Source organism: Nicotiana tomentosiformis, chromosome 11 (genome assembly GCF_000390325.3).
Source record: "Nicotiana tomentosiformis chromosome 11, ASM39032v3, whole genome shotgun sequence".
Lineage (NCBI taxonomy): Eukaryota > Viridiplantae > Streptophyta > Magnoliopsida > Solanales > Solanaceae > Nicotiana > Nicotiana tomentosiformis.
The window spans coordinates 101,688,277-101,760,365 of record NC_090822.1 but is presented as its reverse complement, the minus strand read 5'-3'; the positions used below and the strand labels follow the sequence as shown (position 1 = coordinate 101,760,365).

Genomic DNA, 72,089 nt, shown 5'->3' with positions numbered 1-72,089 from the left:
TATACAGATAGTCCCCCTGCTTTCCGATGACATAACTTTGTATCACCGAAAGTTGGTAGAAACACTCTTTTGGCGGGAATTACTATGATCCCCTCTGAAGGCTTTTGACGGTCGATTAGACGCACGTCTCTCCGCATTTAATACCTCGAACACGCGTCATCCCACGATTCAGCACAACTTTTGCCAATTATCGAGGTAATCATGGTCATGAATTTGGCCGCCAAAACGTTTACTTATACGCATCAACCTTCTCCCCTTATACTCTATAATTTTTCAAATTTTCTAAAACCTTTCTTTAACTCCCTTCAAACAAAAAAGCTTTTCTTTCATCCAAATGGCTTCTTCTTCAAAGAACGTTAGCTCTTCAAAGGGCAAGAACAAAGACGAGGATGCTGCTCCTCCAACGGTGGATTCCATCATTCTTAGAAGTCTTGTTACAACAAAATACTTCAAAGAGAAATTCCCTTCGGCTCTCCCTCGCGCATGGGCTGTTGGTAGATATCCTTCTTCCATCTGTTCCTCCAGTATTCCAGTTGTGAAGGAAGACTGCCGTTGCCATGATTTGAATATTATTGCTCCTGATCTATCGTAGCGAGTGACCCTTCCTAAGGAGGGTTTTGCAAATTTTGACACGTATCCATTTACTTTGGGTGCGTTCTCTTTGAATGGAGAGCTTGACTCTGTTATTGCGGAGTTCTGCCTCCGCTATCAGGTATGTTTGGCACAAGTAAGTCCTTCTGTGTGTAGGACGATTTCCTGCCTTCGGCGCTTATGCCAAGAGATGGGATATGAGCTATCTTTAGCTCATGTGATGAATCTTTATTCCCCCAAAATCTTTCACGGGAGAATGATAAATTTCAGCAAACGTAGCCACCCATGCTCTGTTATCTAGCATGGACGATGACAACGAACGTCGGTGGATGGAACGGTATTGCAGTTGCTACTAATGACATTATTCCGGCGACGGCTTTATCCTTTCCGAAAGCATGGAACCGCACGCGTAAGCTCCTTGTTTAATAAATCTTTTATTAGGTATTCTTCTATACGCAAATTAATCCTCCAGCTTTCGCCTATTTTAACAACTCAATGGATCCCACCGATGGTTGAAGGCTTGGACTAGTGGGTCCAGAAGATCTTGGATGCCATTACACCTGAAACCCGCACGTGGAAAGAACACGCCCTTAAATACGGGTGGAAGGCCAAAAAACATAGTAACTCAAACTCACCTTGTTTCAGTTTTTTATGTGAAGAAACTGATTGACCCCTTCTATCTTTTCTCTGAAATCATGTCTACCCGCGGGCTCTATTGTTATCCCCGATGAGGACGTTTTGGCTGATCTTGCTGATACGGCCAGGGTGCTTCAGGAGGCGCTTACTCGAACATGTGTCTCCGGGCCTACTTCGGGCACAAGTGTTTCTTTACGGAGTCCCCCATCGGAGGACAAACAACCAAAAAGAAGATGCTCCTCCGCGGTCGGGGAAAAGAATAAGAGGACGAAGACTGTTGCCCCCGAGTCGTCTCCGGTAGTTGTGGTGACTAGTCCTCCTCCTGGGCCAGTCATAGACAATGTGATGATCGACGATGATGGAAAATCTAGTGATGGGGGAGCTTCCTTACATAGAAGGCGACGATCCTCATCAACTCAATAGAATGCTCAACCTTTCGAGTTAGTTACACTATGCAAGGATGATGTCTCGACGCTCTGGGGAATATGATATGGTGGAAAATGCCAACTTCTGCTTCCGGTATTTTGGGGCTGAGTATCGGGTCCCTTCCGTCCTCAGCTGGTGAGCAACCAACAACCAGCACTGCGTTTGCCGCAGCTGCTTCTCACTCTTCTACTCCATCTTCACCAATACCAACAACTGCTACATCATCTCCACCGGTCACACTTGACCACGAAGAAGGTGTTCCTTTTTCCCACTCTCCAGTTTATGGGAATTTGGGGCATAATTATGCTTTCCCTTCTGAAGATCCACAAAGGAGAAGGAATGTTACTCTTTTGGTCTCTACCGGATGCAACTTGCTATCCCGACTGGTGGAGCTTGCTAATTATCTGAAGCCTTTGAATTCAGAGAAAGATTGGGAAAAGATTCATGCACTCTCGGGAGAGTGTTTGTTGAACAACGACATGCAATACGCCGCAGTATTACATTCCTTTGTTATTTGTTATTTCTTCTATTTTTGCCTGAACATATCCTGAGTTTTGCCTTTCTTGCTTTATAGGATAATGTTTTTGCTTCCGAGGGTCTTCAGAGGTTGATTCGTGAGAAGGAAGCAATTACCTCAGCACGGGATTAGCTTTTGGAAAAGCGAGAGCAAAGTGTCGCTCGCCTCTCAAAACTAGAAGCCAAAGCCGCTGAGGCCGTTATATTGGAGGCTCGTTGGCAGCAAAACGAGCAATAAGTGGAGACCCTTGGTCAAGCGATTGCCCCGATGAGGGTTCAATTGGAAGAGGCTAAGGCCAAATGGATTGAAGTTCATAATGCCGTTTTTGCTGCATCCGATCATGAGGCTGCTTTCGCTGAAAGATTGACTAACTTAGAGGCAGCCTTGAACTCCAAAACTGAAAAACTTGCAGCTGCGGGGGAGAAATATACCTAGATGGAGGAGAAGTATAGGAAAACCATCGAGCATAATAGGCTCTTTGATTCAACTGTCTTCGACCTTGATGTTAGTCTTAGATCTGTTAGATCCACTTGGGAAAGCCTTTCTGCCGAGGTAACCCACTCAAAGAAGAACTTAAGTGTCGAGCGGCTTTCTTCGTCGTTGAGAAAACTTACGGTATGTACAACATGAGGAGAAAAACCTTGGAAGAGGCCAAAGCTGGTATCATTGACTTTGATGCTGAAATTGCTAAGGCCCGTGAGCTTGATTGGCTACTAAAAACGGTCTCCCGGCAGAGCCTGCTGCTTTCAGTTCTTCCGGTTCCGGTTCCAAAACTTCGAGAACTGAAGAGGAAGCAAAATACCAATATGTTGAAGGCCGAACTAGAGAGGGCCAAAATATTGAGCCATCAGCGGATCTATCCACATTGCCTGGGGGCACGGACACTTCTCTTTCTCTGGGTTCCGGAGATTCTGCAGTTTAGCTTTTCTTTTATTTTTTCAATTCTTGTATCTGTGCCATTTAGGCATGTTATTGTATATAAAAATATCTTTTTGCTCAAGTATTGTTTGAGTCTTTCCTTCGTTTTAACATTTATGTAAGTTTTAATCTTTGTATTCTCTTCCTTTTGCGCAAGTTTTACTGTTTGTGTCTTATTATGTGAAGCCTTGGGTGTATTTTTCCTGAAAGCATTTTGATTCCGGGCATGAGTTCTTCCGAAATCAACCCTTTAACATGAGAGTTTTTATAAGAGAGGGCCCTCTTATGTTTACGGTACTCTTGAAGAGGACGTCTCCTATTCATTACGACACTAGCATTTGAAGTACTTGTTTAACTTTCAAATGACAAAGTTAATTCATCGTTTATACAAGAAACAAGATAAAAACAAAATGACTTCATTTTATTCCTTCTGTTTTCAAAAAGTACATAAGCATTTGTTATGCTGAAAAAAGAAATTGCCATTACTTGTGGCCTACTTGTACAACTTGTTTCTACAGGGCTGGTCGCGCAGTCCCCAGTTCCGATGATACAACTATGTTTCTGGTTTTCGCTTCCCGGTCGATGTGGCAGTCATTGTTTCTGTATCCTCATATCATTCCCCCAAGTGTTCAAATGCGAAGAATGCGAAATGGAACACTGGAAGCCTTGTACCTTCGAGGATCCCACTAATGAATTGCTAGATAATCCTTAACTCGGTAACACACTTTTACTTCCCCTCAGGAATTCATGCTATCGAGCGAAGGACTATCTAACAACCCTCTAGTTGTTTATACTTGTGAATTGTCGGGTAACCTTTGCTTGATAGCAAACTTAGCTTCCCGATGGAAAATTTTCTATAGAGCAAAAGATTATCTAACCGTCCCAGAGTGGATCTTTGCTTGTGTGCCTTGCTATTAAAGCTTTTATTGCTGCTATTGGAGCTTTCTTCGTAGTATGTTTTCTATTGCTTCCTCATTAAAAACTTTGCCAGAAAAACCTGGGATAAAAACTGGACGAAGAAAAAAATAGTACAACATATACTTTCAGTTCAAGTGATGTTCATCAACAATAATATCTTTTGAGGTGTGCCATGTTTCAGTTGCTGGGTAACTTTTCTCCATCTTCATTTTCTAATTCATATGATCCTTTTCCGGTGACAGCTGAAACCTGGTAGGGGCCTTCCCATATTGGACCTAGCTTCCCTGCATTGATCTCCCGGGTGCTTTGAGTTACTTTTCTTAGGACTAAGTCTTCGACTTTGAAATAACAGAGGTTGCCTCTTCGATTATAATACCGCTCCATTCTTTGCTTTTGGACTACCATTCTTACATGCGCCAAGTCCCTGCACTGATCGAGTAGCTTCAAGTTGACTAACATTGCTTCATTATTTGATTCTGCATCTGCTTAGAAATATCTCACTGTGGGTTCCCCTACTTCCACCGGGATTAAAGCTTCTGCCCCGTACACAAAGGAAAAGAGAGTTTCTCCTATGCTCGATTTGGCCGTTGTTCGGTATGCCCATAAAACTTCGGGTAATTACTCGGGCCAATTACCTTTAGCCTCTTCCAACCTTTTCTTGAGGCTTTGTATAATCACTTTGGTCGTTGACTCCGCTTGACCATTTGCGCTCGGATGACAGGGTGGAGATGCGATCCTCTTTATTTTTAAATCTTTGAGGAACTTTGTGATTTTTGCATCGATAAATTGTGGCCCATTATCGCATGCTATCTCTTTTGGTATTCCGAACCTGCAAATTATATTTTCCTACAAGAAATCCACCACTTTGCGCTCGCCGATCTTCTGATAAGGACATGCTTCCACCCACTTAGAAAAATAATCAGTCAAAATCAAAAAAAATCTTACCTTTCTGTGGGCCGGCGGCAATGGTCCGACGATGTCCATATCCCATTTCATGAATGGCTATGGGGATAGAACTGAATGCAACGGTTCTGCCGGTTGATGTGCCAGTGGTGTGTAGCGTTGGAACTTATCACACTTTCATACGAAGTCTTTGGCATCTTGTTTTATGCGGGGCAAATAATATCCTGCCCTTACCAATTTCAGCACTAAGGAATCTGCGCTAGAATGATTTCCATATATCCCTTTGTGGACTTCTCGCATAACGTAGTTAGCTTCGGATGCCCCTAAGCATCGGGCCAACGGGCCTTGAAAAGATTTCTATACAGTTGGCCTCTCTTGAATCTATATTGCGTTGCTTTGGCGTGCAGCGACAGGGACGTTTTGGAGTCTTCGGGCAACTTCCCGTGCTCGAGATAATTGATGATTTCATTCCTCCAGTCCCAGACCAAATTAGTCGCATTTACTTTATAGTAGCTATCTGTATCCAGGACTGAGTTCATCAGTTGTACTACCGTCCCAGACTCCGATCCCTTTATTTCTGTTGATGATCCAAGGTTAGCCAATGCGTCCGCTTTTGTGTTATCTTCCCTCGGGATATGAGTAATCGACCACCCCAAAAATTGCGCCAATAAAGCCTAGACCTTTACCACATATTGTTGCATGTGCTCATCTTTGGTTTCAAAGAACCCGTAGACCTGATTTACCACCATCTGTGAGTCGCATTTGATTTCGATGACCCCGTAATCAACTCTCCGGGCCAGTTTGAGCCCTGCAATCAAAGCCTCATACTCTGCTACATTGTTAGTTAAAGGAACCGTTCAAATGGCTTGCCTTAGGGTTTCCCCCGAAGGCGTGATTAATATTATACCAAGCCCGAACCCTTTTACGTTGGAAGTTCCATCCGTAAATAAGGTCCAAACCCCCGATGTCGATTCCGACACCATTTCTTCCTCTTTGGTTGCCAGAGACAGTAATTCCGGACTGAAATCGACCATAAAGTCAGCCATGACTTGTGACTTAATTGCAGTACTTAGTTTATATTCCATGTCGAACTCACTCATTTCCACCACCCATTTGGTCAATCTACCCAAGAGCTCGGGTTTGTGAAGGATGTTTTGCATAGGGAAAGTGGTCACCACGACTATCAGGTGACATTGGAAGTAGGGCCTCAGCTTCCGAGCGACGACTACGAGATCTAAGGCCAGTTTCTCTAAATGGTAAAATTTTGCTAACGTAATAAATAGGAGATTGTGTACCTTCGTCCTCACGGACTGAAACTGTACTTACTGCGACTTTTGAGACCACGAGGTAGATAACAACGTTTCACCTTCTTTTAGTTTCGAAAGCAACGGAGGGCTTGACAAGTGCTTTTTCAAATCTCTCAAAGCCTGTTGGCACTCCAGGGTCCATTCGATTTTTTTTTTTGAGCAACGCGAAGAAATTGTGACATTTTTCTGATGACCGGAATATGAACCTGCTCAAAGCTATCAATCTCCCCGTGAGCCTTTGGACTTCCTTCACACTTGACAGTTGGTCCGGGATGTCTTCGATGGCCTTGATCTTATCGGGGTTTACCTCAATTCCTCTTTGCGATACCAGAAATCCAGAAACTTACCAAAGCTGACCCCGAACGCGTATTTCTCGGGGTTAAGTTTCATATTATGCTTCCTAGGATGTCAAAAGTTTTTTGTAGATGTTTAAGGTGATCACCTTCCTTTAAATACTTAACGAGCATGTCGTCTATATATAAACTTCCATAGTTTTTCCTATTTATTTTTCAAACAACTTATTCACGAGCCGTTCATAAGTGGCTCCGACATTTTTCAACCCGAAGGGCATCACATTTTAGCAACATGTACCGAAATTTATTATAAACGAAGTCTTTTTGCTGATCCTCCGGGTTCATATTAATTTGATTGTACCTAGAATAAGCATCGATAAAACTCATTAACTCGTGCTCGGCGGTAACATCAATCATTTTATCGATATTTGGCAGTGGTAACGAGTTTTTCTGGCACGCCTTATTTAAATATTTATAATCTACATACATGCAAAATTTATTATTCATCTTAGGAACTACTACTACATTACCTAGCGAGACTGGATTCTTTACCTCTCGGGTCAAACCGATATTAAGTAAGCGAGTTACCTCTTCCTTGATGAATTTATTCCTGGCTTAGGCAATAGGGGGTTTCTTTTGTCTTACCGGAGGTATGTTGGGATACAAACTTAATTGTGTACGTCTACCTCCGTCGGGATACCTGTCATATCCGCATGCGACCATGCAAAAACAATCGGCATTAGATTTAAGAAATTTAATAAAGCCAGATCTGAGCTCGGGATGCAGTCCTGTCCCCAAGTGAAATTTCCTTTCTAAGAATTCTTCGAACAATGCAACTTGCTCAAGATCATCTGATGTGGATTTTGTTGCATCTGTCTCTTCTGCAACCTGGAAATATCTCGGCACCTGATAAAATTCCGACGTTTCTGCTCCCGGGCTAACTTCATCTAGTTCGGGAGTGGGCGCTGGTTCCTGTAATTGCTATGCTGCGTGTTCCTTTCCTTTGCTACTGGAGATCGAAATTGCATTCATCTCCTTTGCTGTTGGTTGGTTACCCCTTATCTGTTTAACTCCTTTGGGCATTGGAAACTTCAGCAATTGATGATATGTTAATGGTACAACTTTCATTTCATGCAACCACAACCATCCCAGAATAATTTTATATCCTATATCATCATCTACCACTTCGAAAGAGTTGTTTTCATTCCTCCTTCGGCATTTGTGGGTAATAAAATCTCTCCTCGGGTTGTTACGCTCGCGATGTTGAATCCAGCGAGGGGTTTTATGGCCGAAATGATGCTTTCGGTGAGTTTAGCTTGCTCCAATACTCTCCATTGTATGATATTGGCCGAAATTCCTAGATCCACTAGAACACGTTTAATATTAACATCTATCATATTTAAAGAAATTACCAGTGCGTCGTTGTGCGGCAGCAGCAATCCGTCTTAGTCCTCCTCCGTGAAAGTGATATCGTCTCCGGCAACTTCCCGGAGCCTTTTTCTATGGGTTATTGATACTTTTGTCTTTTTTACTGCCGAAATGGTGACCCCGTTGATCTCGTTCCCCCCAGAGATCATGTTGATCGTTTGGTGCGGGGGATCTTCTTCTACTTTCGAGGGTTCTGTGTTGTCTCGGTTACTAACATAATTGTTCTTAGCTCGGTCACTCAAGAATTCTCTGAGATGACAATTCTTTAACAGTGTTGCCACTTCTTCTCGGAGGTGTTGTCAGTCCCCTGTCCGGTGACCATTCTTCCCGTGGTATTCACACAACAAGTTGGGATCCCTCTGGCTGGGATCAGATCTCATTGGTTTCAGAAACCGTTCTTCTTTGATGTTTCTCATGGCTGACACCAACTCCACTACACTGACGTTGAAATTGTATTATGATAGCTTGGGATAGGAAGGATCCCGTACCCTTGACGCTTATTTATCCTACAATGATCTATTGTTCCGACCGAGATCAGTCATTCTGTCGATGGCAAACCCGTCCGCTGACCGGAAGCCTCTACCGCGGCCTTCAGTCAGCTCGTAAGGCAAAAATCGGCCCCTCGAAGACCGTCCGTCCGTGTTGAAATCGTCTTTTAATATTCCCCTATTCTTTTCCCGTCCTTTTATTGACGATAGAAAGCCAACCTGATCATCTTCGATCCTTATCTTTGATTCGTGCCGGTTGTGGACATCCGCCCAAGTCGTTGCTTAAAATTCAAGTAGGCATTCCTTCAATTTTCGGGAAGCATTTGAACTTCTCGGATTTAGTCCCTTGGTGAATGCTTCAGCCGCCCATTCATACGGGACAGTCGGGATTAACATTCTCTCCTTCTGGAATTGGGTAACGAGCTCCCGTAGCAACTCGGACTCTCCTTGCGCAATTCTGAATATGTATACCTTTCGGGCCTGTACTTTTCTGGCACCGGCATGAGTCTTGATGAAAGAGTCCGCGAGCATCTCAAAGGAGTCTATGGAATGCTCGGGTAACAGTGAATATCATGTCAAGGCTCCCCCGTGAGAGTCTATCGACATTTCTTCAACAAAACAGATTTAATTTCGTGAGGAGCTAAATCATTTCCCTTCACCGCTATTGTATAAGTGGTAATATGCTCCTAAGGGTATGAAGTTCCGTCATACTTTGGTATATCAGGCATTTTAAACCACTTCGGAATTAATTATAGTATCGCACTTGGCTTGTATGTCAATTGAGTATACTTCTTTGAGTCCGAACCTTTCAGCACCGGTGGTGCGCCCGAGATTTGGTCCATGCGGGTGTTCACTTCCCTCATAAATCGTAAGAGTTCATTCTTGAAGGGATCGTTTTAGTTATTGGGGCCGGATCCGCTCCCCCAGCCCCATCAGAACCGAATTTGCCCGTCGGGATGTTATTGTCGACCCTTTACGTTGTTTGATTCGCGGGAGCGCCGGGAGGAACCGGATCTCGTTTATTCGCATTATTCGAAGCTCCCGACAGTGCCTGCTTCAACTCCGTCATAACCTTATCCTGTCGTATGAGGTGGCCTAGAATGATCGCCTATCATTCTTGTAGGACCCTTACCGCGTCAACGACATGTTCCTCCTCAGCATCATCAGGGGTTGTCTCCCGAACATGTCGAGGATATTGCCTATCATGCACCGGTGTGGTGTCATTCCCCTTATCATGGTTGTCACTGATTAAGTCCTCGAAATGAGGTTGATCCCTCGAACCTCGGGATTTTGCGTGTTGTTAACACCGTTATCTGCCATTTTTTTATGATTTCTTCTAAGACAAAATAATCAAAAGATGTTAGTAAAAAAAGGCAAGGATCAACTTAATTGCACGACTGTCTAGGCCCCATAGTGGGCGCCAAACTATTTACCAATAAAACGGTACAGTTAAATTTATACGTGATTTCTAGACAAGTGAATTAATTCGATCTTGAAATAATAAGATAATTGAAGAAATATATAATACTTAGCCTTAATAGGAAGACGAAATGACAAAAATAAAGACTCTGGTAGTGAAGCCTCCGGGCACAATAGTAATAAGAACAAGAACAGAAAATAAGAAGGTAAAATTGATTAGAACTTTGAGTATATTGTAGTATTAGTTTGCCAGAAAGTTCGTGTCCTTACAATGATAACATAGCTCACTATTTATAGCTATGTCTAGGAAAGGAAGTCTTAGGATCGTGCCCTTCTTTAATGTCAATTATGAGGGCTATTGATGAAGATGTAACAGTGAGCATAAATGTCAAATTCCTTGTAACGGGTAACATACTTAATGTTGTGGAATATTCTCCATTAAATGCTACCGGGTGAAGAGTATTTATTGCATCCTTATGAGCATTTTTTTTTCCGGTGACAGACGGGGTCGTTGCCTTCGGTTTTGGCTATCCCCCGTCCTAGGTTACACGTGTCCCTCTTTTGGACGACCACATAGCATAACATATTTTACCCTATACAACTATCAAATTGGTTTATATATATTATTTGTAATAATTTGAAACATGCCATAAAACAATTGAAAAAGTGCATATCTCATGATTTTTTTTATCCTCTCCCCTTTGTTGGAGTTCTTTACTTCTTTAGTGACTCGAACCCACGACCCTTGGATTGTAGGGGGAGGTGCTAAACAACCCCTCTTGTCTACTCATGATTCATGAACAATTGAAAAGGTCAAAACATAACCTCATGTTTCTTTCATTATATCAACTAAATCAGATCAATTTTTCAAGGTGGAAAACCATTAATGAGAAGGGTATATTTGAGATGAAAAATATAACAGTGAAAGCCTTAATGAAATGGATAGATAAGCGAAGGATAAATGTAAAACTAATCGCAAATGTTAGCTATATATTTGGACCTTTTTCCTAATTTGAATAACCATTTCGTTGCAACTCTGTTCGTTATAGGCAAGGGGGGGCTGCATCAAGTGATAAGGAAAACGGAAAAGCAAAACTGAAAAGACGGGCATATCATGAAAAGTTTAAGGAAAACTTGACAAAGAGAACTAAAGAAGTTTATGGGAAGTGAAAGTCTCCAACATTTGGTGCTATTAATTGTTGTATACAACCTCAAGTTGAAAGTCTTCCAACATTTGTTGACGGGGAGTGATTTGGCAAGGGCAGCATGGTACAAGGTAGAATTTAAAGTGGGTTACGTATAGCCGATAAAAATTATCCGCACTCGATATTTATATCAAATTAATATGTTCACGATATGTGGTTGCACATAGATTTCTTTAACTTTACATAATTAGCTAATTAGTGAGTATATATTTTCACTTAATTAAATAAGTTAGCCAAGATAAATTGATATAATTTTGGTATAAACACCAGGTGCTAGTAAGCTTTTACCGCCCTTAACTACTACAGATGTTATCTTGGCTGGATCGCCATCAAAACTATCAATTTTTGCGGAATCATTTTGAATCTCCACAAAATCACTCTATTTTTGTGATATTTAGAGGAGTCATTTCTTGTAGTGGGAAAGAAAAGAGGAATTTAACACTTGCTGTTGTAAGCTTGGACGCAGAGGAGCTAGCTAGAACGTTGCTTGCGAGTTTACATGAATTCAATAATTTTTACTTAAATTTTATATTTATTAAAAAATTTCTTAAATATGTATAAATATTTATGTACGAATAGAGTAGCTAAAATAAGCTATTGATTCGATGACAGACTACTGAGAATCCAAAGCTCTCTACTTAAAACAAGAAAATGTGAAAAACAAGATAAGAAAATTAAAGATGTCTAACGAATGACATGGAGTAGCAGTATTCTCTCCATAAATTTAACACATGGTGCTTTGATTTGCCACTTTCAGAGTCTTAAACTGAAACTGTATACAGTAAAAGCTTTAGTCTTATTCCGACCGTTAGCTTCCAAATCTCATTTTGGTCACAAATGCACTGTTCATACCTTATCTCAGTGATGACCACCATTTTTTCTACCACAGTCCTCTGCTGAAATCAGAAAATCCCTGCTATATTTTTTTGCAAAGAGCACAAAACCAAGAATTGTCATCATGCTATCTCCATCTCCTTAAACCCCGTGCCCCCTACAACCCCAACTTGTGGGTAGCTGGGCTATGAGGGGGTGGGGGTGCAAGACCTATTAACTAAGTTAGAACTTAGAAGGTATTATGTCTACATGTGTACATATAAATTGATACATTTTAGAGTCCGTTTGGCCATGAAAAATTTTGGCCTTTTTCCGAAATCAGTATTTGGCCAGAAAATTTTTAATTTTCACTTGAAGATGAATTTCGAAATTTTTTAAAAATTTGAAAATTCCATAAAGCTGTTTTTCAAAATTCTCACTCAGATCACTCACAAAAATTCAAAAACAACCTAAAATTATATTCATGTTCAAACACAAATCTAATTTTCAAATACCATTTTCGCTAGGAAAATAATTTCACTTTTTTCGAACCACTTATTTGACATGACGCAATTTTTAAGTCCATTTCGTAAAGATTGACCACTTAAATTCACATTTTGACGATATTATTATTGAGAAAACTGTGCTAAATGCTCAAAAAAAACCAAAATTATTACCCGTTTCCTACCCATTGTAAAGTTATTTTTATTTATACCCATTTTTTTAAAAATAATTACCCGATTATCTATGAAACCTCTTGGTTCGTTCCTCCTAATCTGAACTTCAAACTACTTGCCAATGTGCTAAAGATGTCACATGAGAAAGGAGATTCTACTAATTTAACTCGGGTTAGCATGATTAAGTTAGATGATATTTTGTTCTTCTACATGTTGTTTCTTACATTACTCTAAAAGCCGCTTGTTTTATCAACTTCTCCTTTTCTTTGTTGCTGCTATTTGCTATAATATTTTGGATTAATTAATTTATTATCTGAATAGATCTAAAAGTTGTAATCTGAAAATTTAAAAGCTAAAGTTACATACTGATTTAAGAAGATATAAAAGAAGAGAGTTCAAAACAATGTTATTGGGGGTTGCGAAAACTTGAAGAGCACAAATGGGTTTTCGATAATTTATTAATATTTGATACAGTTTTTATTGAGGTTTGTTTAAGAGAGTTGTTCGAAAGATTTGGGTAAAGTTGGATATTTGGAGATCTATTATTAGAAAAAAAATCAAATTCATTATTGAAGGACTTTGAAACTTGAAACTCATATAATGAGTTTGTTGAGTTTGTAGTTGTTCAGATATGATTTGCTTGGGGTTTCTTTGAAATGTTGATTAGAGATTGTCGCTAAAACTTGGGACAATTTGATGGAGATTTTGTAGTAGAGTTAGTGAAATTTTGGTTGAAATTAAGTTGAACTAGCGAAGGAGACGAATTTATACTATATACCAAAATGGTATACATATATACCAGTTTGGTATCATACAAGTTTATATTAATATGTGATACACTATTTTTTGATTTTTCTCTTTATGCATATGTATTATGTAATAGTAGTATAGTCATATATAGTTGTCTGGAATTAATTGGTAAAACTGTATATCCTATTGGTATAATTATATGTCATATTGTTATCATATGGTAGTTGGAATATTTTTTGATTGTTTTGGCTGCATTTTTAAGTGAATTTTATTCTGAAATAATTTATATGATCATGTTTTGCTGTGTAGGATTTTCTTGTACCTATGGACATAGATTTTGTGTATTATGTAATAGTTTTTATAGTTATATGCAGTTGTTGGAACGACCACGTACAACTATATACTCTATTAGTATAGCTATATACTATATTGGTATTATATGCTAGCTGAATCCTTTTTTGGTTGTATTAGCTGTATTTAATTGGTATACTATTTGATTTTCTTTTAATAATAGTAATATAGTACAATATCTTGAAATACTTTATTATATTAATATGTGGTACACTATTTTTTATTTTTCTCTATATGCATGTGTGTTATGTAATAGTAGTATAGTCATATAATTGCCGGGAATTAACAAGTAAAATTGTATACCATGTTCGTATAGTTATGTGCCATATTGGTATCATATGGTAGTTTGAATATTTTTTGGTTGTTTTAGCTGCATTTTAAAGTAAATTCTATTATGAAGTTATTTATATGAACATGATTTGCAGTGCTGAAATTTTTTTGTGTCGATGGACATAGATTATGTGTATTATGTAATAATTTTTATAGCTATAGGCAATTGTTAGAACGGCCCCATACAACTATATACCATGTTAGTATACAGAATAAGCAAGTTGCTTTGAGAATATTTAGCTTGCAATGTGTGCATGTAATTTTCTCATACTTTTATTGCATCCTTTAATGTTTTGGTACAGTAGTATAGTTGCAGATAGTTGTAGCAATATTCTAGAGCAATCATATACTCTATTGGAATACATACATATGGTACTACAAATCTTTTTTGCTACTTATATTTTTATTGTATTTTCCAATATTTTATTATCATTTCTATTCTAACTAGTATATATGGAGATTTGGTGGCCGTAGATTATATTTTCTTGACTCCATAACTGGTTGTGTTAATACTAATGGTAGAGTGTGTACTGATATTTGTAGGGAAGGAGATCAAGAATTGCATGGCAATCACGTGAAATTGTAAAAGGAAAAATAAAAAGAAAAAAATAAAGAAGGAGTCAAATTTGAGTGTGAAATAAGTTTTGATAAAAATAACAATAATACGATTTGGGCAAAAATAAATGAATAAAAGAGAAAAAAGAAAAAAATAAGAAGAAAACGAAAAAAAAGAAAAGGAGAAAAGAAAAGGAGCATAGAAATAAATAAAAAAATTGGAGAAAAAAGAGAAAATTCCCCACAAAAACTACTATGGGTAGGAAATATAATTAATTTGATGAGTAGAAAGAAAAAAAGGTAAAAATAAATAGTTTTATTTTTGTGGATAACTATGTCATTCACCTATTATTATTCTATAAAAGCAAACGGATATGAAGTTTGGTCCGGCCTTTATGGTGTCATTAGAGAGGGATCAACCTTTCTAACGCAAATTTAATCGTATTGGTGTTATTAATTCCTTTGTTTTCAATAGGAGCAAGCAACACAATCCTAATTCTAATTAACTAATTAGAATGTACTACGTCGACATGTGTACATATAAATTGGTACTCAATTTTATCTTATATGACATTCCTTTTAAGTCCATTTCACAAAGATTGACCACTGAAATGTATGTTATTACGACTTACGATATTATTCTATAGCCCCTAATTTGTTTTCGATCATAGCATCTAGTAGCACAGTCTGATTTTAATTGACTAAGCTCGTGCTTCTCCAATGTATGATACTAATATATAAAAACTCTCCATTCTTAATATTTTCATTGAGATAGAGAGAGGAAGGCCCGTGATATGGATCAAGTTAAGTGTATTAGAGAGGAAGAAGGTAGAGTTTTGTTGGAAGAGGCTCAGATTAGACGAAGGTGGCAGACATATTTTCATAAACTCCTGAACGAAGAGAGTGATAGGGACATTGTGATGGGCGACTTAGAGCACTCTGAGATGCGCCGGAATTTCGAGTATTGTAGGCGCATAAGAGTAGAGGAGGTCGAGGGGGCTATGCGTAAGATGCACAGGGGTAGAGCTACTAGGCCAGATAAAATACCTGTGGAATGTTGGAAGAATGCGAGTAGGACATGTTTGGAGTGGCTCACTAAGATGTTCAATGTCATTTTTAGGACGAAGAAGATGCCCGATGGATGGAGGTGAAGTACGATGATTCCTCTGTATAAAAACAAGGGCGATATCCAAAGTTGCAATAATTATAGAGGGGTTAAGTTGCTAAGCCAAACTATGAAAGTTTAGGAGAGGGTGGTTGAAATGAGGGTGAGGATCAGTGTGTCCATTTCTGAGAACCAGTTCGGTTTCATGCTGGGGCATTCAACTATGGAAGCCATTTACATTGTGAGGAGATTGGTGGAGCGGTATAGCGAGATGAAGAAGGACTTGCACATGGTGTTTATTGACCTAGAGAAAGCATATGACAAAGTCCCGAGAGAGGTGCTCCGGCGATTGACGAGCGCAAAACATAACTAAGAATCTAAGGCTATTGACCAGTGTTTTAAAAGGCGTGGGCACAAGGCGAGGCGTTTTATATATGCCTCAGCGAGGCGTAAGCCCTGAGGCACGGGGCGTAAGCCCCATAGGTATTTAATTTTTAATATTTTATAAAATAATATAATGACAGTAAATATTTATAAATGGATAAAATTACATAAAAATTAAAAATATATATATATATATATATATATATATATATATATATATATATATGTGTGTGTGTGTGTGTGTGTGTATGTGTGTGCGCGCGCGCGCGCGCGTGCGTTCTATCCCCACAAAAAAATTAGTCAAAATAATCTATTATACGCTACTTCTAAGCACAAGTAACTTAAGTCTAAAAGAATAAAGTTTTCTACATGGAGAAACAAAAAGGATGATTAACCTGCAATTTGAACTTTGAACTTACATTCTATGAAGGAGAATGAAGTTCTCTTTGTATTTGTAAAAAAAATTAAATATTCGTTGCTTTCGGGAGATATTACCAGACTAGCGAACAAGATAAAGAATTGGGAAAGACCTTGAATTAGGGTTTCAATCAATAAAAAAGGTCTTGATTTTTACATTTAATACTTTTGAGTTGCTTTTAAACCTTTTGAGTAATTACCAAACTGACTTTTGAGAATTTGGGTATTATATGAATGACTTATTCAATAAATTTTGTTTTAATTTGAAAAGGTCTCAGGGGCTTACTCCTTACTAAAAAAACGTGCCTCAAATATCCCGAACGCCCGGGCGTACGCCTCTTGAGATTTTCGTCCTACACCTTCGCTCTGGGGCATTTTTGGTACGCCTCGCCCCAGGGCTCACCCCGAAAATGCCTTTTAAAACAGTGCTATTGACTAATGACTATAGAGACAAGGAGTAAGCAATTAAGGTTATCAGTGGGAGAAGATAGGGTCTTGACAGGATAAGTGCAAGATAATTATTCGGGATCTAACTCTAGGTAATTCACTTTCAATGTTCAAGCGAGTCTCTCGAATTCACTCTATTATTAGTTCAAACGTTCAGCAGAAACTCCTCTCTCGATTAAGTCTTAACCTCACGAGATGAACCAACTTAAGGACTATGAAAATATGCAAGAATGCATAGTGGATTGGTCTTTAGGAAAACCTCTTTCGATTATTCTCCTAATTAGATTTAATCAATGATTCAACTAGCCTCTTTCGATTACTTTGAAGAATCTATGAACTCAACCAACAATATAATGCAAAGGTATCACAAGTTATGCCTCTCTCGATTACATGAACTAGTAAATATAGATGCAACAATTAAATCTTCCAAAACGATTCAAATACATAAAAATAGAGTTATAATCCACAAACAATCATCAATACACCAAATCCATCATAACCCAAAAGGAACTATTCCGTAGACATGGAGAAGTTCTTCACAAATATAACTAAAGTATAGGAAAACATAAATTCAATCCAAACTCGGATCTTGAGTGAGGAAGGAATGATGAAATCCTTGTGCTTGTGTGTTTTCCCAAGCCTCCTTAGCCTCCTTAGGTCGAAAATATGTCAAAAGTCCCGAAAATAGTATTTTCTGGTGTATTTAAGCCGTCCCCAAAATAATTCCGGATGAAACTACCCTTTCTTAGCCGAAATAAGAAGTCACTCTAACATATTTGTGCTACCGCACCGCACCCCGCGCCGCCCCATGTGGCGCGCATGTAGAAAATTTCAGAACGTGCCAAAAAATCATTTCTGACCACTTTTTGCACTAGCGCCCCGCGCCCCGTGGGGCATGGCACGGGGCGGTAGTGCAATTTTCTCAGATTGAATTCGTTTTCTCATTGTTTGACATCCAAACTTGGTTTTCGACCCCCGAACGTGATCCCGGCTTAATTGCTTGGGCTTCTACTTAGACTTCAATGCTCTAAATTGCTCGCATTAGCTCCGCAATATCTACAAAACTCGAAATCACTCATACAAGGCATAAAACACACAATAAGTGCAAAAATACTACAAATTAAAGCTCAACACAAGTAAAGTACAGTGAATTAGAGTGCAATAAATGACTAAAATATGGGGTTATAGCCTTCCATCATCTATGCTTGGAGGCTAAAGGGGTCCCAATAGCCTACATTAGGGTGATTAAGGACATGTATGATGAAGTTAAGACTCAGGTTAGGGCAACTGGAGGAGACTCGGAATACTTTTCAGTTATGATGGGGTTGCACCAAGGATCATCTCTTAGTCCATTCTTATTTTCCTTGGCGATGGATGCATTGACGAGACAGATTCAAGGTGAGGTGCCATGGTGTATGTTATTTGCTGATGGCATAGTTTAATTGACGAGACGCGGGGTGGTGTTCACGAGAGGCTGGAGGTTTTGAGGCAGACCCTAGAATCTAAGGGTTTCAAGTTGATCAGGACCAAGACGGAATACATGAAGTGCAAGTTCAATAATGGTACCCAGGAATGGGACATGAAGGCGAGGCTTGATGCGCAAGTCATCCTTAAGAGAGGTAGTTTCAAGTATCTTTGATCTATAATACAAGGTAACAGGGAGATTGATGAAGATGTCACGCATCGTATCGGAGCAGGATGGATGAAGTGGAGGCTCGCATCCGGTGTCTTGTGCGATAAGAATGCGCCGCTGAGACTTAAAGGTAAGTTCTATAAGGTTGTAGTTAGACCGACTATGTTGTATGGAGCAGAGTGTTGGCCAATCAAGAATTCTCATACCCAGAAGATAAAAGTAGTTGAGATGAGGATGTTGAGGTGGATGTGTGGACATACCCGGTTGGATAAGATTATGAATGAAGTTATTCGAAAAAAGGTAGTAGTGGCCCTTGTGGAGTATAAGATGCGGGAGGTGAGGTTGAGATAGTTCGAGCTTGTTAAGAGGATAAGTATAGAAGCCCGAGTTAGACAGTGTGAGCGGTTAGCCTCGGTGGGCAGCGAGAGGGGTAGAAGTATGCCTAAGAAGTCTTGGGAAGAGGTTATAAGGCGGGACATGACGTAGCTGGAGCTGACTGAGGACATGGCCCTAGACAAGAGGGTATGGAGGTCAAAGATTAGGGTAGAAGGTTCGTAGGTAGTCGAGCGTTTCTTTTTATCTTACTCAATTCGCTAGCATTAGTGTTAGTATGATATCTTTTATTCATAAATGGCTATTGCTACCTAGAGTTTGACTGCATTCGTGGATTCGATCTTATTTCATCTTGTTGTTATTCTTATTTGTTGCAATTACCTTTTCTTTTTCAGTCGTTCTCTAGCCGAGAGTCTATCGGAAACAACCTCTCTGCCCTTCCAGGAGTAGGGGTAAGGCTGCGTACATCTTACCCTCCCCAAACCCCACTCATAAAAAACTACTAAGTTTGTTGTTGTTATTATTATTGTATCTAATGACGTGTTTCTAACAATAACATTAACATTTTATAGACACCATAAGAGGCTAAAAGCACCTCGACAATTAATGTTATTTAATTTAAGTACTTTCTCTAATACACTTTAATTAATTTTTTGGCCTTTTTCTTGTGGTCCTCAATATTTGATTTTTTCAAATATCAAGAAGGAGTTAATTTCTTTTTTCCAAAGTTGTATTTGGAGTAAAGAGTCTATGAGTCTTTGTTATATTTTCAATGAACAAACTAAGATTAATATGATTATTTTCATTATTAATTAATGCTAAAAGATAAATTTCTTAATATATGTGAAAAAAGATAAAAAATTAAATTAAAGTGAGTCGGAGGAAGTATATCTTTAAAGTGTTTTTTCTCAAATCAAACAGTGCTAAGAAGAGGAGCCTTGGTGTGACGGATAAAGTTGCTGTCATGTGGCTAGGAGGTCACGAGTTCAAGCCGTGGAAACAATCTCTTGCAGAATTGTTTGTGTTATATAACCTTGTGAAATTACCAATTGGCAAACAGGTCCACCATCACCATCGAAGATTTGGGTATATGTGTTTTTCGTAATGTGTGCTTTATCTTCCCATGATTGAGGCTGTGCTCTTGGATTCTCTCTTATATTTTCTTCAACTTATATTCTTTATATATCCATCTGCCTCCTTTTCTTGGTTTTTCCTCTCTGTATTCCTTGTGTGTGTATACGTGTTTACACTGCCTGTCACTCTCACCACCATACCTCGGGACTTCCCTTTTCAGAACCAAAAAAATAAAAACCCATAAAATTTTCCCCATTTTTATCCCCACTTTGGTCCTCTGTTTCGGACAGAACAAGATATTAAAGAAAGAGAGAGAGAGTATACAGTGGGTTAAGAGAATTCCACGTGATGAGAGGCAATAAAAAGGCAAACTTGGCTAGCTAATATACTAAGTGTTACAATTTGCATGTAAAAGGAAAAAATGACAAGTGTAAGCTAAGCCCCTTGGTTTCATCACAACAGAAAAAGTTAAAACAAGCCCAAAAATACTCCATTCTTGTTGTGCTAATAATAAGAAGAAAGAAGCTAAATTTCTTTTCACCCTTTGTTCTTTGTATCAATGTGTAGCTTTTATATGCACCCACAGAACAACTCTTCCTACCACCTTCTTCACCACGTGTTAGTGCACCTCCTGTAACGTCTATTTACACCACTCTAAAACAATGATCATTTCCCTCTATTCTCCTCATTTCCTCCTTCAGTTTTCTTTCAACTCCAATTCTTACTCTCTTCCTCTTAATTCCAAATTTTCCTTTGATGGGTTGTTCCCATTTCTTGAATCACAGCTTAACATGTTAATTTAAGCTAATTTTGTAGTACACATTTTTGTTATCATTATAATCTTGAGTTAATTTCAATGGCTTCAATTTTGAGGTTTCGTAAGTTGTGTTTTGTTGAGCCAGTGAAGTGTTCTTCTGTAAGTTTTGAAAAACCCAAAAATGATGATAAAAAATCAATTCTTGAACCACCCCCAAAAAAAGAAAATCTTGTTTCTGCTATTGAGAAAGTTTTAGAGAAACCAAAATCCAAGAAAATAAAAAAGCAGCCTAAAGAATGGAAGTGTATAGATAGCTGCTGTTGGTTAATTGGTTACTTATGTACAACTTGGTGGCTGCTTTTGTTTTTGTGCAATTTTTTGCCAGCAAATTTACCTGGACTTAAAGTTCCTGAAGCTCCTGGGGTTAGACTTAAACGTGAAGGATTAATTGCACTTCATCCTGTTGTTTTAGTACCTGGCATTGTAACTGGTGGACTTGAGCTTTGGGAAGGTAGGCCTTGTTCTGAAGGCTTATTTAGAAAGAGGCTTTGGGGTGGTAGTTTTACTGAAATATTCAAAAGGTTTGTGCTTTACGCTTAGTTTTAATTTCCCTTAGTTTTTGTTGTGACATGTAACTCGTAAAGTTGCCTCCATGTGACCAAATGGAGCCGTGGAAACAACCTCCAGCAGAAATGCTGCAGGGTAAGGTCGCGTACAATAGACCCTTGTGGTCCAGCCCTTCCCCGCCCACGCATAGCCAGAGTTTAGTGCACCGGACTGCCCTTTGTTGTGACATTTAACAAATTGTTGTGCATTTTAGGCCATTATGTTGGTTGGAGCACCTGTCGTTGGATAATGAAACGGGGCTTGATCCACCGGGGATTCGAGTTCGAGCAGTACCAGGACTTGTAGCAGCTGATTATTTTGCACCTGGTTACTTTGTTTGGGCTGTTCTTATTGAGAATTTGGCAAAAATTGGATATGAACAAAAGAATATGCATATGGCTGCTTATGACTGGAGGCTATCCTTCCAAAACACAGAGGTACCATATAATGATCTAATCTTGGTCCAACATATTAATTTTTCTCACATAAGATATAGTACTATGTTGTCTATTTTAGGGAATAATTTGCATAGCATTAATTCCTTGCATTTATTAAGTATTTCAAATTATTATAGTCAAACATATGCATCTAAATAAATGCCAATCTTATCATCAATAATTTCATTCATTTACCTATGTAGTATGTAATGTCATTTCATTGTGTGATGTACTTGAAAATATGTTCCTTTCAGCAGCATTGTCACATCAGATTGACTTATGCCATTATGTCAATTCTCAATTACTAAGCATGTAAACATTGCCGAATTTATTTCGAACTGTGGAAAAATAAAGGGCAGCCCGCTGCACAAAGCATCCCGCGTTCACGCAGGGTCCGGGGAAGGGCCACACCTCAAAGGGTGTAATGTAGGCAACCTACGCTGAAACATTAGTGGCTGATCCCACAGTTATAGGTCACACTGAGACAACTTTACGGTTGCTCCAAGGCTCCCCTTCAATAAATAGTTTCCCCTGCATTTGTTTCCGCATTAGTTCTTATTTATTGTATTAACAATGTATCTATATTACCAGAAAGCAAAATGGATTTTGTCCTCTTATTTTGTAGTAGAACTCTACTGCCACTTGCTTTAACTGTCCAGTTTTGTACTAAATCAGATTGAGGGTATTCTAATACGTTTGTAATTGGAACAAGCAGATTAGAGATCAATCTTTGAGTAGGCTGAAGAGCAAAATCGAGCTAATGTATGTAACAAATGGATACAAGAAAGTGGTAGTAGTGCCACATTCAATGGGAGTTATCTATTTCCTCCACTTCCTTAAATGGGTTGAAGCACCTCCTCCAGTTGGAGGGGGTGGCGGGTCGGGTTGGTGTGCCAAACACATCAAAGCTATCATGAATATTGGTCCAGCATTTCTTGGCGTTCCTAAGGCTGTTGCTAATATATTGTCTGCTGAGGGAAAAGACGTTGCCTTTATCAGGTCAGTGTTTATATATACATCACTGTCCTTTTTTATGCTATGTTGAATTCTCATTGGTAGCGTTACCTCTAACGGTTTAGAATTTGAGCAAGAAATCTGCTCTAATATGCAGAAAGGTGGTTTTTGGATGGTCTACACATTTTGCACCATAAATGTAGGAAATTTAAATGACTGCAAATTACTTCTAACAGAATTGGAGTTCGGTGCATTGTACGGATGATGTAATGAAGTCATCTTTTTAATTTTTTCCAGAGCCATGGCTCCTGGTTTGCTAGATTCGGAGACGTTTGGTTTCCAAACACTTCAACATGTTATGAGGGTTTCTCGAACATGGGACTCCGTTGTTTCTTTGGTGCCTAGAGGAGGAGAGACAATATGGGGCGACTTGAACTGGTCTCCAGAAGTAGAAAACATATGTCATAAATCAAAGGCGCGATACCTGCAATCTTCTTCAAAGGAAAACAATGGCAATGACACTGATGTCAGGAGGAGTTTCCAGGAGAAGGAGCTGCCAAAATATGGACGAATAGTTTCATTTGGCAAGGAAGCATTAGAATTACCTTCTTCACAGCTCTCAATTATTGATTCAAAGGTAAGAACTGCTCTCTAGTCCGCCTCTTTTTCTTTTAGATAGTTGCATTATGACAACTGATGTGTTGTCCATAATTGTATAAAATCAATAGGAATTTGTGTGTAAGAGTACATCCAGAAATTCCAATACATCATGTGGAGAAGTATTGACAGAGTATGACGAGATGAGTCGCAAAAGCATCAAGAAAGTTGCTGAAAATCAAGCATATACTGCAACAACTTTGTTAGATCTTCTCCGATTTGTGGCACCAAAAATGATGAAGCGTGCCGAGGCACACTTATCTCATGGAATAGCAGAAGATCTTGATGATCCAAAGTATAATCATCACAAGTACTGGTCAAATCCACTTGAAACCAAGTAAGTATGATTATGCTGTAATTCTCATTGCCAGATGATTAACTCTTGCCATTATCTTTCCACATCTGATTTGTAAAGTTAATCATAAGCGTTGTGCCTTTAAAGAAATTCCAGGGTTATATAATGAAGTCAGTGTATGCCAAGAATGCTGCTTTCTTAATGTTATTTGATATTTTCAGTAGTTAGTTAAAAGTCAGTATCCTTTTCCAGGTTGCCTGATGCTCCAGATATGGAGATATACTGTTCATATGGAGTGGGAATTCCCACTGAGAGATCATATGTCTATAAGTTGTCATCTTCCGATAAATGCAAGAGCATTCCTCTTCAAATCGATAGCTCTGCAGACGATAGTGACAACGGCTGCTTGAAAGGCGGAGTACACTTTGTTGATGGGGACGAGAGTGTACCAGTCGTGAGCGCTGGCTTCATGTGCGCTAAAGGGTGGCGAGACAATACACGTTTCAATCCCTCGGGCATCTCAACATACGTAAGAGAATACCAGCACAAGGCACCAGCAAGTCTGCTAGAAGGGAGAGGCACAGAGAGTGGTGCTCACGTTGACATTATGGGAAATGTTGCCTTGATCGAGGATGTTCTACGAGTTGCTGCTGGTGCCACTGGTGCAGAGTTGGGTGGCGATAGAATCTATTCGGAGATCATGAAAATGTCAGAGAGGATAAATATTCGGCTTTAACTGCAACAACGTGATTTTGATACAGGATTGAGATGAGAGTAGAGCACCAAAAACGACTACTAGACTGCGGGACACTGACTCAGAAAATGACTTGAGAGATATTTGACAAGAATGACTAGAGAAAAGACTTAAGGAGGAATAAGGACAAACTAAGTATGGGATGAGAAAAATGGGGCTAGCTAGATGGGGGACCTTTTGTATTGATTGTAAGTTTCTAACTGAAAAAGGAAAAAGAGAGTAGCATTTCTCACTTTTGTAATCTACAAGAATAAATTATCACCTCTTGTAATCAAGTTGAATAAGATTCTGGCTGTTCTTTAAAGGAATATCTTTAGCTCTGAGGTGTTTTATTCTGCTCATTTTTTGTTAAGTGGCTCATCAACAGTTAAACATTCTTTTTCAGTGTGGTAACATGACTTGTCTAGATTATTGGGAGAAATTAGAAACTTCTGGTAGAGCATTTGAAATCCGCCCGAATTACTTGAACTAAGGGTGGATTAACAGGAATGGCCCCGTAAGAGGTTGGTCTTCGCCGAATGTCCCCAAAATTGGCGGTAAGTTATTGCTCTTCAAGGTTTTTCTATCGGTAGAGTTTATGCTATATTTGCTCTATCTATTTGTTAAGGTGTTCATCAAAGTGCATCAAGTTGTCAGGGTTTTTTCTACCAGAATGGTAGAGTTTATACTATATTTAGAAGTCTACCCGATTGGTATAATTTTTTTATATTGTATTAAAAAAATATTATTCGACTTTGTAACTTCAATTTCGATCAAACCATTTAAAATCTGTTCCAGATGATCTCAAATTTGAAACAAAGCTTTCAAATACTAACACAAACAATCCTCAATCGCCAATTCGGTCAAATAACACCAAATCAAAAAGATCTTCTTTGTCTTCTTCAATATTTTTTAGGGTCCAACAATAGAATTTTGAACTTTTTACTAGTAAATCACTAAATTGGTGTAAATTTTAAATTTAAGCATAAATAATCAACATAGAAACGATTTTAACAATAATGAATCATTAACCTGTAGAATTTAAGCACATACATAGAACCGTCGCATCGGAAATTAAACAAAGAATGTACCTTCAGCCATAGTTGTTCAAGTATCGTAGAGTCGCCTTAGAAGAACCTTGACAGAAAACCTATGGAGCCTTCTAGCCTATGCCTATTGTTGGATACGAGAGTGATGAAAATTTATAGGTAGGCTAGGGACTCTTAGGCAAATACTTTAGCCTTAGGGATTTCTCCATAAATTACGATTTCTCCATAAATTACGATTTCTCTAAAGACTCCTAATAAAAAACGTTTCTTTCTATCAAAGAAACTATCATATATGCATAACTACAAAATATTATCTGATATATTATTTACTTGGGAGACAAGGTAAATAATTTATTACCTTATATGTGGGCCACACTAGAAGTCTCTAGAAGAGACGATAAATTTCTAAGATAACCTTCTACTTTCCACCACCAAATAAGAATTTTAAGCTCCAAGAACTATGATGTTTAAGTATAAAATAAGGATATTTCGCTAAGACCGACATTCTGCCAAGACCAGTTCCGTTGGGGGACATGCCGTTCAAATTTTTGGACAGTAATTAGCTGTTAGTATGAAAGCTTATGACGTTGATTGAAGATCTACTGCATTTGAAGTGGCTTTTAGTCTTTCTAGATTTTGTTTACAGAAATGAATGTGTCAAACAAGCTCAGCTCGACAGCTCAAATAGTAATAGAGCAAGTTACCTAGTGAATTTTAGTTGGAACTACTGCCTATTATTCTAATCTTATACTAACAAAACTTCCAAACTTTTGACAAAGAAAAAGAAAGAAAACACAAATTATTTTGTTAATCGAATAATAGTTGGTTAGGTGCAATTCAACCATATAGCTTATGGGAAAAGATAAAAGGTACTACAAAAAAAGAAGATTAAAAGAAGAGGAGAATGGCCAGTTATTATAGTCGGAATGAATTTACACAAAAAGAGTATTTAGTGTAAATTTCACAAATGGTCATATAATTATTACACTACTTTTTTCAGCAAAGTCATCTAACTTTGTTTTCTCCCACAAAAATCATATAACTATGATTTTTTTCCCACAAAAATCATATAACATTGTTTTCTCACACAAAAATCATAAAACTTTCACTAGATCACATAAAAATCACAGTGATCGGAAAATAAATTTTCTGGTACTATTTTCTTATATTACGGTTTTTCTATTTTTTATTTTTAGTCTAATTAATAATTACCCAAAAATATGAGTATATTTTTAGCCCTCCCAAAATAATAGCCGATAAAATATTTTTTATATATGTGTGTATTATATACATAGAACATACATATTCTATATATATTTTGGCTATCAAATACATTTAGTTTCGATCGGTCGGTTAATTTTATATTTTTTTTTTAAAATAGGAATGACCCAATCCAGCCTGACCCAATAATCATATACGCAAGTTAAAATAATACGAAAAATGAATTCTTCCCCCATAAAAAATATAGTTCGGAATGCATGAGATTATGACAAAAAAAAATAAAGAAATAAAAGGTATAATTAGAGAGCACTTGAAATAAAAATGCTATCAATTTGATTAAAAATCTTGAAAAATAAAATAAAAAAAAAGATAGAATTAAGTATTATGTTTTGAAAGATTTACTATTCACTCTTAGTATTATTTTAATTTATATATATGAGTATTGAGACGGTAGGCTAGGTCGGGTTGGTTCATCCCTATTTTAATAGAATTATTATTTATTAGACTAAAAATAAAAAATAAAAATTACAAAATAATAATATACTACTGAAAAATTATATTTTCCGATCACTATGATTTTTGTGTGAGTTAGTAAATTTTTTATGATTTTTGTGTGAGAAAACATAGTTATAAAAAAAAGTCATAGTTATATGATTTTTGTGTGAGAAAACAAAGTTATATAACTTTGGTGAAAAAAAGTCATAGTTATACGACTATTTGTGAAATTTACCCGAGTATTTATGGTTGAATTCTTTAATGTCTTAAGTTGAGGAATTGAAAAGGAAATAGATCTCATTGATGTAACCATTTCAACCAATTAGCCTCTCAAACACTACTTCCCATCTTCCCCTTTAAATAGTCCTTGCAATTCAGTCCATTTTCATCTCCACAAACACTTAAAATATTGAGTCAAAAGAGTAAAAACACACACACATATTATTCTTATTCTATTTGTGAAGGGAAAAAAAGGCTATATAATGAATATTTCAGGTGTTTTCAGGACTTCTTTGTTTATACTGGCTTTGAAGTTTTTGGTTATGGTCAATGGGCAGCCTTCGGTTCCAGCACTCTTCATATTTGGAGACTCAGTTGTTGATGCAGGAAATAACAACTACCTTAAAACTATTGTTAAAGCAAATTTCCCTCCTTATGGAAGAGACTTCCCTAAACACATACCAACTGGGAGATTTTGCAACGGAAAGCTCGCCTCCGATTTCACCGGTACTTATTTCCCTTGAATTTAAGTTATATACATTGACCTATTATAGCAGCTTAGTTACCATATTACAAGGTTAATAGTAATATTTATCATGGATATATCATATATGTACCTTATAGTAAGTAATTTGATTGTGTAAATATTTTTTATATCGTCCCTACATGTAAACTCATTTTTCTTTTTAGCATTATTATACTTAATGTTACATGTAATGAAACAATCATAAAGTTGGTTTTAATTAACATTTGCACTGACAGAACTTGATTGGATTACAGAAATATAAACTAATGTTTGTCCTTAAATGTTCAATAAAGCAGCTGAGAATCTTGGATTTACTTCATATCCACCAGCTTATCTTAGCAAGAAAGCCAAAGGAAAAAACCTTTTGATTGGAGCCAATTTTGCCTCAGGTTCATCTGGTTACTATGATACTACTTCTAGACTATATGTAAGTAGGAGTAGTATTTATTAAATTTTCTACAAATTCTGTGTCCAATATCTTATGCAATTGACCCGAGAAAAGCTTGTTTTGTTTTTCTTCAGGATGCAATTCCTTTGAGCAAACAGCTTGAGTTTTATAAAGAATACCAGAAGAAGCTGGTGGTAATTGCAGGGAAAGTAAATGCAACATCAATAATCAATGGTTCAATTCACTTAGTCAGTGCAGGAAGTAGTGATTTTGTTCAAAATTACTACATTAATCCTCTGCTATACAAAGTATACACTCCTGATCAGTTCTCAGACATCCTCGTCAAATCCTACACTAAATTCATTTTGGTACATCTTTTTTCTTGTACACTTTTCAGGGCTAATATGCTTGTGATCAAGTCATTGCGCCACTTACCTGGATGGGGTCAATGGGCGATCAAGAAAGCCCATGGCCTAGGTTGATGACCTCCATTGCACTTTGGAGGGGCGCCTGCCTAAAGTCGGCCCAAGAGGTCGAGCCTATGTCATAATTTGTGGCCTGCATTCACGTGGCTAAAAAAAAAGTCATTGTGTCATTTCCTTACAAACAACCTTTTTTGTACTAATTATGATTTTTTATTTAAAATACTGAAATGAGTTTAACTTCTATATAATAATGATAGTGTAAAAGAATTTTTAATATGGAATATAAGACAGATTACCAGCAACGTACTGAAATTTTGTACTAATTATGTCTTGTGATTGATAGGAATTGTATGGACTAGGAGCAAGGAAGATTGGAGTGACAACAGTACCACCAATTGGATGTTTACCAGCATCCATTACAATATTTGGAAAAGACAGCAACCATTGTGTCAAGAAGATGAACAAAGTAGCAGTTTCATTCAACAACAAGCTCAATTCTACATCTATCAACTTGCAAAAGAACCTCTCTGGTCTCAATCTTGTTGTCTTGGATATCTACCAACCTTTCCTTGACCTTGTCACTCACCCAGCTGATAATGGTAATACTTTAGAAAGGAAAAAAAAAAACCTTCTCCCCAATCTTGAATCTGGTACAATTCTGTTATTCCTTGTTATTTCCTCACACTTAAAAAATGTGAAAAAAGCATGGCCTAGCTAGTTTTCGGACCGGTAAAATAAAAAATAGTCAGTGTTTGCAAAGTCATTAAAAAATGACCACTATTTTAGCTGAAACACGGAAAGTTCCAGCATATTATGTTGGATTTTGGAGTTCCTGCGTATAAACTTCCAGCATATTATGAATCTCATATGTAAAAATTTTGAACTCCAGCATATTATGCTGGAATTTTTAAGGGTGTTTTTGTTCAAATTTTATCTTTACATGAAAAAGTGGATAAATTTTGATTATTTAGGAAAATATGGTTATTTTTTTAATTACCAGTTGTAAATTAGGCTATTTTTGATTTTTTTTCCCTTAAAGATTTGAGACATGTACAATCATTTACCATGTATAACACATATCGTGCTCTACAAATTTTTCCGATTCGTTTATTTGAGTGTTGTACATCAGGCACGGAACTAAATCTCCCTCCTCGGTAAGTTATAAGGTAACTTTTTTTTTTTGTGTATATAAAACGTATTGAATCCTCTAGACATAAGAGAAGCCTCACATCCGCAAATGTGGCTAAAAAATTGCTTTAGGTCACATGTTTGAACCCCAAGTGTAACATTCATGCATTTTCTTGAATTCCCTTGTTAAAATTACTGACTTTGTCGCTATCGTAGATGATATAATAAGTTGTTCAAATGTTACTTCTCCAGGATTTTTTGAAGCAAGAAAGGCATGTTGTGGCACGGGATTGCTGGAGACATCCATATTGTGCAATGCCAAGTCTCCAGGAACATGTGCAAACGCATCTGAATATGTATTTTGGGATGGTTTTCATCCAACTGAAGCTGCAAACAAAATCTTAGCTAATGACTTGCTAATCAGTGGCATATCCCTCATCTCCTGATCTTTCTTTTTTCATCCTCTCACACTATATCAGCACTTTTTTTAACGGAGTTTGCTTTGAAATGTATTGTTGAATGGTCTCATAATGTGTTATAAATTCTTGATTTTATTGCTGGTTGGAATAACATAAAGGCAGTGTTTGAGCTTGTAATAAATCTTTATATTGATGCAATTATACAAAATACTACTATCGAGAAAATATACGATAACATGAGTTCAGTTGTTGTTGGCAAAATTCCAAATTTGTTCTTCTTAAGTCTCAAATATGTTATTATGTAGGCGTTTGTGTTTGACCAAAATGTGTAAATCTTCGGTTAAACTAATTATTTTTATGTGATGAAGGATTAAACCTAGTTAACAATAATATTCCTAAATTTTACAGCTAGTTAACACTAATAACGCAGGATAATGTAGGTGAGGGATTAAATGTGGTGTGCATTTAATACTTCAAGAGGAGTAACGAGGGAAGAATATAATACTTCAAGAGGAGTAACGAGGGAAGAATATCAAACAATAAATGGCGTTAACGTAAATAAGGTGAATGATTTACCCAATATTGAATGAGGTGGGTGATTCTTCTTTCTGACAGTGATGAGTGACACACAAATTTTAGAATATCAAAACTATTCTCGGATCTAATGAAAAAGTATGGAATAATGGATGGTAGAATCTTCTTAGAAAGGTAGTGTTTGTATCTTTTCTACATAGAGTTTTCTTCTCAAAAAGTGCTCTTATCAGAAAGTGTTACATGCCTTTTCCCCTTATCTTTCTTTCTATTTACCCGGGACATATCCCCAGTTAACCCTAAAAGTACCAATACATAGAATATTCAATGGAATATTCCCTTAGATATCTTATTACAAAAACTAGCCGTTAGTACAGTCCTTGATACTTGACCTTGGCCGTTATTGATCGCCCGGCTACGAGCCCCGCTATCTACTAGTCGACCTCGGCCACACCACTTTTCATAATATCATTCCGCGCTAAATCCCATTGAGGCCGATTTTGACCTATACAGTTAGTCCCTCCTCTTATTGATGTCGACCTTGGGCGACCTCGATGAGCGGACTCTGTTAGTTATGGTTGAGAAGTTTAGATGAGCATGTCGAATAGTAGCGTTTCAGATGGGGTGAAAACGTGGCCTTCTGTGAGCCGCAACCTAGGGTCACGTCATTTCAGAGTGATGTCATGTCATCATACGTTATTACTACATATTTTTTCGATACCTTGCATCGTTTTTCGTGACTCTGCCGCTTCGATTCCTGAGCTGGGTAATGACAGTTTGATTTCTCGATATTGATGCCTAAACTCTTATAAATAGGGGTACAAAACCCTTTGCCATACTCTTTGCCATCTAAATATTTGACCTTCATACCTTCTTATTCCTTCTTCATTCAGAATCCTTGCTCTTTTGAACTTACTTCTATATTCTTGCTTTTACTAATTCTGGTGGCTCCTGCTACTCGACTCTTCTGTGTTTACACCTCTTTTTTTTATAAACAAAGATGGTCAACGTGTCTTCTAGTTCTGGGGGTACGGGGGAGGGGTACCTGACCCCATTTCTTTGGCAGTGCGCATGCCTCCCCATGACGATGGGGTTGCCATTGTTGCAGAGGATGAAAGCTTTCCTATGGTGGAAGAAATAATTCCCCCTAACGAGAAAGCTAGATCTGACTTTTCAAAACTGCCCGGGGACGACCCCGAGGCCACGGAATCGGTGATGGATGCGGTTGCTCTTGCTAATTTTAGGGCGAAGTTCAAAATTCTGGCCCACATCAATCTGGTCCCCGCTGGTCGTGACGTGGTGCAGGTTCATCAACCCGGATACTACGAATTCTACGCGTATCCGTTCTATGTGTGCTACTCATTTCCTCTTCTCCTATTGGAGGAGGAATTCTGCCGCTACTACGGCGTCTGCCCGACCCAACTATCTTCTTACATCTACAAACTCATCTGTATGTTAACAAAGTACGCGGAATTGGCCGGCCGCGGGATCTCTTTTTGCCACCTGATGCACCTCTTTGCGCCCAGTTTCTATAGGGGGCGATGTTGCATCTTCGTCACCGTGGAAGTAAGAGCTTGGTAGTGAAGATGGACGATAAAGTGAATCGTCGATTTTGGCTCAGCTACTTCTACGTCAAGACCGAGGACATGGTGACAAATGCGGATGGATTTCCTGAGGCATGGAATTATGCTCGTAAGTGTTTTTTACTAAGCGCTTATTTTACTCATTCTGATTGTAGCCTAACATTCTGTCTTTATCTCGTTCAGCTGAGACTTCTCCCCCTCCTTTGGTTGCGGATATTCACGACTGGGTTAGCCAGGTCTTGCCTAAAATAGTGGGGATTCGCGAATGGTCGGTCTTTTTCAATAAGTTCGGGCCCAAGCTTTCAGCGACCGGTGAGTTTGCCCGTTTTTAATCTTTATTTTTATGGCCTTCTGGTCGCTTGCTTGTTGTTTTGTAGGGATCAACCTCTTAATCTTCTTTTTCTTCTCTTTGGTTTCTAGCCCGGGGATCCTCGAGGAGGTCGAAGGCCCCTACTCCTGCGTTTTGCCAAATGCACACTACAACGGGGTCCGCCCCTGCTGTGACTGTAGCCAAGCTTGCCCGACCATCCACTTCTATTCGGCCTCCGGTTTCGGCTAGACCAGCTCGATTGTCGGCGGCTTCAATACCAGAAACTCTAGCCTCTCCCTTGCTTCATTTAATAGATGAAGAGTCTTCATCGAGGGAGGAGGATTTGGTCTCTCGTAAAAGGAGGTCGGTGGACGTTGGCGATGGGACAATCCGAGCCATAGATTCTACGAGGAACAAACACGAACCGGCCTCCGTTATGCCTGAAGGCGGTGCAAATTTTCCGTCTGAGGTCCTGCCATCAGCGGAAGTCGCAAAGAGCATGCCCCTTCCTGATTGTCACGCCCCAAACCTGGGGAGGCGTGGCTGGCACCCAATGCCGTGCTGGCCCGAGCGAACCACTCTGTAAATCATTTTTTTTCTTCTGCAACTATCATGGGCCAACATGGCCACAACTCGTAATTTATAACAAAAAATTAGGAAAACGTTGTATCAATAAACCATCATTCTTAAAACATGAATACATACGGGCCGTCAAGGCCTCTTACATACTGTAGATAATGAACATGTGTCTACAAATCCTCTAAGATTATTCGACATCAAATGGGACAAGGTACCGCCCTACCTATAAGTCTGTAACAAAACTCTGACACGATGACTTATAGACTCGACTGCACTCCGAATGAGGTGGAGTCTTACCGATCCTTCGCTAAATGCTAACCTCGTCTACTATGAGGGCTCGTCAAACTGATTATCTATACCTGTAGGCATGAATGCAGCGTCCACAACAACAAAAACATCAGTACGAATAATGTACTGAGTATGTAAGGCATGTAAATCAGTATATAATGGCATGAAAGAAATATGGAATAAAGGACTCAACCTGTAAGTCTGGATAGCTATGTAAATCATGAAATATTTATAATATCATGCATATACGTATAAATGTCATATAATGCATAGGTCTGTGCGTACATAACATCATCAAGCCTACGAGGATATCCCATCATATCATCTCAGCCTCTGTGGGCAAAATCATCAACGTATACCAACTGATCAGGTGGTGGTGCATATATAACGCCGTAACCTCTTTCCATACCCTATATACATATAATATATGCGTATATAATGCCATCTGGTCATGGGTAAATGCATATGTATAAATGAATGCAATGCATAATGAAGTAAGTCAATAAGATCTCTTGAAATATCATGAGACCCATGAACAGACGATATGATAGTAGGACACATGGGGAATCAAGAACATAAGCACACCTAGTACGTCTATGAATAGAGTCATTTATAAAAGTTATGCGTTTGCTCGTTTTGTTTGTATCATATGGATCATGCCAAAAGAAAAGAAGGGATAGCCTTAACATACCTTACTTGATGAAGTTATCAACTACTTTCACTTGAGCTTTCCAAGAACAATTTTTGCTCCTTTAAATCTTTGAACAAGAACTAAGCACTTTTTATGATCATGGCATATTTCATGTTGCTAGACATATGGAGTATCATGGATGTATGTTTTTTGCTATGTTTCTAAAGTAAGAGACTCCCTAATAATAGAAAGAAAGATTTCAACCTTCTTTCTACATCTTAATTGCAAAAGAAGTATAATATGAAGGCTTAAAGGCTTGCATTGTTACATGTAAACAAGGCACACCAAGTGTTATGACTCATGTGCACATTGGTGCCACCCTTGGCCAACTTCATGCAATATGGCAGCCCACAATTTCCCCTAAAACGCCACCTAATCCCATAAACCAAAGAGTCACCATTTGGATGTTTGAGTCATTTTCACTTGTTGCCACATGGAGGATGATGTTCCTGCCTAACTTATCCACCAATTTTCTAAATGTGCCATCTTGCTCTATGACTTAAGAGTCATTTATTGGGCTTTCCTTGGCTGCCACGTTGGGAGGCTTATCAAGTCAAGCCTATCAAATTTTTTTAATTACTTATCCACCCATATAATTTGATGACTAAGCCACCAAAACTCCCTAATCTTGCCACCTAGCTCCAAGACTTGCCTAGTCAATATTGAATTCCCTACTTTCTGCCACCTTAATCCTTATAAAGTTGATTAGTCATGAGCCTCTCTTATCCTCATGATTCCACGTGGATTCATACAAATGACACTTATCCACTTATAACTAATTCCATATTTCATGACTTTATACCAACATTTAACCAATTATTCACACAATAATTTTTAGGTCTCGATTCAATTAAATACTAATATATTTCATATAACTTACTATCATGACCGTTTGGTACCTTGTATGACACTAATCCATAAATACGGAGTATTATAGCTTAGACCGTATTTTATCCCAAAATATCAAACATCAACGAAACTCGCCTTCTTCAATTTGTTTACCCTATGACCTTCACAACACTTACTTATCACTTGATATAAATATCATAAGAACTTATAACCTAAAAAATAGTCTTGTCTTTGAACTTATGTCAATTATCTTATGACAAATCCAACGTAGAAAAGTACGGGATGTAACACTAATGCCAACGTAGGAACTAGTGGAGTGTCCGTGGAGGTTCTAGGTACTGTGCGACGAGATATGCCATCGTCCTCGCGGCCAGTTAATATTCCCACCTCATTTACCAATGAGAGATGTAAGGGGGTTGCTGATGATGGTTACGAGATGGGCTCCAATATGGACCGCGAAGAGGTTAGGATGATGGGAGAAGGACTCACCCAACTCGAGGTGAGATTGGAGGGAACTACGCGGACCATTGCGATCCCTCTGGATCGGGATCTACTAATTGATACCGAGGATGTGGTCCCTTTTCTTGGTCCCCTCTGTTCTAACGTAGAGGGTAAAACCCTCAAGAAATTGAAAGATTCCACATTGTCGAGGAGCATAGCCGACCTTGCTCTTAGGGTAAGTTGGGTATTTCATTAGTATGTTCGTTCATGTCGAATCCGATTTTATTCTTACTCGCTCTGGTTTTCTTTTCAGACTGTGATCTTGGAGATCGAAAGCTCCCGACGAGAGGAGAGGCGGAAGGCCATTTTCCAAAAGATGGAGCGGAAATATCACGAGTATCGTGATAAGCACTGCGAGCTTTGCAGGCGGCTTGGTGGGAGTAGCAACTTTCGGGCTCTCCAAAATGAGCTAAAGAAGAAGGATGACGAATTGGTGAAGGTCATCGAAAAATGTAGTCAGCTTGAGGGGGCGTTAAAGGATAAGGAAGAGGAGCTCGAGGTGAGAAGGGGAGTCGAGCCCCAATGCGCCAACCTTCAAGCCCAAGTGAGCTCGTTGCGGGCAATGCTTGAAGAAAGTCTAATCAAGGCATATGTTCTGGGTGGTGAGCTCGCCTAAAGGATAGCGGACTTAGAGAAGTCGGAATCGGACTGGTTGGCGGCTTTGAGGTAGGTAGAGGCATCAAAGGCCATAATTCGCGTTCTTCGTTCAGAGCGAGCGAGTGATTTGGAGACGGCGAGGCTCAGAGATGAGTGACTTGATTGAGTGATTGTTTTGTAACAAAAAAAAAATAGTTTAGTGATCTTTATGACACTTAAGTAAAGTTAATAATTTTTTCGTTATAAAAAATAGTTTAAGGACTTCAGTGTAATAAATTCTAAGTTGAGGGACCATAAGAAATTATGAAGAACATTGAGTTAAATTAAGAAGAGAAAACTATAAAAACAGAGGTGTGTTTTGAAAATTTAATGGTGGGAGGAAGATGGACTACAGTTTAGCAGCACTGAAATTGCTGTGCTCGCAACTAAAAGATGCCAAAGAAACCGTCACCCAAAAATCCAACGCTGCTTTCACTCTTGAAGGCATTCTCTTTCAACGCGCATGGCTCCAGGTTCTCATAACTCCTCCTTCTTCCTCCCCTTTTCCCCCTTTTTTCCCGTTTAATAATCCTCCATTTGCTTTGTTTTCCCAATTTTAATTGCAGGGTATTTTGGTTTCAACACCTACAGCAGATTCCTCCGGCCGATTCCTACTAGATGATGGCACTGGGGTCATTGAACTCCTACTCACTGGCGACTTCCTCAATCTTTCTATGGAGATAGGTCAGTCATTTTGTTTACGGGAAATTATACATACCTCCCTTGGGGTTTTAAATATTACACAAACTTCCCACAATGATAATACTACTAACAATTATGCCTATAGGATACTTCAATATCCATGTTGCTCCATTTAGATTTTAGACCCGTCTTTTTTTTCTTTTTTCGGGTATACTATTATTTTTTATTTTCTCCATTTTTGTGTAAAAAGGCTATAGGTTAATCTATTTAATATTTTCATATGGCTCAATAATTTCCTGCTCTATTTTTCAGCTTGAGTTTCATTATCATTTTGTAGTTACTTTTGTAAATGTGGAGAAGTTATTTGAGAAATGTTGAATGGGTGGATGACAAGATTAGATTTTTGTTCTCTCTTTTTTTTGGGGTGGGGGTGGGGGTGGGGGTGGGGTGGGGGGTTGTAATTGTGGAGTCCGGCCTAGTTGATGTGCTCCTGAACTGCTCCACTGGGTACATGCTACCTCGCACCCGCACAGATATGCCGTAATTATGCTCGCCTAGGCTTAGGCAGATGAGAAGAAATCACTTTTGATGACAAGATTAGGTTCTTAATCTAATAAAATAAAGTTAATGCACAAAGGGCTACTTATTTCACTTATAAAATAAAGATTAAAATGAAGTTCCATGTAATATTTGAATCACGGGAACTCTATGATACTGGCTGAAAGCTTAAGGGAGTATGTGTCATCATCCCTTGTTATTACTCTTCCTGTTATTATATATTTTTCGTAGTCGTGGTGTCCGGGTCAGCTTACGCACACCTCGACTAATTCCATGGGATACCTGCCACCGGCAACAAGTACCAGGTAACTCTGTCCACCAAGGCTTGAACAGATGGGAAGAAATCACCTGGTATTTTTTGTCTCCCTTGAAATTTGAACTTGAGACCTCATGGTTCTCAACCCAACTCATTGACCATTAAGCCACACCCTTGGGTGCGTTATTACTCTTCCTATTATTTTTATAGTTTTTTCTGCTGTTTAAAATCCGTACTTCTGCTTGCCTTCTTCTTGAACAGGAAAGTATATTATGGTTGTTGGAGGATATTTTGTCCGTAAAGGAGGCCTCCCGTTTATTAAGGTAAGATAAACCTTTCCCTTCAAGTAAATGACCACTTCATTCATGTTAATTTAGGATTTTTCTTGCGTTCGCTTGCTTTAGTGTGGTGGAACATTTTGTTCCAGCTTATTGAAGGTATTGTTTCTTTGATTGCATCAAATTGATCAAACCCGTAAAACTAATAATTGCATTGTTGTTTTTGAGGGTTTGATTGCCCAACTACCAATAAAATCTTTTCCCTCTCTTCTAAATCCGTCTCCATTTTACTGTGAAAGGAAGCTATGCATTGGGTTTAATGCTCCCGAGTCCTTAATCCTGATGTCTAATGCTGAACATTTTATTAGTTTACTACTACAATATCAAGATTTACTCGTGCTCTAAACCTTAGCAGTTAAGGCTGCTTGCTTAGCATGGGTAGGAATCTATAAAAGTAATGGTTGAGAAGAGTAGGTACTGATGAGAAAGAGTTACAGTTGAAGAAGATGTAGCTTTTGTCACCATTATGCTTCTTTAAATTTTGAACCAATCTCACGTAGTGGAATGTTGATCTTCAACCATATCAGCAGCCTTCTGGAGTCATTAGTCAAATCGCAATCGCATACAAACTCTGCTTTTGTAATTGGTCTATCAAATCTTGACCTTCCATTAACTGCAAATAGTATCTTAGTCTTTCAATCATATTTCATTTATGCCTGAACTCAAGCTCTACAAGAAGGAAGCTGAAACAACTTAATGTATTGCACTTGTTAAATTTCCATCTTCCTAGGCTTTTTGTCTGAGTTGTTTAAGCTATTCAGGATCAAAACAAAAGGACTTGTATCGTGTTTCTCCCTTGCATAATTCAGCAGAGTATGATATATCTTCCAGCTTAGCATATTCATCATTGGGATACTCTACGTTTTTGTACTGGAGGACCTCTGGAGTTATTCTCCTGATAGGACTGAGGGACTTTGGTAAGTAGCCTCAGGAACTTCCATTTCAAGAGTCTAAAAACTATGTGGCTCCAGTCCCATCAAGCATGCAATATTTCATGCATAGGCCAAGCCAAAATCCTCCAAATTTAAATGCTGTAACCTGAATGTTAAAAATTACCGCTGTTCAGGAATAAAGCACGGATTATTTTTAGCTAGTAGCATCCCAAGCAGTTTATTATTTCTTAATCCAAAGTTACTGAAAATAATAGCGGACAACCTAAAGGTGGTCAACAAAGTGCATGTTAAATATTTTTTCTTCTATCTTAAATCTTGTTTGTTCAGCTTAGATTTGTTTGATTGAAAACTCTGAGACAGATAGCAAAGTAATGGTGACAAGTCAGGGTGCATATCCCGCGTTGTGCAATTAATCATTCCTGCACTTCTCTTCATTCAATCCAGATTAAAATTATGGTGCAGTAAAATAAAATGCTTGTGAATTTCCAAAAAGAAAAAAGGGAAACTAAAATCAAATGCTTGTGTTTTGGATAAATGCAAACCTCCTTAGAAGATGTAAGAAAGCTTACCTGAGCCACCAGGGGAGAAATATCTAGCATGTTTTTGGAGTCAGGATTATCATAAGAAGGAACAAGGTCAGTCTTAGCATATCACCTATGTCCTCTGAGGTATGCTGCTTCTACTTAAACTATTCCTCTTCAGTGCAGTCCACGATAAGCCTTCCTTCCTGGTGGTTGTCTGAATGTGTCGAGTTCAAAAAGGCAAACTCCCCTTAGTTGAGGTAAAAAGGTGAAGCTTTCCCTTGAAAGTTGAAAGTCCCTTTTCACCAGTTCATCTCAATTAAGAAACTTTTTCGTATTAACTTGTCTTGGTGTGCTTGAACATTTTGGTTTGAGTTTCGAGGGTATTGTGTCAATGCTAGTATCAAATGTATCAAACTCATAGAACTATTAATTATTTATGGGGCTTTCTATAGCCAAAATACCTTAAAATATTCGTACCCTTTTGATGTACCAGTGTTGGTTGTACATGTTGGTTTGAGCTTATTAAGGGCATCGTACTGCTGGCTGTATCAAACTGATCAAACTCACAGAAGTATTTTTGTGTTTCTGCTTTTCGGTCTTCCAATTGCCAAATTAACATAAAAAGTTATATTCATCTTTTTGAAATTTCTGATTCTATTTGTCTAGATTAGTGGTTGATTTTATCTCAAGCTTATTGTGGAAGGAAGTTCTGAATTCGGAATAATTCTGTAGATATCTCTATTGGCATATTATTTGCCAAGATTAGGAGAACAAGTTTTATTCCCACTCATTGCAGCAGATTGTTATGTCTAGCTGTATAGCATTGATATGAACATTTTTTGATTTTGCACCGGGTGTCCGAGTCTCTTTTAGCCCCGACTAATCCCGGGGGTGCACAGGCCCTCGGCAAGGAGTTTCCCGCAAGTGCACCACGGTTAATTCAGGTTTTACCCAGTCCGATGGCCCTCAGAAATTGTTTGCACCCAGTGGGTTTCGAACTTGAGACCTTGAAAGGGAGCAAACCCCAAGGCTCAAGTCAATTGCCACCAGGCCAACCCCTAAGGGTTTTGATATGAACATTATCACATATAAAAGCAAACATTGGGGAAAATGGTTAAACGCCGATGAAGTAATAACTATAGTGTTTTTGAAAGAGAGAAGAGGTATTCTGAGCTCATTGATCATAGGTCTTCTGGCAGTATAGATCAATTTTAGAAGCATTATTTTGCATTAGACATGGGCTGAACTTGCACTTGGGTGAAACACTAGTCGTCTTTGTTAGAATTGATAGAAAAGGAGTCGAGCCGTTTTCAGACCATTTTAATTCAACCTGTTCTGGCCTGTCAATATTTCACCCCCGTGTGTAAAACGCTTGAAGAAGCATTAGTGCTGCAATCTGATGGGAGGCCATTTTTTCTGTAGACATTCCTATTAAGGTAGAATATTAGCAGTGTACAAACTAGATCACCAAATAAACCTATTAGACAACAAGTAAGACTGCTCACTCAGCATATTAGAAGTTTGTACAGCAATGAAAATATACTTTAGCTGGGGAGTGAGGTGTTATAGTGGAAGATTGTACACCTTCTGGCTCCTTGACCTTATCGGAATGTAGTATTTCCTCACCTTTCCGCACCAAGGAAGAGCAGACAAATGATCGACCTACCATTGAAAAATTATCAGCTGAGCTTGGTGCTTTCTTGGTGATTTTACACCTAGTGAAACATCTGAAAACCGACTGTTTTTAGAGGATCATCACTTGTAATCAATCTGAAAAACAAGTCTATTTGATTAATCAATGTGTATTCCGAAAATCTATTGCTTTATTAAGGTCACCATGTCTCTTGTTTCAGTTGAACCTTTTTATAAGATATTTCTAAGCATCTTCTCCATTTCAGGTCCATAAAATTGTTGACCTTTCTCGAGTTCCTGATCGAGAAGCAATGTGGTACCTAGAAGTTGTTGAGGCATTTAAACTCTTCTACCAACTACCTCCATTTGAAGACAAATTGAAGAGTGAAAAGGCAGCAGGAAAAGAAGAACTGAGGTAGGTTTAAGGGGATATATGAGCTTGTATGACAGTACCAAATGGAGTTCAAGTCTGACAAAATTTTGTTATACCCCATCTGGATTTTTTAAAATTAAATTAACTTAATATGTTAGTAAACTTATGGGGGCAGTAATGTTGTTGTCTTGTATCTAACTTTTATGTTGATATTTTCTGATTTTAGTTTAACCAGAATTTGAGACGGAGGGAGTAATGTTATTGTGTTATTATCGATTTGTTTTTCTACTTGGAGTACAACAACAAACCTAGTGTAGTCCTACAAATGGTGTCTTGGGAAGGTAGATTGTATACAAAATTTACCCCTACTTGGAGTAATTACTAAATTAGAGATGAATTTATAAGTAGTGTGCCATTTTTGTAACCTCCACAAATTGCAATTTTAACTTCCACAATTATCTTTTTTATGTCGTGCTACTTATGAGATTTTGCATTTGGTGAATTTTGCATTTGGTGTTGTTTCGCGTTCATTAAAGTAGGTGAAAATTAGGGAGATCGAAATTTCCAATAGGGTTAGAAAAACACTACATTCAACTTGCTTAAACTTAATGGATAAATTTACAGTACACAAAGTGATTCGATCATCACTATTATTAAAAAAGAAAAAGAAAATGAGGGAAATACAATAAAAATCTATCTAGTGATATGGGCAACAAAAGATTCCATTTCCTTGTGAGCTGCCCCACCATCCATCACTGACAATTTCACAGCTTCCTTCAACTCTGTAGCTCTCTTTTTCATCTCCTCTCCCTCCGACGACGCCATTAAAGTTTTCACAACTTTCTCAATTGTCTCCGCCGGCACCACTTCATTTCTCTTCTCCCACACTCTCACCGAAATTCCAATTTTCAGTCCTTTAGTTATCAACAAAGCATTCCTCGGCTGATCAGAATGCATTGGCCATGCCGCTATTGGCACTCCCATTGAAATACTTTCCATGCACGAATTCCACCCGCAATGACTCATGAATCCACTTGTCGCCACGTGTTCCAAAATCTCCAATTGTGGTGCCCAATCTCTTATAACAATTCCTCTTTCTGCTACCCTTTCTTCATACCCTTCAGGTAATTGACGTTTCCTTACATCTCCAGAAAATATGTCTCCTTTATCCGCATCCCGTAGTACCCAAATGAATCTCTGCTCGCTCTGTTCCAACCCTTTCGCCAGCTCTTTGATTTCTTCTTCGGACAGCGAAGTTGTAGATCCGAATGAAACAAAAATCACTGAGTTCTCAGTTTGTTTGTCGAGCCATTCCAGTGAATAATGGCGACGTTTTTCAGCATCAGGTGTTGGAATTGGAATCTCCACAGGATTGAATGGACCAAGAGCCCAATGTTTAAAATCCTTAACGTACGTTTTTTCAATAAGATCTAAATACAATTGTTCAATGACTCGAGACGTACTGAAAATATTCCCAACACCAAAAACCCTAGCTTGTAGTTGCTTCTTTGCGAATTCTTCCAATTCAGGAGAGTTGCAACCTTCGAGAGAAGGAATTTGTTTGAGTACAACTTCAGCTTCAGAAGGTACAGGTGGTCTAGCTGCATCCCAAATGTAAGAAAATATAAGAAAAGCAGAGACAGTGTGAAAACAGTAGCACTCAGTATTAGGAATTTTAGGAACATCCTGAACAATCCAGGAAGTGAGAAAATCGTGCAAAACCACTACTTTTCTAGCCTTAGAAGACAGGTTATTTACGAGCTCTGCCACTGGCTCGCGTAGTTGGAGCGAGGAGTTAAACGCAGGGACAAGTTGAGAAGGGAATTTGATGGAAGCATCAGGATTAGGAGGAGGGACATCAAATGAAACTGAGAATTCGGAGAAATTAAGGTTCGGGGTGTTAAGTGGGTCCCAGCCACGAGCACGAGACTGAGCCTGGCGGACGTGCGCGACGGTGCTGACGTAGTAAACGGGGATGTTGTGGGCGGAGGCGAGGCGGCGGGCGAGCTCGAGGAATTGGTGGAGATGGCCTTGAGCTGGAAGAGGAACCATAACTACAATTACACTATGTTGAGTTGCATTTGCTGCATGGTTTGTGGTTGCCATTTTGTGGAAAGAAAACTGTGAATGGAAAGAAAGAAGGGCAAAATCAGAAATATATGGGCAACTTTCAGGTTGCTCAAGCGGAGTAATTTATGATGCCAACTCTTGGAGTTTTCTCGAGTGAAATGATGTTGTACTATTGCTAATTATTTTCAGGTCGATGGAATTAAATAGGAGTAATAAATTTGGGAGTAAAGTTTTCACATTTATAAAGACTAGGAATCCAAGACTTGTCAACTTGTAACGTATCGATGCTTGATTGTGCTTTGGGAGATTTGCAAAAGTAACTTATGGGTGGACTAACAATAATAACATATTCCGAGTAATTCCATAATTGGGGTTTGATCGTACTCCTACCTTGTGAAGGGAGAGATGTTAGTTTCTGATAGACACTCGGTTTAAAAAAAGTATAAAATACAATAATTTTGAAAAAGAAATACGGTAGTGAAAAAGTTATAGAAAGAGAAGCAGTAACACCAACCAGAAAAATAAGGATAACCGAAGCAAAATAAATAACAAATAGTAACAATTGTCTAAGAATAGAAAATACGAGAATAGTACTATTACTTCCTTTATGGAAAAGAAATACAGGTATGAAAAATAAAAATGCTCGGCTACGTACTAACTTGCTATCCTAATCCTCGACATCTATATTTTTCTATTAAGGATCATATACTCGGTAAGCTGAATAAATATTTCGCAAGTTATGCCGGGAGGAGGCGGAGCATAACTTTAGTATAAATTGATTAAAACATTTGAATGTATTGTTCAATTGTTCATAAATTATGACATGACTTGTTACTATTCTTATCCCTCCTATTTTGTTAAATTATTCATAAATTTTACGGAATTGACAAAAATTTGCGTGTGCTGTTCCATAGTAGACAAATTTTGTGGGAGTGGAAGGACATTAATGGAGGCTATGCAAAAGTCCAAAATCTTTAATTAGAGCTCTAACACCATTCTGTTTCCATCTTTCCACACTGACCTTAGAAAGGTCCGAAAACACATGCCGGGATTTCGTCGATTTTGAAGCACATTAATTTAGCCATTGGATATAGATTTAATTGAACTTCAAAAAAAAATAATTAAATTATATTAAAAAATAATTTTTAAAAATTAAAATTATATTTGGATATACATTTTATTGATAGAAAAATTAAAGTTTTGTGAGGGGTAGAAAAACTTTCACCCAAAAATTATCTAAATCAGTTTTTCGGAACTTGAAAATTTTTGAATTTTTTTTTCTTAAATTTTAATAATATTTTATAAACAAACAATGTTTTCAAATAAAATTTTAAAAAATAAAGCCAAAATTTATTGCAGGAGCTAAATTTCTGAAAGATGAAAATTTTAATGGGAAATTTTAAAAGAATCAGGAATCCTTATGTTTTGTAGCTTACGGAGGAGAGAAAAGGAAAAAGTTATGTCGCTGGGTTTATATTGCAAGTTTAATACTTCACAATTTATGAGTTATACTGTGCAAATTTATACTAGTGGGATCAATAAATATCGGATATCAAATGATTATTGAAAAAAGAGAAAGAAAAAGTAGGTGGTACAGGGAACTTATGTGCTTCGGACAAAATTATAAACATAAACTAGCTACACGTGTAGTCTGACTTCAGTTTTTGCAAAAACTTAATTCAAATAAATGCTACTTGAAAAACGTTTCTAATTTTTTTTCTAAAAACTGGAAAGCACATCGTGAGTAATTTTTTATTGTAAAAAGATAGTAAGCCGGAAATAGTTCTGGATCCCTCTGAACTCTGAACTTCGCAACTTTTCTAAATTTTGCAATTTTATAGCCTCGACCCCCGAACGTGATAATCCATGAGAGTGTGACACATGTGCCGCCACATGAATTTTTTGTTTTCTTACTATAAAATATATATTTTTATCTTTTTAAAGTCCACCAACTATTTAAATTATTTTTTTCGTGCCAAAATCTGCATAAGTTTTTTTAAAACAATATTATTTTGACTATAATTTTTTATTTGACTAAAGATAATAATATTTAATAAGTTACTTTTACATATTTGATCAGGAAAAGAAGGAATACATAGTTATAAGATATTATCATTGCATCTAAAGAAAAAAAATAAGATATGTTGTTGGAACTCCATATATGTCAAATTTTTCAGCTAAGAATAGTAAAATTCTGACTAAATATTTGCGAATTTTATTACTTTGTCTAAATCTTCTTTTTACTTGGCTAGAATAAATGGAGTTTCAACTAATTTTTGTAGATTTGGACCCGAAAAAAAAAGAGATAAGAATTACATAGTTGAAATATACATTCATTGTATTTTAAAAAAATACAATTGGGAAAAATATGCAATGTAGATTAAGAAGAAAAAATGAGAAATACAATTGGAATAAATAAATTATTATATTTGATTATGTAAAAATTAATATTTAAAAAATACCCCATTTGAAAGTTAATTTTTCGATTTTTTCACCCTCTCATGCATCTAAAAGAGAGTGTATTCACGCCCTTTGCCATATCAGCATCTAGGAGGGTTAAGACTATCAAATTTTCTAGTTTACAGGGTATTAAAGATCACGTAAAGTTTAAGGGGAACTAAACAAAAATTGTCAAGTCTAGGGAGTCTACATTTAATTAGGAAAAGTTACCTAATATATATATGTCGATCTTGACACTTCTTACAACTTGTTTGGATGGTTGTCATGTATCATTTCATAATGTATTGTATAATATTGCATTGTATTGTACAATATTATTTTGATGTATACAATATTTGGATATATTGTATTGTTTGTTGTCGTTTCATGATGTCATGCACCAACAATATGAAGAATTAACTTGCAATATTATAAAGAAAAAGTAAGGTATGAGGTAATATTATTATATAAAAAGGTAGGGTAAATGATAAAATATGATTATTTAATAGTAAAAAAGGTAAGATAAGAGAAAATAAATAAGGAAATGACGCGACCGCACCAAATCGATCGTTTCATAAAGTGATACTTTTCGTCATTTCGTAACGACATATTTAACGATACGATACAATAAAATTTAAGTAACAATCAACATAAATATTATTTTTAAAGTAACAATACGATACAATACAACAATAAGGAGTTTTAATTAATTTTTTGGCCTCTCTTTTTTTCATAATATTTAATTTTTCAGATATCAAAAAGGAGTTAATTTCTTTTTTTCAAAATTGCTTTTGGAGTAAAGAGCCTAAGAGTATTTGTAATATTTTGACTGAACAAACTAAGGTTAATATGATGAATTTTATTGTTAATTAATACTAAAATGTAAATTTCTTAATACGTGTGAAAATAGCCTTAATCAATTAAAGTGGACTAGAGAGAGTATTATTTTGATTAGTAGAGCATTAATTAAGTGAGATAATTACAAAAATCAATGATAGTTTAGACAAAATAATCCTATAAGGCTATAAATCTCTTTTTTAAAAATATAAAAGTTTTTTTCAAAAATAATAATGAACAACAGAGAAATACGTAATTCTTTTTTCAGGTGAAGTCCACGGAGTATCGAGCAAGTCATAAATTTGAAGGCCAGACGTCATACCTCCTGCATGCATGGGGAATCGGAGTTTTCGTGGTGGTGATGAAAATTCAAACTCTTGTTTTAGTGCATATTAATGCTACATTTAATTATTTTGAAAATTAAGGGAAGGCTTTTTTTCCCATGGTGGAGTCCAACTAGGCAAAGAAACAATATTTTTTTCAAGTTTATTAGGCCAATTTTCTTTTCGCCCTTTTTCTCTCCAAAATTAAGGTATTTGATCGAATTTTTTTTTTTTAAAAAAGTTGCTTTTTAGTAGAAACAACAGTTTTAAAAATCAGAAAAAAATAACTTCTTTTCAAAAAATACTTTTTTGAAAAGTAAATTTGGAAAAATTACACTTAAAAGCTTGTCCAAACACAATTGTTGCTTAAAAGTACTTTTTCAAATTAATTAATCAAACACAAATTATTTTTCATCAAAAATACTATATTTTGATAAGCACTCTTGAGATAAACACTTTTTAAAATAAGTTTAAAGTTATAATAGTCTGTTAGTAGGAGGAAGTATAGTTGCGATTCTTGACTAAAGATGAGGGTTTTGTGTATAATTGGGCTACTTAACTAACGGTGAGGATTTTTTATACCGAAAATCAGATTGGCTAATTGCCCTTCGATTGCTTTCCCCTTCTGAGAGTACAGGACAATACCGCGAAAACTTGCAGCCGAATTATTTATTAAATATCATTTAAGGGTGTGGTCTAGTGGTCAATGAAATGGGTGAGAAACTTGAGGTCTCAGTTTAAATCTCAGCAGAAGTAAAAAAACACTAGGTGATTTATAAAGTTATCTGGTATCTGTTGTTGGTGAGAGGTAGAATTTATCGAGGTACACATATGCTGGCTCAGACGCTACGGTTATCAAATAGCATGTCGTTTTTTGTGATCGTCTGAAGGCATAATATTGAAAGTTAAGCTGGCTAGAATTTTAATTGAGTAAAACATATTGAAGACCTGAACTCCCTCCTCTCTAGTGGCTGAAGTAAGATAAAGAAAATAATTGGGGTATCTCAAGACGAAGCAAGTGACGTGTGATGAACTAGGGTGTCATCTTCAACATTAAGCCTAGTATGGGACTAAAGAGAAAATTTAAAGGAGAATCTCCTTAAACGGAGTCCTTCGGGTGAAAAAGAGCACAATCTTTAATGCATTAGAAATGTTTATTTAATTTGCCATTATGAAAGAAGATAGAAATTCTTGGTTGAAGCCACCAGTGATGGTCAGTAGAAAAAAGAAGGAAAGAAAATAAAATACATAAAGATTCCATTAAATTTATCCAAAAAATATATTGGGAACACTTAAACTAAACAGGTATTCTTTTACCCCCTAAACACATTGCAAGTGAATTTTATTCCACCTTTCATGATCCGAGACCAGTTAAAGACTAACGAGTGTGAGCCACGCTCTTTGTGGTCACGTCATTAATGAACTCAAAATATTTTAATGATTCGGTCCATAACTTAAAAGCTCACCCGATTAAAATACTCGACCCGCTATTTTTTAATTTTTACCCTAGACTGAATTATCCGACCTCATTTCTCTCTAAACAAAACGAGAAAAAGGTTGATGAACCCAAAACGTAGTGTTAATTTCCCCTCAAATCTCGTCGATTAGAGTGTAGATACTGAAGATCATTGGCTTCTCTTGTAGGTTCTTCTTGTTTTCTTCAATTTCTTGTCGATTTTGAAGTGTAAAAAAAATATTTACGATCGTTTTTCTTCTTTACTGATTTCAGTTCGAAAAAATGGCTTTTGAGCTCGTTACACTGAGGATCTTCCATGGAGGTCAGTTACAACTAAAGGTGTTTAACGGGCCGGGTTGACTCGGACCGGCCCGGACCTGTGGTAGAGGGCGGGTAGGGCTGGGTTTGGGGGGATAGGGGGTTGGTCCGTTTACATTTTTCTTACCGATTAACCGGACCGGTCAAACCCGGTCAAGGAAAATCACTGTTTAACCGGGTCGGGCCGATTCAACGACTATTTTCTTTTTTAAATTCATTTGACTGTTGGCAATGGTCATCTTCTAATTGGACCGTTGCCCAGCGGATATTTTGCAAGAATAACCCTTTTGGGCAATTATTTTTAAGAAAATAACACTTTTAGTAATTACTAATTTAGCCCTTTGAAAAACTATAAATACACCATCCTCTCTTCTTCATTTCTTCACTCATCTCTCAATTTTCAAACTCAAATTCTCAAATCTCAATTGTCATTCTCTCATTCTTCACCTAAATTGCAATCAAGTATTTGGCTCTCATTTTTTTTTTGAAATTTAATCTATCGTATTATTTGAAGTTTGAACTTTGAACTTTGAACAATTGACGTTTCTTCGTGGTAACATTGGAGTTGCGAAAATTATCAAGTGTTAAATTTATTACGGAATTCGGTGCACTCCCTCGAACTCTTTCTCTTATTTACTATTTTATTTGCATATTTAATTTTTGTTAGTAGTTAAATGTTCACAATATGTTTAATGCTGCAAAAAGAGTTTGTAATAAGGTTGCTAATCGGGGTAATCGGGGAAATAGAAAAAGAGGTACTACTTCAACATCTAGTAGTAATTTAAATTACTCTACACATATTTCTGAAACATCACAAGATATATCTTGGTCCTCAAGTACCACATTCTAAGTATAATTTGTGCACATATATATATCTTGCTATAACTGTTGATACCTAATTTTTTCCTCATATTTTTCAAATATATATATATATATATATATATATATATATATATATATATATATATATATATATATATATATATATATATATATATATATATATATATATTATTGTATGAACAAGCTAAATGATTATTTACAATAATTATATAATTATTATGCAAATATAATTGATGATGATGCTATTAATGTAGGCAATGTTAATCACATTATGCATTGTACTACTTCTACTGTATCTGCTAATATGGATGAAGATGAAGGCCTTGATGGTTATAATATTTGGGCTACATTTTCTTCCACTCAAACCAGTAGCAGGAACATTGATGAACTTCAATTCTACTTGCAAAAGCAATCAGAACCTCGCACTAAGGAATTTTCACCGTTGGGATGGTGGCATGAGAATGAAAATCAATTTTCTGTTCTTTTCGCTGTGGCTCGGGACGTGCTGGATGTGCCAATTTCAACTGTTGCATCAGAGAGTACATTTAGTGAAGCAAGACAACAACTAGGAGACACCCGTCACTCATTGGGAAGCAATGCTTTGGAAGTTTCAGTATGTTTTAGAGATTGGATTAGATCGTAACGAAGAAATCAGGGATGTGAAGATGTTGATAAACTAGAAGACGAGGAACTTGGAGATATATTAACACATGGTCACCCATCTGAATTTAACACTCCAGAAGATGGCCAAGAAGTTCATATTGATTATGAATAACTTACTAAGGCAATGCAAGACCTTTGAAGTTCTAGATTTATATTTAATAATTAAACTTTAACTTTACTCTTTTTTCGTTAATTTAATTTTTGTTAAATGTAAACTTCAATTTGCAAGTTTTAAATAAAAATTATAAGTGCAAATATTTTTCATCTTCATTATATTCTATTATCTTAAATTCTTAATGAAATATTCAAATATTAGAATTTTAAGGTCTTTGAATCCTTTATTCAAACACTCTTTTTATAAGATTATTATTTTTGTTTTATATTTTTACTTTATATTATTATAAATTACGATAGTTATATAAAATATAAAAATAATAATACATAAACACGGTCCGGACCCGTTAAGCCCGGTTTGTCAAACCCGGTAATCGGTCCGGATTGGTGACCGACCGGTCACTATTTTTTTCAACCCGGACCGGCCCGGCCCACCTCTTTATCACCTTTAATTATAACAGTATCCTATCAACTATGAAGGAGGTATGATGACAGAGTACTTTGATATTGATGTTGGCAGATTTTCGTATTTTGAGTTTGTAAACTATTTGAAAGAAAATGGTTATAATTGTGAAACATATTCTATTTATGTGAGACCATCTAATTTTAGCATTTTAGTAAAAATTTTAACTGATAGGGATATTATGGGTATTGTGCCTCTATAAAAAAATGGGAATATATTTGAAGTGTATGTGTCCACTCTGTTGATGAAGCATTAGTGGTCCCTCCAGCTATTAAATATGTGGGTCATGTGTGTGGAAAATCTAGTGTGTTTTTGATAAAGGGATAAATTAAAGTGTTGGGGGGATAGTGAAGGTGTAGGGTTTGAAGAACCACAAAATAATATCCATGTTGCTGATAATGTGCCTGGTGGGGATGAGGGTGGTCCTTCTAATGGTGATGATATTCCATTAGTTGAAATTGATATTGAATGCAGTGATCATACTATAGATTCAGAAATTGAAGAGTTGTTTGAAGAAGGGGAAGAAGAATATGGTAGTGATGTTGATGAGGAGTATAGGAGTTTAAGAGAAGACAAAAGGTGCAGAGAAGGAAGAGAAAAGAGAAAGATTTTGAACTAGACATGCCAAGTTAGGTAAAAGGGGTCCAGATCTAGGATATAATGAGTATGTAGCTAGGAAGAAGACATCTTTAGAAGGTAAGATTATTGGAGATGACCATATTATCCCTCAGATGAAGCTGCTAGCTTTGAACAAATCCTGATGAAACTGCTTATAATGAAGGTGAAGATGAAGTCCAACATCCTATAAGAGCAAGAAGAAAGCAGCAAAATAGGGTTATCTTTGATCCTAGTAGTAAGTTAATTTTTTGGAAAACTAACCTTTATTTTGAGAGTGTTAGACAGTTTAGAGAAGCACTAACTAAGTATGCAGTTGGTGAATGTGTTGAGTTAGATAAGTATGTTAATGAACCAATAATGGTGAGGGTAAAGTGTTGTGCTAGCTGTCCATGAATCTTGTTTGCTAGTTATGATTCTAGGACAAAAGATTTTGTGGTGAACTATAATCCACTTCACAAGTGTAATGGTACTACCAAGAAAAAACTGTGCAACTCAAAGTATTTAGCATAAAGATACAAGGAGAGAATAATTTTTGAACCAAATATTAGAATTTTTAAGTTTCTGGAGTTAGTTCAAAAGGAGTTAAAAGTGTATATTGGAAGGACTGTTGCAAAGAAAAACCAAGAATATTATGTTAACACAGATTATGGGAGACCATATTAAGGAGTTTGATAAAATTCTGGACTATAGAGATGAGCTGCTAAGGAATAATCTATGCAGCACATGTATTGTGACACTTAGAGAAGAAACACATGAAGATGGTAGAAAAATATTTGTACCATTTTACATCTGCTTTGATGCATTGAAGAAGGCCTTCCTTGATGGTGGTAGGAGGTGTATTGGGTTTAATGGTTATTTTTTGAAAGGTGTATGTAAAGGGCAGTTACTTATGGTTGTTTGTAAGTATGAGAATAGCAGATGTTGCCACTGTCTTGGGCAGTAGCTGAAGTTGAAAACATATTTAATTGGAGATGATTTGTGAACCTTTTAAAGAATGATCTTGAGCTTGGAGATGGGACAGAGTTGATTGTTATTACAAACATACAGAAGGTAATCTATATTCTCTTAAATGTGTTGTTCAAATCTGTTTAGTTTATTCTTTTAACTTTTTATTTTTTAAATATTGTAGGGACTTGACAAAGCAATCAGTGAGATCTTACCATAGGTAGAACCAGTATTTTGGATAGCGTGTGATGACAAATAACGATGAGGTCCCGCTTCACTGGGGCGAGAGGCGCGCAACGAAGCGCTCGCCTTTTTTATGTGAAGCGACAAGTTATACAAAAAAATAAAATATTATATATATAACTAAAAACTCAATAACAATAATATATTAATAAATATATCAATTCATAATATGCAATTAATTCTACTCTATAACTGAAAAAGGAGAAAATTTCAGGTTTGAAGTTAGAAGTTCTCTGCCTCTGCAAAAACAGGGTGCAGTACTGCTGCTCAATCAAAAATAGAGCCAAAAAAAAAAGATAAGATTAGAAAAAGAAGAAAGACAAAAACAAATAGAGCATAAATATACTATTTGTTCTGTTTTTTGCTGCACTGTTGCTCGATAAAAAACATAGCAAAAAAAATAGAAAGAAGAAGAGAAGATCAGAAGAAGAAGAAGAAGAAAAACTAAAGAAACAGAGCAACAGACTCACTGTTCTGCACTTTTGCTCGATAAAAAATAGAGCAAAAAAAAAATAGAAAGAAGAAGAGAAGAAGAAGGAAAAGGAAGAAACAAAGAAATAAAGGAGAAAGAAGACAGAAGAAAGAAGAAAGAAGAAAGAAGAAGAAGAAGAAGAAGAAGAAGAAAAAGAAGAAGAAGAAGAAAGGAAGTCGAAGAAGAAGAGAAGCTTACTTGGGCTGGGTGGACTTGGATGCTCTGTTGTTTGAAAAGGGAAAAAGAAGACAGAAGAAAGAAGAAAGAAGAAGAAGAGAAGCTTACCTGGCTGGGTGGACTTGGCTGCTCTGTTGTTTGAAGGTTGAAGAAGAAAGAAACGTGAAATGACTGCAAGCCCTAATGTTTTAAGTTGCTGGTTTATTTTTTTAAATATCTGCGCCTTTTTATTTATTTATTTTCAAAGAGCGACGCCACATCTTGCCTCTCGCTACACAACGCCTCTCGCTACACAACGCCTCTCGCTACACAGGCAGAGGCGCTCGCCTTTTACAATCGCAACGCAATAGAGCCAAAATAGTGCAATATGCTCGCCTCGCCTCGCCTCACGCTATTAGCGCTGAGGTGAGGGCTATTTATAACACTGGGCAGAACATAAGATATGTTCCAGGCACATCCTAGCAAACTGGTCAAAATAATGGAGAGACATCAAGAGAAGAAACTATTATTGGAGATGTGCTAGGTCAACTTATGAGCAAGAGTTAAAGAAAAATCTTGATCACATAGAGAAATTAGGGGATAAAATAGTTGAGGACATGCTATACTATAACAAAGAGAGGTGGTGCAAGGTATATTTCAAGTATTCCAGCAATTGTGACAGTACTGACAACAATATGGCTGAAACTTTCAATTCTTGGATATTGGGGTCAAGATACAAGACAATCATCACAATGCTTGAAGAGATCAGGGTGAAGATGATGATAAGAATAGCACAAAATGAGAGATTTCTGCGATAATTGGATCAATGATATTTTTCCAATGGCACTGAAGGTGTTCCATGAGAACACAACAAAATCAATGAAATGTGTGGTGCACTGAAATAGTCAATATGGTTATGAAGTAAATGAAGGACTCATTAGTAAGCATATAGTGAATCTGAACAAGCTAACCTTCACCTGTAGAGCTTGGATGATGAAGGGTATACCATGTGCTCATATTGTAGCTGCTATCCATTTCAAAATATTGGAGCAAGTTAACTACATTGCATATTGGTACCATAAGGAGACTTATATGAAGACCTACAATCACTTCCTTCAGCCTGTACAAATTATGGATATGTGGCCACAATCACAAAACCCTTCAGTTATACCACTTAAAGTAAGAATAATGCTTGGCGGGCCCAAGAAAGTGAGAAGGAAGGAACCAACTGAAAATAAAACAGAAAAGCTTTCCAAAATAGGTACTCAGATGACCTGCAACAACTGTCATGCTAAAGGCCATAATAAGAAAGGTATTCACAAGGGTGGACAAGGAACTGGAAGATCAACTGGTAGTTCAAAGTCATCAAGTGTTGGTTCTTCATCAACACCTTCAGCTCAAAGTGTACCAAAAATAGGAATAGGAAGAGGAAGACCAAGAGGTTCAACAAAACAGGTAAGTACTCTGAAGTTACTTCTATAGACGACACTTTTGTAGGTCTATTTTATATTTAACTTCTTAATAATTTGCACTTGTTATAGGATATTGCTATTTGTATAGGAAGAGGGACACCCTATAAAAGGCCAAGAATGATTGGTATGGGAATTCTACATATAGAAAATGGAGCTTCCATCTATAATGTAAGCATAGAATGTCAACTGTGACTATGAACTCCTTTTGATCAAACTTGGATTTAAACTAACTAAGTTTGTTTTTGTGAATATAGCCTAGAATGTCGATTATGCCTATAAACTCTGCAGTAGTGGCTGGAGATATTGGACAGAAATCAAGAACATGGGTGAAATGGAAAACTAAAGAAGCTATCACCTCAAGGAATATTCAACACATTCAAACTAAGAAAAGAATGGAGATAGGGTCAAAGGCATCTGAAAGAGTTTGTTTGAGCCAAACAAGTTCATCATCACGACAATCAACTGCCTAGTAGATATTAGTACTGTAGTGTTTTTGTTTGCCTTTTGGCAGTTGGTATATGTAAAGACAATATGAATTTCTCGTTTTGGTATGTAACTATATGCAGAAATGACTGAAAGTTTCTAAGTCTGTTTTGTGGAATAATATGCAGCAATGATTATAGATTTGTAAGTCTGTTTTTTTAAATGATATGCAGCAATGACTGCAATTTTGTTAAGTCAGCTTTTCAGTTTTTATGTTTAAGTCTATTTTTCTACAATATACAGTAGTTATTACATATTTATAGGTTTATTTTCTTGAAATGATTTGCAGCAATGACTGCAATTTTGTTAAGTTAGTTTTTCAGTTTAAGTCTATTTTTCTGTTTTCTGCATAAATATGCAATGACTGCAATCTGTTTTCTGCAATATGCAACGATTGCAATCTGTTTTCTGCATAAATATACTGCTAATATGCAACAGTGACTGCAAAGTTGTTAATCAATATAAAGCTTGCATTTGTAACACACATATTGCCAATTTTAACAACATAAACTATATCAACAAGGTGCATTATACTAAAACAAAAGTTACGCCATTTTTTTACAAAATATGCAACAACAAAATGATGCAACACTAAAGATACTACTGCCACAACAGAGCCTAAGGAAACTTCATTGAATGTTTCTTCACATATACTAGATGAAACCAATAGCTTATAGCTATAACACATCCACACAACACCAAAAACCAAAGTAATTTCTCCCTAATCTTGGACTTAACCAAACTGATCCTCCACTTCTTCTCCCTTCCTTTCATCTTGTCAATCTCTCCATCCAACTTCTCCAATTACATCTCTATATTCCTTTCCGCTTGTTTTTTCCCCTAGGCTTCTCAACACTTTCATACAATTCCAATGCACTTTCAAGCTCACCAACTTTCTCCACCAGTTTAGGAATAATAAATTTTGATCTTTGATCAATTTCTGCATCTCTCCAACGCCAAAAATTATAAGATTTTGGACCCTACAATGATGAAACACAAGGAATTAATTAAAGGCCAATCAATGAAAGCTTCAACTAATTTACAAAAATTAAACTTACCCTATGGTATGGACATACCCAATATCTTCTACCGGGGTTCCGAGGGGTCCAAGCAGTCAATATCGGCAAAACGAAACTATGATTTCAGCGCACTTCTCCATTCAACCCAGGATCATCATCTTCCATGCAAAGCCTAGCCAAGTTAGTTGATCGCATCATCGACTAAGCCCTAAAATCAGATGAACCCCTCAAATAATATGAAATTGAAGCACTTCATAAGCCCTAAAATCAGATGAACCAAAAGATTATAGAGAAGAATAAGGTTTTGATTCAGATAAATGGATTTGATTTTGTTCAAAATTTCATAACTTGGCAAGAATTTGTGAGTAATTGAAGGAGGGGAGATTTAGGGTTCTTGAAGAAGAATTGGATCGGGCAATATAATTTTACCGTTGGGTCTATTTATAAAGTAAAGGGTATCTTTATTTTATAATAATTTTTTAAAATTCATTTTATCCCTTAATTTTAGTGTAAAACACACTCATAAATCAAATGTTTCCACGCGTTGGGTTTGGGGTCATGAAGGGTGGAACAAAATTCACTTACAATATTTTTAGGGGGATAAAAGAATACCCTTTTAGTATAAGTGTTCGCACATCAATAGCATCTTCTAAATCACAGTGGGCGTACTATATGTGATAAATTTCTAATAACAGGTTTGATAGACTTCATGATTTAACTTTTATGTATAGACAGTGTAAAAAATATTATTCTATGAATACCATTTAATTTATTATAACTGTAATGACCCGACCAGTCATTTTGAGAATTAGTATTCTGTTTGGTGGCTTAAAGTCTCAAGTAGCTTTGTATTGTGTATCATGACTTTCGTGTGTGGCCGGGTTCGGTTTTCGGATAATTCAGGATTGATTTGGAAGAATGATTCTTGTTTTAGAAGCTTAAGTGACAAGAGTTGACCGAAGTTTGACTTTTATGTAAACGACTCCGGAATGGTATTTTGATAATTTCAATAACTTTGTATGGTGAATTTGGACTTAGGCATATTTCCGGATTTGTATTTGGAGGTCCGTAGGTTGATTTCATGCATTTTGGCAAAACTTGGAAAGCCGAAGGTTTGGAAGGTTGAAAGGTTTGACCGGAAGTTTACTTTATTGATATCGAGTTCGGATTTTGATTCCGGGAGTTGGTATAGCTCTGTTGTGTCATTTGGGACTTGCATACAAAATTTGACGTCATTCCGAGTTGATTTGATATGATTCGGCACGAGTTGTAGAAGTTGAAAGTTCATATGTTCATTAAGTTTGATTTGAGGTGAGATTCGTACTTTTGGAATTGTTTGATGTGATTTGAGACCTCGAGAAGGTCCGTATTATGTTTTGGGACTTATTGGTTTGTTCGGAGGGGGTCTCGAGGGGCTCGGGGTGAGTTTTGGATAGGTTTTGGTTGTGCTGCGCTCGTTTTTTATGTTTCGACTTGTGTTATGAGTTGATATGTCACATTGTTGTGATGTTATCATTTGTTAATTGTTGTGTGGTTTTGATTGTTGTTATGAAGAGTATAAGGGTGGCATTTCACCAATGTTGTTATGTAGAGCATAAGGGTGGCATTTCACCGTTGTTGAGTGTACGCAGTGATAAGGGTGACTATTGTGTTATTGTACGGGCGGAGTGATAAGGGTGGCTATTATACAGAGTGATATAAGTGGCTATCAGAGAGATAAGGGTGGAAAATGTTATTGTTAGGTGTCATGACCCAATTTCTCCCTCCGTGAACCGTCGTGACGGCACCTAGTCTCTACGACTAGGTAAGCCTAATACTTTTGCGGAAGTGAAACTAAAGCATGAACATTAACTACTAACAGTAACAAATATCTAATAAATAACTGAATGCCACTCGGCATATACAATTAACACCTCTGAAAATGTACAAAATAATTTTCCAAAACCCGGAATACCGTAAGTCACAAGCTACTAAGAAGTCTTAACCGTTCTATATATCATTTCTACAGAAAGAAGAAAAAATGAACAGAGGGGGATAGAGGGGGACTCCGAGGATCTACGGGCGAGAGCAGATGTACCTTGAAGTCTCCAATAAGTAGTCGCGACTGCAACTAGTGATGAGGCTGGTAAGATAAACCTGGATCTGTACACAAAAAATATGTGCATGAAAGGGTGTGAGTACACCACAACAGTACCCAGTAAGTGCCAAGTATAACCTCGATTGAGTAGTGACGAGATCAGTTCAGGGCCCTACTGGTATAAATATAATGAAATAAGACTGAATGAAATATCATAGTAAAATAAATACGAAAATCTAACAAGATCAGGAATAGAATCAATGAAAGACAACAAATCAGAACACAGTGATAATAACAGGGGATCTCCCAAGATACCGTCTCGTAGTCCCAAACGTAAATGTGTAGGGGGATCTCCCGGAATACCGTTCCGTAGTCCCAAAATAAATATGCAAAATAGGGAAATCTCCCAAAATACCGTTCCGTAGTCCCAAAGTAAATATCTAGTACAGGGGGATCTCCCGGAATACCGTTCCGTAGTCCCAAAGTAAATATGTAGCGCAACCAACCGAAATAACAATTACAGCAAGAAATCCTACAGTTTAGACTAAGTTCAAGTCAAGGAAAGCAGGTAATTTCACTAAACGTGCTGCATAGAGTTCAAATAGGAAGTTAAACAAGTAGGCATGTTATTCTAGTCTAAACAACATAGTTACATATGCTAGCGTGTTTCAAATAAGGAGAAAACAAGCTATGACTTAGTGAAAAATGGAGTTTTAAAACAAATAGCCCGTGTACGTACTCGTCACCTCACGTACACAACGCTCACATATCAAACAATACCAAATCCTAGGGGGAGTTCCCCCACACAAGGTTAGGCAAGCCACTTACCTCGAACCAAGCTAAAATCAATCCATCACAATGCTCTTTCCACGAATATCCGGCTCCGAGTGACCCATATCTAGCCAAAATCAATTACATAGCATAAATATAGCTAAAAGAAACTAATCTAGCTAACGAAATCAAAGTTAAGGCAAGAAATTGAATAATCGCTCAACAAGCCTCCCTGAGCCCACGTCTCGGAATCGGGTAAAAGTTACCAATTAAGAACACCCATTCTCTCAAAAGAACACTCATACCAAAATTATCCAAATCTGATGTCTAAATCCCACTCAAAACTTAGAAATTCGGTTGGGGAATGTTTCCCCCATTCTCCCAATTTTCTCACTCAAATTCCTTAATTAAAGGGAGAAAATGACCATAGATTAATGAAATACAACCAAAAAAAAGTTAGGAATCGTTACCCCAAAACTTTCTTTGAAAATCCCTCAAGAAATAGCCTTTTCCCGAGCTCAAAAAAACAAATTTCTAAATATGAACCTCAACCCTCGATTCGGCCCCTTTTTCCCAGCGATCTTCGTACTTGCGGGCCATGGGTCGCACCTGCGACGCCGCATCTGCGAAAACGCCCTCTTATGTGTGAAAATCACTTAAGAGGGATGGGTCCGCATATGCGGCAGTGGGGGCTGCACCTGCGCGTGCGCGTCTGCGGAACAATGCCCGCTTCTACGGTCTTCCTCCGCACCTGCGAATCCTTGGGAGCATCTGCGGACATCGCATATGCGGAAATTCCTCGCACCTGCGACCCCTGGTCAAGCCTTCGAAATTTGCATTTGCGCCTGTTCCTCCGCACGTGTGAGCCCGCACGTGCGGTCTCCCCTTCGCAGGTGCCAAACACCAGAACCAGCAAAAACTCAGCAACTTCCCTAAGTCCAAAATTCATCGGTTAAGCATCTGAAACACACCCGAGACCTCGGGACCTTAACCAACCATACCAACCAATCCTAAAACACCATACGAACTTAGTCGAACCTTCAAACCATATCAAACAACGCTAAAATCATGAGTCACCCTCCAATTCAAACTTAAAGAAATTTGAAACTTCCAAATTCGACAACTGATGCCGAAACCAACCAAATCACGTCCGGTTAACCTCAAATTTTGCACACAAGTCATATTCAATACTACAGACCTATTCCAACTTCCTGAATTGGAATCTGACCCCGATATCAAAAATTCCACTGCCGGTCCAAAACTCCAAAAATTCGACTTTTGCCATTTCAAGCCTAAATGAGCTACATATATCCAAAACACAATCCGGACACGCTCCTAAGCCCAAAATCACCCAATAGAGCTAACGGAATTGACGGAACTCTATTCCGGAGTCGTCTTCACACAGTTCCAACTACGGTCCGAATCCTAAAACTTAAGCTTTCCGTTTAGGGACTAAGTGTCCCAAAATACTCCAAAAATCAAAGCGAAATCTATCGACAAGTCACAATAACAAAAATAGATATGGGAGAAGCAGTTAATAGGGGATCAGGGCTATAACTCTCAAGATGACCAGCAAGGTCGTCACATCCTCCCCCTCTTAAAAGAATCGTTCGTCCTCGAACGAGTATAGAGACATACCTGAAGCGGTGAAAAGATGAGGATAATGGCTGCGCATATCCTCCTTGGTCTCCCAAGTCGCCTCCTCGACCGGCTGGCCCCGCCACTGAATCTTTACTGATGCAATGTTCTTAGACCTCAGCTTCCGAACCTGCCTGTCCAAAATAGCCACTGGCTCCTCAATGTAGGATAGATCCTTGTCCAACTGGATTGAGCTGAAATCCAACACATGAGACGGATCATCGTGATACCTCTGGAGCATCGAAACATGGAATACCGGATGAAGTCCTGCTAGGCTGGGTGTTAAGGAAAGCTCATAAGCAACCTCCCCAACTCGCCGCAACACCTCAAAGGGGCTAATAAACCTTGGGCGCAGCTTTCCCCTCTTTTCGAACCTCATAACGCCCTTCATAGGAAAAATTCGAAGCAGGACCCACTCTCCAACCATGAATGCAACATCGCGAATCTTCTGGTCCGCATAGCTCATCTATCTGGACTGGGCTGTGTGAAGTCTGTCCTGAATCACCTTCACCTTCTCCAAGGCATCCTCAACCAAGTCCGTACCCAATAATCTGGTCTCGCCCGGCTCGAACCAACCCACTCGGGACCGACATCACCTACCATACAAAGCCTCATACGGTGCCATCTGAATGCTGGATTGATAATTATTGTTGTAGGCAAACTTCGCAAGTGGCAAGAACGGATCCCAAGAGCCTCCAAACTCCATCACACACGCACGGAGCATATCTTAAAGAATCTGAATTGTGCGCTCAAACTGCCCGTCCGTCTGAGGGTGAAAAGTTGTGCTCAACTCCACCCACGTACTCAACTCCTGCTGTAGGGCTCTCCAAAACCGCGATGTAAACTGCGTGCCCCGGTTAGAGATGATAGATACCGGTACGCCATGAAGTCTGGCAATCTCACGAATGTAAACTCGAGCCAGCTGCTCGGAAGAATAGGTAGTCATCACAAGAATGAAATGAGCTGACTTGGTCAGCCTGTCCACAATCACCCAAACTGCATCAAACTTTCGCTGAGTCCATGGGAGTCCAACAACGAAGTCCATAGTTATCCACTCCCATTTTCACTACGGAATCTCTATCTTCTGAAGCAACCCACCCGGTCGCTGATGCTCATACTTTACTTGCTGACAATTTAGACATATAGCAACATACTCTACTATGTCCTTCTTCATCCTTCTCTACCAAAAATGTTGCCTCAAGTCCTGATACATCTTCGCGTCACCCGGATGAATAGAGTACCGCGAGCTATGAGCCTCCGGAAGAATCAACTCACACACACTATCTACATTAGGCACACAAAGCCTGCCCTGTATCCTCAATACGCCATCATCCCTAATAGTGACCTCCTTAGCATCACCGTGTTGGACCATGTCCTTAAGGAAAAGCATATGGGGGTCATCATACTGACGCTCCTTGATACGATCATAAAGGGAAGATCAACAGACAACACAAGCCAATACTCGAATCGGCTCAGAAATATCCAATCTCACAAATTGGTTGTCTAAGGCCTGAACATCCAACGCCATAGGCCTCTCTGTTGCTGGTAGATAAGCTAAACTCCCCAAACTCACTGCCCGACGACTCAAAGCATCGGCCACCACATTGGCCTTCCCGGGATGGTTCAAAATGGTAATGTCATAATCCTTAAGCAGCTCTAACCACCTCCTCTTACGCAAATTAAGATCCTTCTACTTGAACAGATGCTGCAAACTCCGGTGATCAGTGTAGATCTCACAAGGAACACTGTACAAATAGTGCAACCAAATCTTCAAGGCATGAACAATAGTTGTTAGCTCAAGGTCATGGACAGGATAGTTCTTTTCATGCACCTTCAGCTGTACGGACGCGTAGGCAATCACATTACGGTCCTGCATCAACACTGTGCCTAGGCCAACTCGCAAAATATCACAATAAACTGTATAAGACCATGAACCTGAAGGCAATACCAATACTGGGGTTGTAGACAAAGATGTCTTGAGCTTCTGAAAGCTCTCTTCACACTCCTCTGTCCACCTGAACGAAGCACCCTTCTGGGTCAGCCTGGTCATAGGTGCTGCAATAAAAGCAAATCCCTCAACAAACCGACAGTAATACCCCGCCAACCTAAGAAAATTCCAGATCTCTGTAGATAAGGATGGTATGGGCCAACTCTGCACTACTTCCAACTTTTTTGGATCCACCTTGATCCCCTCACTCGACACAATATGACTCAAGAATGCCACGGAATCTAACCAGAACTCACATTTTGAGAATTTTGCATACAACTTCTTTTCTCTCAAAGTCTGAAGCACTATCCTGAGGTGATGCTCATGATCCTCCCGAGTCCGGGAATACACCAGAATGTCATCAATGAATACGATGACGAAAGAATCAATATAGGACCGGAACATAATGTAAATCAAGTGAATAAAGGCTGTTGGGGCATTGGTCAGCCCAAATGACATCACAAGGAACTCGTAATGGCCATACCGAGTCCTGAAAGAAGCCTTCGGTATATCTGGCTCCCAAATCTTCAACTGATGATAACCTGAATGCAAGTCAATCTTGGAAAATGTTTTGGCACCCTGTAACTGATCAAATAGGTCATCTATACGAGGCAAAGGATACATGTTCTTCACTGTGACTATGTTCAACTGGTGATAATCAATACACATACGCATAGAACCATCATTTTTCTTCACAAACAATACATGAGCACCCCAAGGTGACACACTGAGCCGAATGAAGCCCTTATCAAGCAACTCCTGCAACTGCTCCGTCAACTCTTTCAACTCAGGAGGAGCCATACAATACAGAGGAATAGATATGGGATGAGTGCCCGGCAACAAATCAATGCCAAAATCAATATCTCTATCGGGCGGCATGCCCGAAAGATTAGCTGGAAACACATATGGGAAATCCCTCACTACTGGAACTGACTCAACTGTAGGGGTATCAATACTGACATCTCTCATATAAGCTAGATACGCATCACACCCCTTCTCAACCATTAGTTGAGCTTTAAGAAATGAAATAACTCTGCGGGGAGTATACTCTAAGGTACCTCTCCACTCTAATCATGGTAAGCCTGGCATAGCCAGCGTCACGGTCTTAGCGTGACAATCAAGAATAGCATAGTGGGGCAAAGACCAGTCCATGCCCAAGATAACATCAAAATCTACCATGCTGATTAATAATAAGTCGGCTCTGGTCTCAAAACCACTAAGAGCAATCAAACACGACCGATGCACGCGGTCCACAACAAGAGAATTTCCCACAGGAGTAGACACATAAACATGGGAACTCAAAGAATCCCGAGATACGCCCAAATGTGGGGCAAAATAAGAGGACACATATGAATACGTAGAGCATGGGTCAAATAACACCTACACATCTCTATGACAGACTGGAGAAATACATGTAATGACAGAGTTGGAAGTAACTGCCTCTGTACGAGCCAGAAGAGCATCATACCTGGCCTGGCCTTCCCCTCTAGGGCGACCTCGACCTCCCCGACCTCCACCTCGAGATGGCTGAGCAAATGGGGAGGTAGCTAGTGCTGGAATCATGGCCTAAGGACCCAGTGAAGCATGTGGTGGTTGAGAAGTCTATGTAGATGCAACCCTCTTATGTCTGGGGCAATCTCTCACCATATGGCAGGTGTCTCCACACTCAAAACAACCCCTCGGAGGGCGTGGCTGTTGTGACTGACTCGGGCCAGGTCTGCTGGACTGGCCGCTAAAAGCACCCCGAGCAGGAGGCACACTAGATACTAGCGGTGCATAATAAGGCTCCTGGGGCCTAAAAGGGGCTGGAACACTACTGGCGGCTGGAAGAGCTGAATGAACGGGGTGACCCACATAAACCCTACCATGGTGGGCTGTTGGGGCATGAGCTCCAAAATAAGAACCAGTCTCTCGAGACCTCTTGGCCTCTTTCTCCTCTCGGTCCCGGGAAATCATGCCCTCTAATATCCTAGCAATAATCACAACATGCTGGTAAGGAATATCCATCTCCAGCTCCCTGACCATACTAATCTTGATACTGGGGTGGAGTCCCTCTATACATCGTCGAACACTCTCTCGAACTGTGGCAACCAAGGCCGGTGCATGTCGGGCCAAATCACTAAAGCAAACTGCATACTCTGACACATTCATAGCATCCTGGCGCAACTGCTCAAACTCCGCGCACCATGAGTCCCTGAGGCTCTAAGGGACATACTCTCTCAAAAACATGTCCGAGAACTGAGTCCATGTAAGTGAAGCTTCCTCATCCTGACTACTCAACTCATAAGCACGCCGCCACTGATAGGCTTCTCCTCTAGGCTGAAAAATGGTAAAAGAAACCCCACTCATCTCTGCTACGCCCATAGTACGGAGAATACGATGACACTCCTCTAGAAAACCCTGAGCATCATATGTAGCCAATCCGTTGAAGGTAGGTGGTTGGTACTTCTAGTACCTCTCAAGTCTGAGCTGTTCCGCCTTAGAAGCGGTTGTCCTAGTCTCATGCTGAACCGGGGCTACCGGCGGCATAGGAATGAACTCTAGGGCCTGATCAACTTGGACCCTCTGCTCAGGAGTGTAGGCTACGGGAGTCTATGCCCTTCCCCCGGCCTGAAATGTGGCGGGAGCTAACGGAATCAATCCAGCCTAAACTAAGGTGCTGAACATGCTCATGAACTGGGCTAGAGTCTCCTGGAGGGCTAGTGCAGCAATAGGAACCTCCGGTGCCTTCCCTCCAGCTGGAACTATTGGGGGCTCCTCTGTAGCAGCTCGCGTGGCTGCACCGCGTGGCTGCACCGCGTGGCCGTACTCTACCCCGGCCCCGGCCCTGGCCTCTGGCAGCTCTAGTAGGGGACGCGGGTGCCTGGTCGTCAGATCCTCCGGTACGGGTCCTCACCATCTGCGAGAAAGAATAGAATAGAGAATTTTTAGAATTTAATGCCAATAACTCGCACGACAAGGAATCAAAGAAGTATGTTTGTTCCTAACAGTTCCATAGCCCCCCGAAGATAAGTACAGACGTCTCTGCACAGATCCGCGAGACTCTAATAAAACGGCTTGTGACTCATGACTGCCATGAACCTAGAGCTCTAATACCAATTTGTCACGACCAAATTTCTCCCTCCGTGAATCGTCGTGGCGGCACCTAGTCTCTACGACTAGGTAAGCCTAACACTTTTGCGGAGGTGAAACTAAAGCATGAACATTAAATACTAACAGTAACAAATATCTAATAAACAACTGAATGCCACTCGGCATATATAATAAACACCTCTAAAAATGTACAAAATAATTTCCCAAAACCCCGGAATACCGTAAGACACAAGCTACTAAGAAGTCTTAACCGTTCTATACATCATTTCTACAGAAAGAAGGAAAAATAAACATAAGGGGATAGAGAGGGATTCCGAGGATCTGCGGGCTAGAGCATATGTACCTTGAAGTCTCCAATAAGCAGTCACGACGGTAACTAGTGATGAGGCTGGTAAGGTGAACCTGGATCTACACACGAAAAATATGTGCAGGAAAGGGCATGAGTACACCACAACGGTACCCAGTAAGTGCCAAGCCTAACCTCGGTCGAGTAGTGACTAGATCAGATCAGGGCCCTACTGGTATAAATATAATGAAATATCACAGCAAAATAAATACGAAAATCTAACAGGATCAGGAATATAATCAATGAAAGACAACAGCTCATAACACAGTGATAACAACATGGGATTTTCCGAGATACCGTCTCGTAGTCCCAAACATAAATGTGCATGGGGATCTCCCAGAATACCGTTCTGTAGTCCAAAAATAAATATGCAAAACAAGGGGATCTCCCGAAATACCGTTCCATAATCCCAAAGTAAATATGCAGTAAAGAGGGATCTCCAGGAATACCGTTCTATAGTCCCAAAGTAAATATGCAGCGCAACCAACCGAAATAACAATTACAGCAAGAAATCCTACAGTTTAGACTAAGTTCAAGTTAAGGAAAGCAGGTAATTTCACTAAACGTGTTGTACAGAGTTCAAATAGGCAGTTAAACAAGTAGGCATGCTATTCTAGTCTAAACAGGATAGTTACATATGCTAGTGTGTTTCAAATAAGGAGAAAACAAGTTATGACTTAGTGTAAAATGGAGTTTTACAACAAATAGTCTATGTACGTACTCATCACCTCACGTACATGGTGCTCACATATCAAACGGTACCAAACCCTAAGGGGAGTTCCCCCACACAAGGTTAGGCAAGCCACTTACCTAGAACCAAGCTAAAATCAATCTGTCACAATGCTCTTTCCACGAATATCCGGCTCTGAGTGGGCCAAATCTAGCCAAAATCAATTACATAGCATAAATATAGCTACAAGAAACTAATCTAGCTAATGAAATCAAAGCTAAGGCAAGAAATTGAATAATCGCTCAAAAAGCCTCCCCGGGCCCACGTCTCGGATTCAGGTAAAAGTTACTAATTAAGAACACCCATTCGCTCAAAAGAACACTCGTGCCAAAATTATCCAAATCCAATGTCTAAATCTCACTCAAAACGCAGAAATTCGGTTGGGGAATTTTCCCCCATTCTCACAACTTTCTCACTCAAATTCCTTAATTAAATAGAGAAAACAACCATAGATTAATGAAATACAACCAAAAATAAGTTAGGAATCGTTACCCCAAAGCTTTCTCTGAAAATCCCTCAAGAAATCGCCTTCTCCCGAGCTCAAAAAAACAAATTTCTGAATATGAACCTCAACCCTCGATTCGGCCCCTTTTTCCCCAGCGATCTTCGCACTTGCGGGCCATGGGTCGCACCTGCGACGCCGCATATGCGGAAACTCCCTCTCATGTGTGAAAATCACTTAAGAGGGATGGGTCCGCATATGCGGCAGTGGGGGCTGCACCTGCGCGTGCGCGCCTGCGGAACAATGTCCGCTTCCGCGGTCTTCCTCCGCACCTGCGAATCCTTGGGAGCATCTGTGGGCATCGCATATGCGGAAATTCCTCGCACCTGCGACCCCTCGTCAAGCCTTTGAAATCTGCATCTGCGCCTGTTCCTCCGCACGGGTGAGCCCGCAGGTGCGGTCTCCCCTTCTCAAGTGCCAAACACTAGAACCAACAAAAACTCAGCAACTTCCCTAAGTCCAAAATTCATCCGTTAAGCATCTGAAACACACCCGAGACCCCGGGACCTTAACCAAATATACCAACCAATCCTAAAACACCATACGAATTTAGTCGAACCTTCAAACCATATCAAACAATGCTAAAATCATGAGTCACCCTCCAATTCAAACTTAAAGAAATTTGAAACTTCCAAATTCGACAACTGATGGTGAAACCAACCAAATCACGTCCGGTTGACCTCAAATTTTGCACACAAGTTATATTCAATACTACACACCTATTCCAACTTCCTGAATCGGAATCTGACCCCGATATCAAAAATTCCACTGCCGGTCCAAAACTCCAAAAATTCAACTTTTGCCATTTCAAGCCTAAATGAGCTACATATCTCCAAAACACAATCCGGACACGCTCCTAAGCCCAAAATCACCCAATAGAGCTAACGGAATCGACGGAACTCCATTCCGGAGTCGTCTTCATATAGTTCCAACTACGGTCCGAATTCTAAAACTTAAGCTTTCCGTTTAGGGACTAAGTGCCCCAAAATACTCCAAAAACCAAAGCGAAATCTACCGGCAAGTCACAATAAACAAATATAGATATGGGAGAAGCAGTTAATAGGGGATCGGGGCTATAACTCTCAAGATGACCAGCTGGGTCGTCACATCCTCCCCCTCTTAAAACAATCGTTCGTCCTCGAACGAGTATAGAGACATACCTGAAGCGGTGAAAAGATGAGGATAACGGCTGCGCATATCCTCCTTGGTCTCCCAAGTCGCCTCCTCGACCGGCTGACCCCGCCACTAAATCTTTACTGATGCAATGTTCTTAGACCTCAACTTCCGAACCTGCCTGTCCAAAATAGCCACTGGCTCCTCAACGTAGGATAGATCCTTGTCCAACTGGATTGAGCTGAAATCCAACACATGAGACGGATCGTCGTGATACCTCTGGAGCATCGAAACATGGAATACCGGATGAAGTCCTGCTAGGCTGGGTATTAAGGAAAGCTCATAAGCAACCTCCCCAACTCGCCACAACACCTCAAAGGGGCTAATAAACCTTGGGCGCAGCTTTCCCCTCTTTTCGAACCTCATAACGCCCTTCATAGGAAAAATCTGAAGCAGGACCCACTCTCCAACCATGAATGCAACATCGCGAACCTTCTGGTTTGCATAGCTCTTCTATCTGGACTGGGCTGTGTGAAGTCTGTCCTGAATCACCTTCACCTTCTCCAAGGCATCCTCAACCAAGTCCGTACCCAATAATATGGCCTCGCCCGGCTCGAACCCACCCACTCGGGACCGACACCGCCTACCATACAAAGCCTCATACGGTGCCATCTGAATGCTGGATTGATAACTATTGTTGTAGGCAAAATTCGCAAGTGGCAAGAACGGATCCCGAGAGCCTCCAAACTCCATCACACACGCATGGAGCATATCTTTAAGAATCTGAATAGTGCGCTCAAACTGCCCGTCCGTCTGAGGGTGAAAAGTTGTGCTCAACTCCACCCACGTACTCAACTCCTGCTGTAGGGCTCTCCAGAACCGCGATGTAAACTGCGTGCCCCGGTCAGAGATGATAGATACCGGTACGCCATGAAGTTTGACAATCTCACGAATGTAAAGTCAAGCTAGCTGCTCGGAAGAATAGGTAGTCATCACAAGAATGAAATGAGCTGACTTGGTCAGCCTATCCACAATCACCCAAACTGCATCAAACTTTCGCTGAGTCCATGGGAGTCCAATAACGAAGTCCATAGTGATCCACTCCCATTTTCACTACGGAATCTCTATCTTCTGAAGCAACCCACCCGGTCGCTGATTTACTTGCTGGCAATTTAGACATATAGCAACATATTCTACTATGTCCTTCTTCATCCTTATCCACCAAATATGTTGCCTCAAGTCCTGATACATCTTCGCGGCTCCCGGATGAATAGAGTACCGCGAGCTATGAGCCTCCGGAAGAATCAACTCACATACACTATCTACTTTAGGCACACATAGCCTGCCCTGCATCCTCAATACGCCATCATCCCTAATAGTGACCTCCTTAGCATCACCGTGCTGGACCGTGTCCTTAAGGACAAGCATATGGGGGTCATCATATTGACGCTCCTTGATACGATCATAAAGGGAAGATGAAGAGACCACACAAGCCAATACTCGACTCGGCTCAGAAATATCCAATCTCACAAACTGGTTGTCTAAGGCCTGAACATCCAATGCCATAGGCCTCTCTGTTGCTGGTAGATAAGCTAAACTCCCCAAACTCATTGCCCGACGACTCAAAGTATCGACCACCACATTGGCCTTCCCGGGATGGTTCAAAATGGTAATGTCATAATCCTTAAGCAGCTCTAACCACCTCCTCTTACGCAAATTAAGATCCTTCTACTTGAACAGATGCTGCAAACTCCGGTGATCAGTGTAGATCTCACAAGGAACACCGTACAAATAGTGCAACCAAATCTTCAAGGCATGAATAATAGTTGTTAGCTCAAGGTCATGGACATGATAGTTCTTTTCATGCACCTTCACCACTACGGACGCGTAGGCAATCACATTACGGTCCTGCATCAACACTGTGCCTAGGCCAACTCGCGACGCATCACAATAAACTATATAAGACTATGAACCTGAAGGCAATACCAATACTGGGGTTGTAGTCAAAGATGTCTTGAGCTTCTGAAAGCTCTCTTCACACTCCTCTGTCCACCTAAACGAAGCACCCTTCTAGGTCAGCCTGGTCATAGGTGCTGCAATAAAAGCAAATCCCTCAACAAACCAACAGTAATACCCCGCCAACCTAAGAAAACTCCGGATCTCTGTAGCTAAGGATGGTATGGGCCAACTCTACACTACTTCCAACTTTTTCGGATCCACCTTGATCCCCTCACTCGACACAATATGACTCAAGAATGCCACGGAATCTAACCAGAACTCATATTTTGAGAATTTTGCATACAACTTCTTTTCTCTCAAAGTCTGAAGCACTATCCTGAGGTGTTGCTCATGATCCTCCCGAGTCCGGGAATACACCAGAATGTCATCAATGAATATGATGATGAAAGAATCAATATAGGACCGGAACACAATGTAAATCAAGTGCATAAAGGCTGTTGGGGCATTGGTCAGCCCAAATGACATCACAAGGAACTCGTAATGGCCATACCGAGTCCTGAAAGCAGTCTTCGGGATATCTGGCTCCCGAATCTTCAACTGATGATAACCTGAATGCAAGTCAATCTTGGAAAATGCTTTGGCACCCTGTAACTGATCAAATAGGTCATCTATACGAGGCAAAGCATACATGTTCTTCACTGTGACTATGTTCAACTGGTGATAATCAATACACATACGCATAGAACCATCATTTTTCTTCACAAACAAGACAGGAGCACCCCAAGGTGACACACTGAGCCGAATGAAGCCCTTATCAAGCAACTCCTGCAACTGCTTTGTCAACTCTTTCAACTCAGGAGGAGCCATACGATACGGAGGAATAGATATGGGATGAGTGCCCGGCAACAAATCAATGCCAAAATCAATATCTCTACCGGGCGGCATGCCCGAAAGATTAGCTGGAAACACATCTGGGAAATCCCTCACTACTGGAACTGACTCAACTGTAGGGGTATCAATACTGACATCTCTTGGGAACTCAAAGAATCCCGAGATACGCCCAAATGTGGGGCAAAATAAGAGGACACATATGAATATGTAGAGCCTGGGTCAAATAATACCTACGCATCTCTATGACAGACTGGAGCAATACATGTAATGACAGAGTTGGAAGTAACTGCCTCTGTACGAGCCAGAAGAGCATCATACCTGGCCTGGCCTTCCCCTCTAGGGCGACCTCGACCTCCCCAACATCCACCTCGAGATGGCTGAGCAAATGGGGAGGTAGCTAGTGCAGGAATTATGGCCTAAGGACCCGGTGGAGCACGTGGTGGTTGAGAAGTCGATATAGATGCAACCCTCTTATGTCTGGGGCAATCTCTCACCATATGGCAGGTGTCTCCACACTCAAAATAACCCCTCGAAGGGCGTGGCTGTTATGACTGACTCGGGCCAGGTCTGCTGGACTGGCCGCTAAAAGCACCCCGAGCAGGAGGCACACTAGATACTAGCGGTGCATAATAAGGCT

At 38.8% G+C, this 72,089-nt stretch overlaps 5 protein-coding genes and 1 pseudogene across 6 annotated transcripts in view; 4 read left to right on the top strand and 2 right to left on the bottom strand.

The window, feature by feature from the left end:
• The first annotated feature begins 20,281 nt into the window (after window positions 1-20,281).
• LOC104116567 (putative phospholipid:diacylglycerol acyltransferase 2) lies at window positions 20,282-24,686 on the top strand. Its single transcript, XM_009627456.4, has 6 exons — window positions 20,282-21,256; window positions 21,496-21,718; window positions 22,434-22,717; window positions 22,970-23,309; window positions 23,401-23,666; window positions 23,877-24,686. The coding sequence occupies exons 1-6, from the start codon at window positions 20,775-20,777 to the stop codon at window positions 24,358-24,360; spliced, it is 2,079 nt and encodes a 692-aa protein (XP_009625751.1). The 5' UTR covers window positions 20,282-20,774; the 3' UTR covers window positions 24,361-24,686.
• A 2,811-nt stretch (window positions 24,687-27,497) lies between these two features.
• LOC104116568 (GDSL esterase/lipase At5g22810) lies at window positions 27,498-30,509 on the top strand. 2 transcript variants are annotated; one of them, XM_009627457.4, is made up of 5 exons: window positions 27,498-27,848; window positions 28,161-28,294; window positions 28,390-28,623; window positions 29,024-29,279; window positions 30,061-30,509. In XM_009627457.4, exons 1-5 carry the CDS (start codon window positions 27,605-27,607, stop codon window positions 30,252-30,254), a joined length of 1,062 nt encoding a protein of 353 aa, XP_009625752.1. In that variant the 5' UTR covers window positions 27,498-27,604; the 3' UTR covers window positions 30,255-30,509. The 2 variants fall into 2 exon arrangements, with proteins under 2 accessions (XP_009625752.1, XP_009625753.1); XM_009627458.4 differs by having other exon boundaries at window positions 27,499-27,848; window positions 28,164-28,294.
• On the top strand, window positions 28,683-28,829 carry LOC117281551 (U1 spliceosomal RNA; annotated as a pseudogene).
• A 5,995-nt stretch (window positions 30,510-36,504) lies between the features above and the next one.
• Window positions 36,505-41,680, top strand: LOC104116571 (uncharacterized). Its single transcript, XM_009627459.4, has 4 exons — window positions 36,505-36,668; window positions 36,762-36,879; window positions 37,913-37,974; window positions 41,305-41,680. The coding sequence occupies exons 1-4, from the start codon at window positions 36,540-36,542 to the stop codon at window positions 41,455-41,457; spliced, it is 462 nt and encodes a 153-aa protein (XP_009625754.1). The 5' UTR covers window positions 36,505-36,539; the 3' UTR covers window positions 41,458-41,680.
• A 299-nt stretch (window positions 41,681-41,979) lies between these two features.
• Window positions 41,980-43,725, bottom strand: LOC104116572 (zeatin O-glucosyltransferase-like). Its single transcript, XM_009627460.4, has one exon. It carries the CDS (start codon window positions 43,515-43,517, stop codon window positions 42,105-42,107), a length of 1,413 nt encoding a protein of 470 aa, XP_009625755.1. The 5' UTR covers window positions 43,518-43,725; the 3' UTR covers window positions 41,980-42,104.
• Window positions 43,726-56,138: 12,413 nt separating this feature from the next.
• Window positions 56,139-72,089, bottom strand: part of LOC138901935 (uncharacterized) — a 16,528-nt gene continuing 577 nt past the window's right edge. Inside the window, exon 2 of the mRNA XM_070189735.1 lies at window positions 56,139-56,306. Coding sequence (XP_070045836.1) covers window positions 56,139-56,306 — 168 coding nt within the window. The remainder of the gene's footprint in view (window positions 56,307-72,089) is intronic.

Excerpts from the sequence above, each read along its gene's own strand:
- LOC104116567 (XM_009627456.4), top strand. The coding sequence starts at position 20,775 with ATGGCTTCAATTTTGAGGTTTCGTAAGTTGTGTTTTGTTGAGCCAGTG. Across the intron at positions 21,719-22,433 it reads TATCCTTCCAAAACACAGAG|ATTAGAGATCAATCTTTGAG; the intron begins GTACCATATAAT and ends TGGAACAAGCAG. Across the intron at positions 23,667-23,876 it reads TCAAATCCACTTGAAACCAA|GTTGCCTGATGCTCCAGATA; the intron begins GTAAGTATGATT and ends ATCCTTTTCCAG.
- LOC104116568 (XM_009627457.4), top strand. The coding sequence starts at position 27,605 with ATGAATATTTCAGGTGTTTTCAGGACTTCTTTGTTTATACTGGCTTTG. Across the intron at positions 28,295-28,389 it reads ATACTACTTCTAGACTATAT|GATGCAATTCCTTTGAGCAA; the intron begins GTAAGTAGGAGT and ends GTTTTTCTTCAG. Across the intron at positions 28,624-29,023 it reads CCTACACTAAATTCATTTTG|GAATTGTATGGACTAGGAGC; the intron begins GTACATCTTTTT and ends TGTGATTGATAG.
- LOC104116571 (XM_009627459.4), top strand. The coding sequence starts at position 36,540 with ATGGACTACAGTTTAGCAGCACTGAAATTGCTGTGCTCGCAACTAAAA. Across the intron at positions 36,669-36,761 it reads TTCAACGCGCATGGCTCCAG|GGTATTTTGGTTTCAACACC; the intron begins GTTCTCATAACT and ends TTTTAATTGCAG. Across the intron at positions 37,975-41,304 it reads GAGGCCTCCCGTTTATTAAG|GTCCATAAAATTGTTGACCT; the intron begins GTAAGATAAACC and ends TCTCCATTTCAG.
- LOC104116572 (XM_009627460.4), bottom strand. The coding sequence starts at position 43,517 with ATGGCAACCACAAACCATGCAGCAAATGCAACTCAACATAGTGTAATT.